At 37.2% G+C, this 72,089-nt stretch overlaps 1 protein-coding gene across 2 annotated transcripts; it reads left to right on the top strand.

The window, feature by feature from the left end:
- The first annotated feature begins 18,535 nt into the window (after positions 1–18,535).
- Positions 18,536–52,823, top strand: LOC110872828 (MADS-box protein CMB1). Of its 2 annotated transcripts, none has more exons than XM_022121706.2 (9): positions 18,536–18,825; positions 18,941–19,150; positions 34,150–34,228; positions 34,587–34,648; positions 34,904–35,003; positions 35,090–35,131; positions 52,078–52,119; positions 52,368–52,477; positions 52,580–52,823. In XM_022121706.2, exons 2-9 carry the CDS (start codon positions 18,966–18,968, stop codon positions 52,665–52,667), a joined length of 708 nt encoding a protein of 235 aa, XP_021977398.2. In that variant the 5' UTR covers positions 18,536–18,825; positions 18,941–18,965; the 3' UTR covers positions 52,668–52,823. The 2 variants fall into 2 exon arrangements, with proteins under 2 accessions (XP_021977398.2, XP_021977397.2); XM_022121705.2 differs by having other exon boundaries at positions 18,538–18,825; positions 18,956–19,150.
- The last annotated feature ends 19,266 nt before the right edge of the window (positions 52,824–72,089 follow it).

The raw sequence follows: 72,089 nt of genomic DNA, 5'->3' as shown, positions 1-72,089 counted from the left end.
ACAGATTTTGAAAGTTAAAGGATTAAAACTGAACATTTTCTAAACTTTCAAACTGTTGTCGGTCGGTGTTTGATTAAGATTTGATCTCACATGTGTCGTTTGTTTATGGAAACTATATTCCAAGCAGTTGTTCTCATTATGCGTTTAGATTTCTTGCATGTGCAGATGCTAAAGGCGAGGAGAACATGTTCGATGACAAGCTTTGGAATGAAGACACGACGTGAAGGCACTCAAAATATAATGATGATAGAGTTGCCGATGTCCCTTCATCAACACCACAAGGATCTGAAGAATTATCGATCAAAAAAAAAATTCACGAGCATGACTCAATGGAGAGTTCATTCTAAGGGGGAGTTTGTTAACACACTTCCTACATGCAAAGGGGAGTTTGTTGATACACTTTCTTCTTACGACGCGTGAAGACTTTGAAGATCCTCCGACATGAAAGACACAGAAGACGAACAATCACAGAAGACGAACCATCACGAGTAGCGTCCAAGGGGGAGTTTGTTGATACACTTTGTGTGGACGCGACTCGGCTCGGTTCGACTCGGCTCAGTTCGACTGGGTTTCGACACGGTTAGGTCCAGCTCAAGCCCGACGTCACGACATTCCTCCGTCGTGCGTCCTAGAGTTCGACACGCGAAGCATGGAGCGCCACAAGCTAACATCACCATGACATCATCATAGTGATGTCATGATGATGTCTTGAACCTTGGTCAAATGAAAGTTTCAAAGAAACTGCCAATATTCAACGTGCATGGAATTGATTTGGGCTTTGTCTTCACATTGGGCCTCAACTTTCATCTGGGCCGTAACATCAACTTGGGGCAAATACAATCAACGAAACAGGAAGTGGATTTGAAATGTATGTCGACGAAACTCACCCAGTTTCGTCGACTTGTGGTGTTTCGTCGTGCCATCTTTTCTGTTTCGTCAAGGACTGTGTCTTTTTAGTATAAATACCCCTCATTGTTTCTGTGTGAAATTCATGAGAGACCTATGAGACTTAGTGAAACTCTGTAAACATTGTTTGTATATGTTTCGGGTTGTACTCATCCCTAATCAATAGATATTGAATCTTTTGGTTACGCGTGTTCTTGTTAACTTTGTTTGGTTTGCACCGTCACGGAGATTCCGCACCCGTTACGGTGTTCTTGATAAACAAGGATAGGTTTTCGTTATCGATCCACCGGATAAACGGGACCTACACACTCAAATTCCTCTCTTCCTCTCTTCTTGTTTCAGCCGACCCCAAGAGCCACCATCATCACCACCATTCAAGCTTCTTCTTCCATTCTACAAACATCCAAAGGTGCTACAAGGTGTACAACGGAGCTTGGTGTTCTCGGAAGTGGAAGGACCTCTTTTAGCTCCTTTTATCCACTCAATTTCTCCACTTGAACTTCCCTAGCCTTGAGCTAGTGCTAAGAACTTGAATCCCTTCATTTTACATCTTATTTAAGTGGTTAAAGCAAGATGCATGATGTTAATCTTGAAGAACCACAAGAATAAAGCATGAACATAAGCTTAAATCTTAAAGAAACTAAGTTACTTATGTGTTGTTTAGCTTGTTGATTGTTATTTATTCATGAATATGATATAGATCATCATATGATCTTGCTAGATCATGATTAAAAACATAATCTAGCAAGATGAGAGAATAGAAATGTTGTAGGATGATAAATCATCCACACATGAAACATGAACTTAGAAGAACAAAATTGTTTCTTGAAAAATAAAGATCAAAGTGGGTTAATAACCATATAGATCTAAAATTTATGAATGGTTTTCCAAAAGAACCAAGCTTGAAATATGAGTTTTAGTAGACTTGGTTCTTACATAAACAAATACTATTTTTAAGGGTTAAACAAGTGTAGAAACACTTATGTAACAAAAAGACTACATAAAGAAGCATTTTTAGAAAATGTGGTTGGAAGTTGTAAACACCCAACTTCTTTAAAAATGAAGTTTTTAAAGAAGTAAATACATTTTAAAGGATAACTAAACCCACTAAACAACCCACTAAGTTACTACGCGTTTTTATGAGAAACCAAGTTCATGTTGTTATGTAAAGTGCATTGTTTTTGCACTTGGTAAGTGTAATATTGGTTAGTGTCTTGTTGATGATTGTTTGGATGAATTTTTGAAAAGAAAATGATATGCTTATAAGCATGGACACCTCCATTTACAAAGGAAACTCTGGCGAAATTTTCTAAAAATCCGACACTTAGAAAATATTTTCCTAACAAGTGTTTACAAATATATTTTTGACTTTGGTTTCTAAAATAAACTTCGCCATAGTTTTGTTACAAAAATACCAAGCATCGGAGGTTGGTTTTTGTAGGATCGAGTTTCGACCCGAACGAGTCGTTCAAAGGAGTTTTCGTCAATTAGAGGTGCGGAAAACAAGTAATCAACGTAGAAACATCTTGCAAATCACTTTAAACACCTTTCTGTATTGAATAATGACAGTTTACATCCAATTATCGATCCGGCAGCACTTCAGTACGAGTTACAAGACTACTTTCTGTAGTTCGCTTATGTGCACCTATTTATAGGTGTTGAGGTTCCCTCCAAGGTACATGGACACATAAGCGGACCTGACACATAAGCGGACCTCCTAGTGACACATAAGCGGACCTGACATATAAGCGGACCTCCTAGTGACACATAAGCGGACCTGACACATAAGCGGACCTCCTAGTGACACATAAGCGGACCTACCAGGTTAAACCTATATGCTATCCTATTTTCTCATAAAACATGCCCTGATCTAACAATCTAAAACTAAGACTCGATACAAGACGAAGTCGACAGATGTAGTGCACTAACAGACTCCCCCTCAGATGTTGACGAGTCGCAGTGTCGAGTCTTTGACAATGTCATGTCTTCACATCTTCAGTCTTAATCTGTCTCTGGGCTTCTCTCTCTCAATCTTTTCTTGCAGGTCTTCAGACTCCCCCTTGCGATATGCTGGTATTTCTTCAGTTCATCAGCATCATCAACTTTAGGATCGTTGTCTGGCTTTCCATCTAACAGCTTCTCAATATCAATCAGCTTGGCTCTTCATGTTCCAAGATTGTTGTCTGGCTATCTCCAATCAGAATCCTCAGGTATTGGAACCTGGCTCTCATCTAGCTCAGATCTCGGAAACGAATACCTTGGCTCATGTTATCCTGCAAAAACTCTACCTCAAAATAAATTTCTCTCACATATATATTTCAAACATATAAACTTTCACTGACTCAGACTCACTCTCAAAACCCAAACAAAATGATTTTTCAGTCTGATGAACCATTTGAAGGTTTGATAAAAAATAATCAGTGTTAAAACTAACTCCCCCTCAAATTATACTCATCATGTTTAGCACTCAGAATTTTGAAAATCAGCTTTCCAATATCAGTTGTCAAAAATCTTTTTGAGTTTTCTGAAACTTTATGCTAAAACACACTGAAAATCTTTTTGGATTTTGAAATAAAAAAAATATAAAATGCAGTAAAGAAATATTTACAAACAACATTTTTGTGAGTTCGTGTAAGAGGATCATATTAGTTTTTGAGACACATCACCAACACCATTAAGTTTCATTTCATTTTAAGTTTTAAACAATTCACTTAGATTGTCAGTATACTGGTCCACTTAAATTTTCACGCAAAGTTCAACTGATCCGAGATACAATGTTAATGTTTTAAGACCTTAAACGTATCCGTGTGTCCCATCACTTGAATATACTCCCGTATCCAGATCCCAATATTCAGTCTTACAGGTGAGTATACCACAGATGATATCTGTTCAGGGGTTAAATGCGAGGGCCGTGAGAGCTCAGGTCGATACTTCCGTATACGCAAAGAGATGACGGCTTCGACTTTTCGGTGTGTCCCCTTTAGAGGATCTTTTGAATTACAACAGCAGCGACTATCAATTTTATTGTTTCATCAGCTTGCTGAGGGCGATGCTATGTTTCAAGCATTTGCGGAAAGCATTATCCAGGGACTAGGTCAGTATTTCCATACAGCAGAAGTCCCGGGATAATACCCCAGATATCACTGCGCATAAAGACCTAGTATCTCAGAATAAGGGACCTTTCAAACAAGATTTCAGGGGTTACCTATATATCCAAGATGTTGTTACCCACAGAATAAGCAAGTTTGAATTTTTAGGTTTATATCTCGTCACAATCTACTAAATGTGTAAAAACCTACTGGCATATCCGCAGTGAGATTGTTTATCACATTTTAACAATCCAATTCTTTAGCATGTTGTGACAGTCCACTGATGTACTATCATTTCCTCTTTTCACAACGAAACTCATTTTGAATTTTATCATGTTTTTGGCTTTTTCAAATTTTCTAATGTTTTTGGATTTTCTGAAATTTTCTACTCCCCCTAAAATGCAAACACATTAAAGAAATTTGAAAACTATCTAAGCTCTTGACCCACTTGAAGAAAATTCAAAACAAACTGTATAGAAACATGACAACCGATATCAAATCGCCTCAATTCGCCATTCAATAGACATAAACAATCTGAACTCCCCCTTTCACAAACCATTTTCTCATTTAGATTTCAAAACACTTAAGTTTGTTTTAATCAAAATGATTTTTCCGGAAAATAAGTTTGTTTTTACCACTTGTAAGTTTACTACTTGTTTAAGTATGGGGATATGGTTCATCATCTTGTCAGTTTTATCAAATGTAGTAAATCAAGTACAACTTAATGTCCTTGATTCACTGTTTGCAGTCAAGCAACCTCTAAACCACTTGTAACAATAACCACTTGTAGGTATAACCAATTAATGCCAATAGTAGGAATGAGCCATCTACATTTTACCCATCAAAGTGCCAATTCCTGCTTCGCACTTACCAACCAGGAAGCTCCGGTGTAGTCATTCAACCTGTAAAATTTTAACAATTTCAAGCATTTTCAAAACAACCTTATTAAACATGAAAGACGCCGATTCCTGATCCACGATTACAAACTTGGGATCTCCGGCAAGTCAGGATTTTCAAGCAAAGAAAATGTCCACCCAAGCCTGACCAGCCTTGGGTGATTTCAATTCAGATTTTGTTGGGGTGTAAGTTGCTTTCTTTTTAGCATAAAAATCTTTTACCCCTTTCACCTTCCCATCAACCATTTTTCCGAAAATCTTCTTCACTTTCCCATTAAAAGCTTTCTCAACATCAAAATTATCCATTTCATAATAACCCTGACTTGAGATTTCAGACTTTCCAACTTTCCTTTCAAAATTCTCAGTCCTCAATGGTGGAAAGTTCTCGTCATCCATTGAAGGAACTGAGTTTTCATCACTCTCATCAAATTATGGCTCCTCTGATTTTGTGGAATCAGGTTCATTGCCAGATTTTACTTCAGATTTCTTAACAACCCATTTTTGGTTGTCAAGTTTCACACTACGCCTGTAAAATCTCTTCGAACACTCACCAACTTCAAATGTTGAATTTTTGAAAACTTTAAATTTTTCAGTTAGTGGTTCGGTTTTATCAACAATAACTTCTTTCAGTTTTCCAGAAACTCCCTGTTTTGTGTTGTCGCTTTCGGACAGTTCCATGCAATGTGACCAGCTTCATTGCATCGAAAACAGGTTCTTGTCTCTTTCTTCACATAAGCTCCATTCTTTCTCTTCTCGGCAAGAAATTCTTGCTTAGATTGTTTCCAGAATGGGCTCTTTGCTTCCTCTTCCGAGCTTGTACCTGAAACAAATTTTGTATTTGTTTTAGAAGATTTTTCATTTTTATAGTTTTCTAGTGGAATAAAACCAATTCCTTTCTTTTTGTAGCTACGATTTTGGTTTGGTTTCTTTTGAAAACCAGAACCAGAATTGTAACCCTTTTTCTTGTTTAAACGTTGTTGTACCCTTGAGGTGTAAGGTTTAGGTTTTACTTTAAGATTTTCATCTTTTATTTCAGAAAGATTAATTTCTGTTAATTTGAAAACCTTTTTGTTCATCTCTGGTTTAACACCTCTTATTGGAAACTCTTTATCAAAATATAATTTGTCAGAATCATTCAAAGTATATACAACTTCAAATGTTTCATCATTTAAATTAGATTTTGACAACAAAAACTCTTTACTGTAAAACCGTTTTCCCGACGATTTTGAACGCTGTTTGGACAAACTTGAACTCCCGACTGACTGACATGAATTGTCGGACTCGGACTTTAACTCTGACTCCTCATCCTTATCTAACACCTGATCGACCACTCTTTTAATTAAATCGGACTCATGATCTGTATCAGATGCTGTGAATGTAACGTCAATATTTTCGGGTAATTCATCGGTTGACTCAGACGCTAACTTTATATTACCGCCTTTTTTAGTTCTTCCTCGTTAGGTTTTCTAGGCGAGTACCCTTCCCAAATCGGAGGCGGACACTTGTTATAGCTAGCACACGGTTTCTTACCAGTATCCTTTCTCTTCTTTAACTGTTCACCTTTAAATGCTTCAAAACCTTCAACTGTTGGATAAATTCTATCGATTATGTAGTCACAACCTTTGTAACTCTGCAGCAATCTTCTGATTCTTTCATTCTCAGCTGCTTCATTCTCCAACACTTTCTTCCTTTTTGCACATTCTTCTATGTACATGTTGATCTCTTTCTGCTTTGTCATCATTGTTGCATTTAGCATCTTCAAAGCTTTTTCTCTTTCTGAGTTAGTCTTCTCCAGACCACTCACATGTCTATTCAATACATCATATGACTTTTTCAGATTCTTAACATCAAACAACAACTTTTCTTTCAACTTTTCTAACTCACTAAACCTCTCATCTTTTTCTATACATTGTTTACAAGACTCTAAACATGTAAGACAAGGTTTTGTGATTTCAACGATCTTCTCAACCTCCACAACTTTTTCAACTTCCATAATCTTCTCAATCACTTTGACATTTTTCAATTCTTTTGCAGTTTTCTTCTCTTTCAGTTTCTTCAGTTTTTCTGCAAAATAAAATTCAAAACTATCAGAAGATAAGTGAGGTTTTCCAATATTAATCTGTTCAATTTCTTCAACACTATCACTTGTTTCTGCTGAACTGTTTTCAGATGAAACAGATTCTTTATTTTCACTTTTCTCTTCATCTGAAAACACTTCCATCCATTCTTTCAACATTTCTGGCTTTTTAATAATCTGAGTAATAAACGCATGAACATTTGAATCAGCTGGAATAAACTTGTCCCAGCTAAAACCTTCAGCCATTTTCTCATCATCTTGATCAACGATGCCATAGTAAGCCTTCCTGTTTGCAACTTCGATCATTTGACCATGTGCTGTTTGAGCTGCCTTTTGTTGATTTGGTTGATAAGCGATTTGTTGATAAATTGACTTCTTATAGTAATCATCTTTTCCAAATGAATCTTTTTCTCCTCTTGGATGCTGATTTTTGCATTCTCTTTTAAAGTGACCTTTCTCCCTGCAACGAAAACAAACAACTTTAGATTTATCAAATCCTAAGTTAGAAAGGTTTGCATCCAAGAAATCAGTTCTCCCTGTAATCAATCTAAACTTTTCAGCTCTCCTCTAGACACTCGCCAAGGCCCACTTGATGTCCATCAATTCTAGTTCCTCTGCATCGATCTGGTCATAATCTTCTTTAGTGAGCATTGGATTGCCAATTCTACTGGCAATCAACCCTTCATAAGATTCTAATGCAGTGACCAATAACCCGATATGACTGTTTACAATTTCTTCAGTATAATTCTGTCCGTTTTGAAGATGTAGAGCCACATTGCATTGTAACAGATGACCATTTCCAACTGATGTACTTTGAGCACTTGGAGGATTTATCGTTGAGAACCCACTAGTATTGACAGATCCTTGACTGCTTGGCTCAGATTGATTTCCAGCACTAAATGCAGTTTGTATCTTTGGACTGGCTTCAGCAGTTTGAACATTCCCTTTGTAATACAATTTAATATCTTGTTGATGAGTAGAACTGTTCATTCTAGCAATTTTCTGCTGCTCAAGATCCTATGCCTCCAGCTTCTCAATAAACTGTGCAATTGATAACCTGCTAAACTGTCCGGAATTTTTCAGTATCATCAGATATGTACCCCATTCCTTTTGCGGTAATGCATCAGCAAGCTTTTCAACCCATTCTGCTGGAGTTTTGGTTATCTTCAGCTGTGACATAGTACGTACAAGATGACAATATCTCTCAATGAGAGTCTTTGTCGTTTCACCAGGCATGCATGTAAACAATTCAAATTCTTTCTTTAATAAAGCTGCTTTACTCTGTAGCATCTCAGTACTTCCCTCAAACTTCTTTTTGAGAGCTTCCCAGATAGAATGAGCATTATCATCATGTTGAAGTAACACAAATATATCCTCTTTCACCACTTGTTGTAAAAGATTGGTCATCATTTTCTCTCCTTTATAACTTTCCCTCTCTTGATCAGTGAATTCAGAAATGATTTTATCAAGTCCTGTTGTATTCTTTGGCCTCTCATATTTAGTTTCGATGCTCTCCCAAGCTTTTAAATGATTCGCCTGCACCCAATTCTCAAACCTTTTCTTCCACCCGTGATAATCTTCAATTCCCATAAGTTTCGGGGGTTTTTGCATTGTTCCGGTTTCATTCTCCATTGTCATGTTCTTAGCAATGTCGGATGGAGTAGTAGGAGTTGTAGCAAACGCATTGTAAAATTCAGAATCCATGTTGACTTAGCACGTTTTTCAAGATCAGTGACAAATAAACGAAATCCTGATGTTCACAATAGTGGAACCCTGATGTTCAAATAAATGGAACTCTGATGTTCAAATAAGTGGAACTCCTGATGTTCAAATAAGTGGAAGTCCTGATGTTCAAATAAGTGATACTCCTGATGTTCAAATAAGTGGAAGTCCTGATGTTCATATAAGTGGAAGTCCTGATGTTCAAATAAGCGGAAGTCCTGATGTTCAAATAAGTGGAAGTCCTGATGTTCAAATAAGCGAAACTCCTGACGTTCAAATAAGTGGAAGTCCTGATGTTCAAATAAGCGGACTTGATTGTTCAGATAAGCGGACTTGATTGTTCAGATAAGCGGACCTGATTGTTCAGATAAGCAGACTTGATTATTCTTTGGAGCGGATCTTCTCAAAATATGTCCAAATAAGCGAACCTGATTGGTCAAATAAGCGGACTTGAATGTTCACAAGAGCAGAACTACAATCTGTTCGAAAAAGCGGAACCTATTCGGAGACTAATTTGATCCATTTTTAGTCCGAATTTCAGTGTCAAATTTTCAAGGGTTTATCTATGATCAATTATCTACAATCTGTGAAATTTTGAGCAGATTCCGACCGTTAAATCTCATTCTGATGAAGAAAGAAGGTGTAGAAATAAGAAATTTTAGATGAAATCCAGCAAAATAACACCAAAAATCACAAGGAATTAATACTTAAGTTACCCATGTAATACTGTGAACCCGAACACAAAAACGTAACTTATGAAATATTCCGGGATATACCATTACACTATATTTTTGGTAAATATTATTTTGGAAATAAAAGAAGTGAAAATATGAATTTGTAAAATATTACCAAGAATATCATATTTTTTACAACGAGAAGATATATAATTTTTGAGAAAAAATATATATTTTCTGGGACAATACATGATCGAACAAAATAAGTTTATATACATTTAAGTGAGACTTGAAGTATATGGTTTTGGAAATATATATTGGGAATATATTAACATATTTTTATTTAGAACATTACACTGAAATACGACACCATCACTGGGCAAGATATACAAATACAAATACGGATAAACATGTATGAGATACCCCCATCCTTGGGAAGGAAATACGAATATAAATACTTGAGAAGTATTGTTACAAAATATTGTTTAACAGTTATTCCAAAATTAAATATAATTTAAGGATAAAATATTTATTATTTTAACTCGGTATTATAGCGAAGACACTTTAAAACGTAACTCAAAAACCTTCATACTAAGCAAAGGCGCGGACCGTTCGTTTAATAGACGTTAGTACACTGTAGGTAGTCGTGATTGCTGAAGAGACTTGGGTCACATATACTGAAGACGCAATACTATGAGTTCATGTCCCCCTTTTCTTTTAACTGTTTTCAGTTTTATACTTTGGGGGTGAAATACATGTTATGATTACTTACAAACATTTTATACACGGTATGGTTAGCTTAAGGAGGGTTTACTACTAGATCATGTGAATGAGTAGGGCGATTAAGGCCATCAATCCTCGTTGTAGGACCGAGGGGCATGAGTGATAGATCTATTTGGGTGTAGCGAGCCCCACCCCTGAGTCCGCTGAGTGGACCATGTGGTGACTATGTCTTACAGCCGAAGCCCGGTGCGAAATCTGCTAGGTTTGAGTCTTCCTGCATCACTTCACACATATCAATGGCCTTGCAAACCACTGGTGATCTCTTTTTCCTTATTGCTACATACCAGGGACTTACATACATACTTACTACATTTTCAAAGGTTCATACTTTCACACAAACAAACACATGAACTCGCTCAACTTTTGTTGATGTTTTTCAAACTGCATGTATTTCAGGGATTTTGTAATGTGGATCTGGCGGGCGTTGGAAGTTTTTATGCTGCGTTAAGAATAAAGATGTCATCCACGGTCTGTGAGTTTGGTTAGTGTGTCTTATTCCTGGACGAGACACGTCTTCCAAACCTTGGTGTTATTCAATATCTTTTGATGAGTCTTTTATGAACTCATAAACAATTTGTACGATTTGTAAAACTTGAATTTGAAGTCTGCGTTTTAAAACAATGTTGTTATATTTTGAACTTATTTTATGGTTGACAAACCTATGGTTTTATCATATAGTTGATGTTATGATTGAATGCAATGATATTAAGAAAGTCACACCATTATCACGCTTCCGCAAAAGTCAGGGTGTGACAACCAAGTCCCACTCGTTCATTCCTGCAAAACAAGCTTAAATACAATGGAAACAACCGTTAGTGTTAGCATAACAATGAGGATCCTGGATCCTTAATTCTGCAACGTCTTCTGAGGATCCTTAATTCAAACAAAATTGAGGATCCGTGATCCTGGCTGCACTTGTGGATCCGTGATCCCAGGGGCGGATCTACGTTGGAACATCGGGTTCCCAGGAACCCATTCGATTTGTAGTTTTAGTAAAAACCTATATTGAAAACTGAGTAGGAACCCATAAATAAATTATGGGTGAACCCATAAACAAATCAGTCTTGTGTCCAACTGGTAAAGCGCGCTGTTTCCATCCTCAGCATGCTAGGTTCGATTCCTGCATCACGCATCAGTTGGATTTTTTTGTTCTCTTTTTTTAATAGCAAGACCTACATCATCAGGCGAATAACCTCCTCCCTCCTTCAACAGGTTGTCTTTTATTCTTTTAATTCCTTCAACAGGTTGTCTTTTATTCTTTTAATTCCTTCAACAGGTTGTCTTTTATTCTTTTAATATGCTTTAGTCTATTAATTTAATCACTAATTTGTGATAATCAGAAACAACATTTATTCATTCAAACAAAATAAAGAAACAATTTGTGTGATAGAAAATTAGGTGTATTAAATTCAGACTTATTGTTTATATATATTTTATGATTGTTGCGTTTGTAATTGGCAAAAAAGTATCTGTTGATACGATTTTATTTCTGTTTATTTGATTTCTAATTTAGTTGGTACTCAAACCTGCAATCCTTGTCTTATATTAAAGCCTGTTTCAAAGGTATCTGATCTTCAATGGTGGATATTTTTAGATATATAAGTTACATAATTAGCAACCAACAATTTGTACGTATCCTTATTTTCCTATTTGTTTGTTTTGATGATAGCACAATATTTGTCATGATCTAAGAACCGCTCTTCAAATTTATATGCACCAACAGTTTATAAAAGAGTACCTATTACTTTTTATTGCCTTTAGATAGGATCTTGAAAGAGATACCACCTAGTATGTGATATAAGTCCACATTTGGTGGTAGAGATCCACCTCACGTAGATAATGAATATTGCACAACGCATCCTCAAGTTATTTGGGATAGGAATGCTAAGAAGTATCATAGAGAAAAAAACGTGATAAAGCCCGACCCGACCCTAAAATTCTAACGTTGAGTTGACCGAAATTCGAGCACTGAAAAAAGTGAACCCAGTAGAAAAATATCCTGGATCCGCCACTGCGTGATCCTTAGGTTTAGAAAATCCATCCCTAACAATATAAATCAGGGACAAAGCTCTGATACCACTTCTCAAGATTGCACAAGATAAAGTAACACTCAGTTGATTAACTTATGTACGCATTAGAAGAACAACTAACCAATTAAGCTACGCTTTAATCATATTAAATGCAATTACAATTGTAAAGTATATGGAATTCCTTCTAACTCCAGTTTTATTGATATCACCCTTAATTGTAAAGTATATAGAATTCCTTCTAACTCCAGTTGTATTGATATCACCCTTACATCACTTACTAAAAATGCACATACAAATAGAGACCGGAAACCACTAAACTAATGCAGTTGCTAACCACTAACTCTATAGCGGGTGGTCACATTTTTGAGAATATTAACCTAAACCATGTCCATGATTACAATCATGTACTTAATTAATTGACATTTAATTATAAGAAATAAAGGAATACAAAACGCACAATTACATTAGTAGTGATCGTCTTAACTTCTTCAAACAACCTCTGTATTAGTGAACTCTTGAATTAACAAATTGAACTTTAGTAACTTGTTTTCTCTGTAACAGTGTCAGCTTTGGTAACAAACACTGTCTTCAGCAAGATCTTTGGTCTTTGGTATGAATCTATTCGGTAAGATATAGTCTTTCTGAAACATCTTTGTCTCTCGGTCACAATACTTGTCTTCAATAACATCCTTAATCTTCAACACTCAACATTAGTCTCTCGATAATAAAATTGGTATTTTGTGAATGTGAGTCTCATTTAATCCCAGCACAGACTATGCAAAGACTACGAGATAAGAGTAGGTGTTTGTCTTAAAGTCAGGGTTACAAATGAGTAAGTAACTAAGAATGCAATGAATATGATATAAGAAAACGTACACATGTTGTTAATATCAAATTAAACCCGCTTTTAATTGGTTTTGTAAAAAATATCTTTGAAATAGACTTAATTTGGTTTATTTTGGATTTTCAGGACAAAACGAACCGGCGTTCGAATAAAGGATTCAAAATCGGGCAGAAACCAGTGGAAATGCAATAACTCCATAGACATTCAACACCATATGAAGATTTTCGCTCGAAACCGAGAACAAAATAATCAAGACATGCTTCGTGCCCGAAAGGCACGCCTCTTGTCTATCCCGCTAATGACAACCAACACTTGAAAATTGTCGCTCAAAAGACAATCAACACCATATGAAGATTGTCGCTCGAAACCGAGAAAAAAAATAATCGAGACATGCTGAAACTCCAAAGACAATCAACACGTGAAGATTATGGAGATATTCGAATATTAAGTGGGACCAAGAAAGTTTGTGAAAACATAAAAGATAAAAAGATGTAGAAGATGAAACCCTTTATTAATGGATCATTTATCACAGATTACAAACCGAAAGATTATACATCATCTACAAAGATCTAAACCGAGCTTTCTCTCACTAACACATAGTTTCTCTCTCTCTCTAGTAGTGTGCACACACTATTGAGGAATTCCTTAGGGTTTGTGAGATGTTGCACACAGTAGATTGCCACAGAGATGAATGAATGTGATAGATGCCCAATTCTAACCTATACACCCATATATATATATATATATATATATATAGGCTGGGGCAAACCCTAAGTCATGACACAAAGGGCCTTGTCCGAATATACATAAATTCAGACAACACACTAAGTACTGATAAACCTAATCCACAAGTTCGGACAACATAACACATAATACTGTCCGAATTTGTTAGGCTTTTAACATATATGTCCGAATATGTTGTATCTTGACTTTTCTTGACTTTGGACTTTGACAAGAACTATAAAGTACAGTTATCCGACGAGAACTGCACTTGCAGACTCCCCCTTAACTGCTACTATCAGTTCTGTATTGGTATCGATAATCTTCAGTCACAGGAAACTGCTCTTACAAAGTTGACCACGGCTCGTGTCTCCCAGACACGACCGTGTCTACCAGACATGCTCCATGGCTGGGCCTCCAGCAGCCTAGCCTAAAAATAGAGGCTTTTGAACTCTATTTTCACTTGCTCATTTTTTTCTCTTTTCTCCATAACACGATTCTCTTCTACCCACTATCTCTAATCATTGTAGTCATAAAAAAACTCAACAATAATTAGTGTAATGAACATTTTAATGATTAATATAATCTTTTTATGTCTGGTGAAATCTATTTCCATGGCCATTCTTAACTAAGGTTCTTGTGGGTGTTTCGGGGCATACCCCTTTTATGGGGAGTTAACTAAATGCAATCATAGATTAACAAGGTGTGTGTTAATGACTTTAGGTTAGTAGATGTTTATTGAAAATGAGTGGAACATTAGTGTCGTCATTAACTTAGGTCATTAGTCTTTTGGCTTAACCCTTAAAAACTACAAACAATTTTGTGCCATCGGGCCATTAATATCTCCTGTGTCCATGAAGACTCAAAACATGTAGATGGCACGGAAAGGTAGTTAAAGGTTTTAGAATGGAACTTTGGATTCGTAAGCTCTTGCCAAAGTGTGACGAAAAGATCAAAGAGTGGAGGACTTGGTTTTTTAAAAGATCAAAGACCAAAGGAACCATAGTCACAAGTAATTTATACCTCTTAAACTATTTTCTTAACTAATGCTAAACCACAATGGTATTTACTTTCCCTGTAGATTGGGCAATATCGTTGTTGTTTGATCCGACCTTGCATGGCATTTCCCTACTCATTGAAATCAATATGGTCGAGTGTGGTAGGGTCCTTAAAAAAGAACTCCACAACTTTATGCATTAATACATACAACTTTTCTTCTGACAATCGGACCTTTGTTAACCATGGTCAATTTTAGTTAACAAAGCATGAAGAGGTACACACATCCTAAATGCCCCTTTTCTCATCATTGATTACAAATCTTTTTATTTATGTCTTTATTTTATTTTTGAGTCATTTTTATTTAACCCTTTACAATTAGTTTGAATAGACGTTGATGAAGACTCGTACTAAAATTAAAAATATCATTGGACGATCTCGGTGTCTTACCATCACTATATTACGCCAACGATGGGTGTGCTTTCCCAATGTCAAAATGCCTTGGTTGAGAGATGCTTAAATACCTTTGAAAGTTGATCATGGTGCATACAATGCTCTTCGTCATGAACTATCTCTCCCTGGGAAACAGAGTGTGGACCGTCCTTCCATCCATTGGTCTTATGATCTTATCCGGTGGAGAACACTGGAGAAAACCATTACCTGCCAAACCTATTGAGATCTTTGACATTTAATGCTTGTCAACTTTAGTGCTTTTCCCAGGCGAGGATGTCTCTTATGTGTCTTGGTCTAGAGGGTGGGTGGAGCCTTTTGCGTTCTAGACTTTATGATTTGGATATGCTGAAGACATGCGGAATAGTTTGATCTTCTAAACCATAGTACCCACGTCTTTGAAGATCAATAATCAAGTCCATCCGAAAACGGTGTTCGGGCCGGTATCGTTTATTATTTGCTTTAGTTAAGTAATGGGTCAAAACTGTTTATGTTTATATTATGTATTTGGGCCGGAGGCCAAGTCTAGTGGGTCGAACAATACGTTAAGTCCAGTTAGGTTATGTTGTGTTGGAAAACAAGTGGGTTGGGCCGATATAGAACGAACCGGTACGTCCAAAGCAAATAACCGCATGAGCGTTATCATGGAAACGTCATATCTCTTCGTTGAAACGTTGTGACTGTATGAGACGTACCCCTTCGTTGCACATATATACGGCTGCAAATCCTTGTTCCAATAAGACAGTTCGTTAAGTTTCTGTATTACAAGTTATTGTTATTCAAAGTTCAAGTTCGTTTCAAGATCTGTTCGGTTAGTTTGTTATCATTCAGAAGTTCTTTTTTGTTCGTTTCATAATGATGCACTGTGATTATTGTGGGTTGTTTGAAAACGATTGTGTGTGCGGTCACAACACCATCCGTTCCGAATGGTTCTGGGTTTCCGATGATGATGATACCAACATTGGTATCAGAGCCAAAGGTTTAACAGGAAGCGGAAGGAGTTGTGATCAAGATGGGAACCGGGTTTGTGGAGACAAGGGAAAATCGGTGGAAACCGATTACGGTGAAGATGTTATCGTTCGTAGTGGAAAGTGCGGCCGGGCGGCGAAAGAGGATGAGTACGCGCAGGGGAAGCCAACCATGTGAACCGGGAAATCACCGGTGAAGAAGTTTCCAAGGAAAGTGGTTCCAAAGGGATTCGTGAAGAAGTCCGGTAAGAAATCAAATGCACCAGTGGGTAGGCCGAGGAAACCGGGGATCCGGTGTTTCAAATGCAAGGAATTCGGTCATATCGCACCAATTTGACCAAGTAAGTATATTAAGTTATCACCGTTACCAATTGAAAGTGATTATGTTGTGAAAGATACTTGTGGTGGCAAATGGGATTCAATATGGGTTGTTGATCCTACGTTCAAAACACATATCCCGGGAAACCGGAATATGTTTAAGTGTTTCAAGAGACACTTTGGGGTTGTGACAAACGAAAGTAGAAAGGACTTTTCGTTTGTACATGGTATTGGAGAAGTTAGAGTGCCGGTGGACGGCAAAGACAAGACGATCCCGTGCGTAAGTTATGCACCAAGTCTAGACAAGAATGTGTTAAGTCTAGAACAACTCTTGTTTCAAGGGATAGAAACGGTTACCATGGGGGATACGTGTGTGTTAAAGAAAATGTTTGGTTGTCGTTCGAAAGGGTTCGACATTTATGAAGACAAGTCGGAAGTCGACTTGGAACAAGATTATCTCAATGCGTTCTACGATAATCTTGGCGTTGACAACGGCTACAAGAAGGAGAAGAAAGAATTCCAAGAGTGTTTGGGTGAATACTACGAAAGGGAATTCGAGAAAGCAAGAAACAAGAAGAAAGTGTACGGTGAAAATTCAAAGGTTAAAAAGAAGGAAGTTGTGTATTCCAAGAAAGCAAAAAAGGCACTTTTGATTTACATTGAAGGCGAGAAAGATAACCCGCGTCAATCAAGAGAAACGCTTCGGGAACGAGCGTTAATTCTCTCACAACTCGAGGAGGACGTCGTTGAAAGAAACATGATTATGGAAAGTTGTGTGGAAACGGGAGATCTTATTACATTGCACTAGGAAATAAAAAAACACCAAAGATTCTTCGATGCACCGTTCGAAGAAGTCTTGGTTTGGTTTATTTTGGATTTCCTCGCGATTGTATGTGAGAAAGCAATGTCGCCAGAACTGATCGATGGCCGAGACCTTAGTCTCATATTGTTACACCGCATCGTAAAGCACAACGGAGGGTTCAAAGAAGTGATGGAGAAAAATATGTGGGATGTGATTGCGGCCAAGTACGGTTACGAACCGGATGATGCATACGAGATGAAAGTCGCCTACATCTATTACTTGGAACTAGTCGAGTGGTACTTCGACTACATGAAGAAAGAGCATGAGAGAAAGGAAGATGGCATGGCTGGAAATTCAAGCAACAATTGCGGTTGGCTCGACGAATCAAGCGACGACGAAGTGGTGGTCAAGATAGAGGTCACCAACAATCGCAAGGAGTGATCACGGCCAAAGACTCGGATGTTCTTGCTTAGGGCGGTGAATGAAGATCAATAATCAAGTCCATCCGAAAACGGTGTTCGGGCTGGTATCGTTTATTATTTGCTTTAGTTAAGTAATGGGTCAAAACTGTTTATGTTTATATTATATATTTGGGCCGGAGGCCAAGTCTAGTGGGTCGAACAATACGTTAAGTCCAGTTAGGTTATGTTGTGTTGGAAAACAAGTGGGTTGGGCCGATATAGAACGAACCGGTACGTCCAAAGCAAATAACCGCATGAGCGGTTATCATGGAAACGTCATATCTCTTCGTTGAAACGTTGTGACTGTATGAGACGTACCCCTTCGTTGCACATATATACGGCTGCAAATCCTTGTTCCAATAAGACAGTTCGTTAAGTTTCTGTATTACAAGTTATTGTTATTCAAAGTTCAAGTTCGTTTCAAGATCTGTTCGGTTAGTTTGTTATCATTCAGAAGTTCTTTTTTGTTCGTTTTATAATGATGCACTGTGATTATTGTGGGTTGTTTGAAAACGATTGTGTGTGCGGTCACAACACCGTCCGTTCCGAATGGTCCTGGGTTTCCGATGACGATGATACCAACAGTCTTTAGTGGATCAAATCTGAATTAGTTTTCTTTAAGCCTACAAACTTTTTATAATATGTTAGATGCAATATACATATACTCAAACAAAAGGGGAAGGGGAAAGGAGAAAGAGGAAAAGCTAACTAATCTTATTGATTCACTTAAAGTTTACATCTATAATGATATAATTAAGTTATTTGAAAGCCTAACAGTTTTGTTTAGTTTTCCACAAAATCCACCAGATTATGAAGGAACCTGTCAGACTCACTCTCCTGTCATATTCTAGCAGTCAAATATGTCAAAACTAAATCCATCTATCAACTCTATTAATTGTGTTTATGTGGATACAGAAAGACATATATACTGAACAAATAGTGGGTTGTATTTATCTTTTGCGGAAATTAGTGTTGTAAATGCCATCAACAAAAGTACAAGGAACCTAAGAACTATCCACAAAGGAAAAAAGTTTCATCTGCCGACAAGAGAAAAGAAGAAGAAAGCAAGGGTAAGAGATCTATCATCAGGTACTACAATCTGCACCAGATTTTTTCTTTTATGGTGAATCCATCCATCTATTTAACTATATTTGAACATATTGTTAGTTATATTTATGTTTTTGAGTAATTATATATAAAATAGTTGTTGTAAAAATAGAGATCAAAGGATGGGTAGAGGAAGGGTGGAGCTGAAAAGGATAGAGAACAAGATAAATCGACAAGTGACATTTTCCAAAAGAAGAAATGGGTTACTGAAGAAGGCCTATGAGCTCTCTGTGCTCTGTGATGCTGAAGTTGCCCTTATCATCTTCTCCAGTGGTGGCAAGCTCTATGAATTCTGTAGCGGCCCAAGGTACACTCTCTATAAACATATACATATACAGTTATGATTATATTCCAAGTTTTTGTGTGTTTCTTTTAGTTCATTTTATAATCTCTTTTGGGTTTGCTAAATATATTAAAATTAGATCTCGGATTAATAAATGAAAAGATGATATATGTAAAAAAAACCCTATGGATAGAAAATGCATTTTGGGAAACAATTAGTTGATAAATTGGTGTTTTGCTCCCTTTTAGCTTATAATCATAATAATAAAAAAATGTTATAAATATTTATATTCAATAATAACTGATTACCTAAGGGGTTCTTGTTAATATACATCCCAATTTGTTTTATTGTTTTCTTAGCTGCTTTTCTTCTATTTTTATTTTCTAACAGTGATAATTTTCATTATTATACATTGGGTATGAGCATATATTATCCATTTTCACTCTTGTTACCAAAAGTTAATAAATTCAGACCTGAGCTAGTTAAGAAATGATATTCCTCTCAGAATAACTAATTGTCCACTGGGTCCCAGAAGTAAGTTAATTTTTGAACCTACATTGTGTGAATTTTAATTAAAAATGTATTTTTTTTCTTGGGGAAAGAGATCGGTATAAAGATAAAAAAGGTTAGTATCATTGCAATGATATTCTAGATGACTAATTGAATATTAATAATTTTCACACATAAAATAACATTGATTATCATTTGGAATCAAGCTATAATTTTCTTATGTGTAGCTTCTGTGATGGGAGTTTGAAATCATCTATTAATGATGATATTTGTTTTGGACCTTATGCTAATAGTTCATCTTTGACCATTTCGTTTTGTTGTACGTACCAAATGATGTGGTGGTTGGACAATCCTTTCTAATTTATCGAGAATTCATCATAAGATATCATATCCTCATTGAAATTACTTTGAAAACAAGGTGTTGGTCTAATAAAGATCAAACTCCACAAGGAGTTTAATGGTTTATTATAAACGTTTTCGAGCTCTAAAAAAGTGACGAAATTGGGTATTGGACTCATTAAAGGTTTACACCTAATGACAATGGGCTAATAACTAATCTAAACCATAAAAATAGTTTTGTAAGTGGGCCAATGTTGGTGTTTGTATGAGTATACCCTATTAATTTTTTTTTTTTTTACATTTACATATCAGACTTTTTTTTAAGATAACGTGTCCAACGAAGTATCAGGCCTTGGCCGGTGGTCTTTCCCGCCCACCCTAAGGGCCGGCCATGGGTTTATAAATCAGTGTTAACTTTTTAAGTACATGCATAACCTACCAAATAATGTTTAAGTAGGACAATCCTTTCTAATATATCATATCATCATGGAAGTTACTTTGAAAGCAAGGTGTTGAAATTCACAAGAAGTTTATAAATCCGTTAAGTACATGTGGTAACAAGACGGTATAGATTCAAGAAACAATTTCGCTGACAATATATAGGCACGACGGCTCCCTAAAGTCAAAACTTGTTTGTTAATACATTTTTTGCGAGTGAGAAAACAAAAGTATGATCTGGTGATGGTAAAACAGTATCATATAGTATGGCCATATTTTCATAATTTATTATTAGATAATGTTTAAACATTGTCTTATAGTGACTATAAGACAATGTTTAAACATTATCTAATAATAAATTATGAAAATATAGTCACTAGTTGTATTAAAACTTTCCAAGCAATTCCAGTATGAACAAGTAGGAGAAAATTGTTGGGGGGAAATCTCAATATTCCTCAGATGTTGGTATTTATTGCATCAAGACTTGCACAATGTGCCTTTTATGCTACATAGGGTACTGTTGTTATACCATAAATCGGCTTTTGATCTCGCCTAATGAACTCCCTCCACCATATGCTCACACCACTAGGGAGCTATCATATCATTGTTGGATGCAGTAACTACATCACTACAACAGCTTCTGATTATTCTCCTATGTATCGAAATAGTTGGTAAACGGGCAACAAACTGCGCCGCTACCCCTTTTTGAATAGCAAAACTAAGCCTTTTAAAAACTACGTTCATAGATCTCGGGGTCATAACATTACTATGCATGACCCTTTGAACTCGACTAAGTAGGTCCACAGCCTCTGGCGCCAGAAAACCAAAAGTATCAAAAGCAAATGGGATAAACACGTGTTGGTTGTCAAGGCACGCTTTCTCATGTTTGGTCACTTTACCCGAAGCAGCCTTTAAAGCAGCCTGACCCACCGTGAAAGCACTACCCCCTAAGCCCACAAGCGGGGAAACCCCTGTTAGATCCACACAGGCATGTTTTCCTCCTACCCATCCAAAGACTAGAATGTCGGCCGGTGGAAGGGTAGATCTCCCTTCCAACGGGTCTGTTAAGAAATTAACGGGTGCCTCTTTCTTAGCAGAAATACCAGCGCACCTAAATATGTCAAAAAGGACATCCCTAACCAAATCATGTCGGTATTTGAACCCCGGGAGCTCTTTACAATGAACCGCATGCTCCCCAAAGGAATCCAAACACGCCTTATGACAGACAGGGCATACCTCATCAACTGGGAATAAAGGAATCATGAGGCGATACTTAAGGATAGTACGATACTCAACCGGCGACATATGCTGGCCTAACCCATCTATAGGTATAGCAAGAAGGAAATCTTGTGCATGTGGTGCTCGGAGACACTCAAAAACGGCTTTTTGTCTAACAGTCAAGTCAAACTGTACTTCGATTTCGTTGACAATTTTACTAAAAAGAGCACTCGCCAATGCATGTTGGGCTTTAGGGGGGGGGGGGGGGGGGCGGTGTCCTTATTAGTGAAACCGCTGAAGTCAAAGCTTGGAATCGTATCACGAAGACAAGCCAAAGCACAAACATAATCAGAATCCATACCACATATGCCACTGTCTCTTAAGATGTGGTCCTGTAGCACCCAGGATTGGGCCCTCGAGGCCACAAAAGCATAGGATGAAGCCTCTACAGCCGAATACAACCCCAAACCCCCAAACCTAATAGGTAAAGAGGCAAGTCGCCATTGAAGGTCTCCAAAGAAAGGACCTCCACAAACCACCAATTCCTCAATCGCCTCACGCAAACCTTTGTCAAAGAACAACGCTGCATCTTCCATGTGTACAGGTTGGCATGTCCTCAAGCCAAAGAAAAGCTTGGCAATGCCCATACAGGATCGAAGCAAGAGTAGTTCGCTCTGCGGGTCACCTAATTTCGGTAGAAGACGCATCAAATCTACCGCCTTAGCAGCTCTTTTCTTTGCCAACCCACTAATAAAGCTTGCGTCTCTACTAACGGCCCCCCCAAGAAGCTTCACCCCCACTGATGGCCTCCCGATGTCCTTAGGAAATAACCCATCACGAAACTTGCTACCATCACAAGAAGGCCAAAATAGCTCAGTTTTCTTAATATTGAGTTCAAGACCCAATGTTGGACCCGTCACCTTAATGATGTCCAACACTCTAGCCACCTCTTCTGAACCTCCAATGATAGTCCCATCATCAAGATACCAAGCATGAAGGAGAAGCTTGCATTTGTCTCTAATCTGATGCACAAGGGGGTGCAAAACAAGAGCGAAAAGAAGTGGTCCCAATGGGTCCCCTTGCTGAACTCCCGTGGTAGACCAAATGTGTCCATCTCCAAGATACAATCTTGCTGGCTGCCCATATAGAAATTCCACCCACAAAGAAATAGAAGGGCACCTCATCCTGACCTCACGAAGTAAGGCTGATCTATCCACCTGGTTAAAAGCATTAGAAAAAGCATTGCAAGAGACCCATCAGTGTGACGTTCACTTAGAACCCTGTTGACACTATGTAAAATGGCCTCAGCGCCACCCGACACGCCGACCCCGAACTGAAAATCATTAAGGTACTTTGTCATTTCTTTACCAACACCCTTAATAGCAACCTTGGAAACCAAACGCCTCCATATAGTACCCACTGCAATAGGCCTAATCCCATTGTCGGGTTTTAAAAGTGGTGTGAGGGGAGCAGACGCTACAAACTCTGCCAAACATGACGGGCATTTCCCCCCTAACCATAAGTTGACGACCGTAGTGATAGCGTACAAAAGATCAGTGGCAATAGCAGACCCCTCTCCACATAAAGCATCCAAAATGTGTTGTGCCCTTAAGCCATCCCTCCCACATGAGGTTCCTTTAGGAAACGATTTAATGCAACAAAGGACACTATCCACCTCTGCTACAAGGGGAGGCTCAGAATAATATATGACTACATGAATGCCTATTCTGGGTTTGGCCAACCTAATATATGACTACATGAAGCTATCTTGGTGACTTGGTCTCCGGTTTCTTTCTCAATGACACCTTACACCAAGAAGACAAATATTCCTTAAGACATTAAAAATCATCAACAGGTAACAAAAATACTTGTAGAATAAAATACAACAGATATATTGAACTTAGAGGGCATCTATCTATATATGAACCATACAATGAATGAACAATAAGTAAAAACCAAAAAACTTTGCGAAACTATATGTACATGTGCAGTTCCTCCAGTAACTTCCTTGATATCATGCCACTTTTTATTCACCACCTCCTTCAACTGTTTTTTTCTTCCTTTGGGTGAAATTTGTTGGGTTAATCGGGTTAGTTTACGAGTCGTGGGTTCAATTCGGGTCAACAAGTGTGTATGTGACTAATTGAAAATTTAGTCTAGGATTTGACTGATTTACATGCATATGAACATTGCATGGTGGTTGCTAGAAAGTTGGAGAATATGGTTTAATTTAGCATGTGTTTATTTTTGTTTTTTATTATAAATAGTAGTATGTGATGTAACCATTTTTTTAATTCGACAATCAAATCAATTTTTTTCAGTTCCTTTCTCTTCTGCAAACTTACTTCCACGAGAGTGGTGAGTTAGTGTGTGGGGCGTGAACCCACATTTGGTATCGGAGCGAGTAAAAACGGTGAAGCCGGTTTGAGAGTCGGTTTTGAGAAAAAGTGCAGCCCTTTCGCTGCAAGGCAAAACGCAGCAGCAGTAGGAACCGAGGTGAAGACGGTGAGGCAGTTTTTTGATAGTCTAAAGAAGATTAGAAAGTAATGAAACCGCCTTGGCCGGCGTGAAGATGAAAGATTACACTGTAGGGATGAGAACGAGCAGAAGCAACACGTGTGGAAGTCGCATCCCTTTTTGACTGTAGGGTTGAGAACGAGCAGAAGAATACCAGCGTGAAGATGAAAGATAGGAAGACGCAAGAGCTGATCTCTAAGTTGATGATCGGTAGAAGAAAGTATCCGAAAAGTGGAGTAAGAGACCACGCCGGAGAAACAGAAACGGCGAAAAAGAGACCGAGTCACCGGAAAAAGTCCGCCATCGCAGAAGAAGAACCAACTCCGTGATAGATCGAACAGCGAAGACTGAACCAGTTCTTCATGCCGGAAAGAAAGACCGTGACCGCTGCAGGAAGAATTCTGACGGAAGACAGAGAAGACTAACAAAGCTGTAAAAGACCGATGGCTTGAAAAATCTAGACCGTATGTGATACAATGACCGAGTTTCTCACCAAGGAAGACTGAGGTAACCGAGATCGTTGGTTGTCTGAGAAATAAAGCTAACTGAAAAGAACCCTTAGACCGAGAAATAGACCGAAATTGTGAACCAAAGACCGAAGGAGTTCACGTTAGACCGACATTATGAGTTAGAGTGTGGGGCCTGAACCAACAAAATTTTGGATTATAATTATGTTCAAAACTAGGAATAGTATCAGGACAGATTAAAATCATTAATAATCTTGACCATGTGAAGTCAAAAGCTTTTAACCATTAAACTAATGACCAAATGAATCACATGAACACAAACAAATTGACTGTAAAGGAGGAATTTACCAGTGCACTCTTAAATGTGTAACCTAATTGTTGGAGATCAGAGGGGATTAAAAGTATAAAACTCACACAAATTTTGGGGCAATTTTCTGGATTTTATATCAAACTGAAAAGCAAATTACAATGAAAGGAAAAACGAACTGAACTTGATAGTGCAACTAACTCTCTTGAAAAAACAAATTACTGCTACTCTATTTATTCAACGAAAACAAAATAAAACTGAATAACTAACTCCATGTTGCTTCCCACGTTGTCTTCCATGCTACCACCTTTTACTCCCCACTACTCGGTCAAAACACTACCGAGTCAATTAACACTTGGTCAACAAGTCACATTAGCCCACATTCCTAATGTCTTCTCCCTAAAATATCCTAAATAGATCTACCAATCAACTTAGTCATGTCTTCTGTCACTGGTTATATTAACAACTATTAACATGAAATTCAATCCCCGTAAGCATACCACTTATTACTTACCTATATCCTTGCTATGTTTTACGTTGAGTCATCTTTGGGCATGGATCTATCTTTCTGCCTAGTTTTCAAACTGAAGCCAATACTACATTACACAATATACGATATTGGGTTAACTGTACAAAAATAATTGAACCAAGAACGGCGGCGTATTGTAGTCATGTGGAGTATACCAAAATCATATTGAAACTTTTCTTGTTTTATATAATGGGTTAACATAGTCGATAATTTGAAACAAAATATACTGAGCTTGACACCTATTATGGCAATTGCGTGTTTCCAGGTTTTAATATGATCTAGAATATATTTGAAACCTTTGGTTATTTTGTTTGTTCTGATTTTAGCATGATAACTAAGAAGATAAATAGAAATAATAAACATGTCCTTTCATTTTATTATCATTGGAATACATGGAATCTTAATAATTAATTACCCAGATAAGATAATCCTGGATTAGATAATCCTGCTGGTTTTCTAAAAGTAACACCTTTAAGGTATTCGAGTTGCAAGTTCAGATTCTATGGTTTCAATTTTGTAACACCTTTGGGTATTAAAACTAATTTTCCCTTTAATTTTTCTATTAAGTTGAACGGCATTTCAGCGATTTAAAATCTGACGGACTATGTTTCTAAGACTCTAACCCAATCTGAACTATTAACAATTTCTCTCTTACAGACTAATCCATGTATGGAAACACTTACAATCTAGTAAAACTTTGATTGTTGTTTTATAAATGTCAATGTTGGAGATACATAGGTACAAGAATATTAGCTTGACATTTAGATAACTGTAAGTTAACTTCAACCATATAAAAGCTAAAATGAGCATGTAAATCAGCATTATCCTCACTGATATGCATAACACTTAGGGTGTTATGAGATTTTCTAATCACGGACCATATTTGATTTCAAAGTTGTATGTTTGACACATTTCAAGTATAACCTTATTCAAATTCCTTGTTTGTATACATATCACTCCCCTTATTCCATCATATCTTAAAATAATACTCATGTTTCTTATTTTTTTTTCCCTTATTTCTTTTTCAAAATGTTGTTATTTCTAATCGTAATGACAAATCAAATACCATCTTACTTTATGTAAAACTAAGTGAAAACGTCAACGTCATAGCTACAAATCCATGTAATAATATGGTGGACAAAATTATAGATTTAGAAATAGGATTAAAATGTGTGTGAGTTATACACTGAAAAAGCTAAAACATTTATACACCAGCTTCAAGTTAGTTACTAAATTTCACCACGAAATAAAAGGTGAGCAAGAAATATATATATATATATATATATATATATATATATATATATATATATATATATATATATATATATATATATATATATATATATATATATATATATGGTAAAGTTCATGCGAGAACGACCTTTATTGCGAGAACCACGAGAACCAATGTGAACACAACCTAAAATAGCTAAAAAAAACCTAAAAAACCTAACCCCCACCCCCCCCCCCTCCAAAAAACCTAACCCCCCCCCCCCAAACTAAAATGCTAAAAACTAAACCCCCAAAAAACCTAAAGAAATCTAAAAAAATAAAAAAAAAATATAATTTTTTTTTAATATTTTTTATGTTAAAATCGCTACTTTTTGTAGCAAAAAAATTGGTTTTTAGCTATTTTTAGACATTTTTTGTTGTATTCACATTGGTTCTCGCAATAAAGGGTGGTTCCTAACGGATCTTTGTCCTATATATATATATATATATATATATATATATATATATATATATATATATATAGGGAGAAGATCATGCGAGAACCACCTCTTATTGTGAGAACCGCGAGAACCAATGTGAACACACACCAAAAATGCCTAAAAATAGCTAAAAATCACACAAAAAAAATTTTTTGAATTTTTGAATATTTTTTATAAAAAAATCGCTACTTTTCGAAGCCAAAAAAATTTTTTTTTTTTACTTTATTTAAAAAAAAAAAATTTTTGGCTTCTAAAAGTAGCGATTTTAACATGAAAAATATTAAAAAATTCAAAAAAATTTTTTTTGATTTTTTTAGGTTTTTTGGGGGTTTAGTTTTTAGCATTTTAGCTTGGGGGGGGGGGGGGGTTTAGGTTTGGGGGGTGGGGGGGCGGGGTTAGGTTTTTTTATGTTTTTTTTAGTTTTTTTTAGCTATTTTATGTTATGTTCACATTGGTTCTCAAGGTTTTCACAATAAGGGTGGTTCTCGCATGAGCCCCTCCCTATATATATATATAGAATTAGGATATATATATATATATATATATATATATATATAAGGTCAATATGTAAATTCTTAGTTTAGTAATGACATGTGGTCGCTAGTGAAAAACATCAATGCATTCTTATATCACTGGAAGTGCAAGAAGAATGTAAAAACATATATCACTGACAAGCCAAGGAGCACTACATGCAATATCCACAAAGTTGTGGGTAAGGAAGGAAGGGCCTACTCTTCAAATACAAAGATTACTGCAAATGACTCTGATCAAAGTAAAATAGAAGTTTGACTGAATGAAATCATGATAAGCAACACTGACATGACTTCTTGTTGAGTTACATGTCATTGCAAGACATGAAGGTCTCCATCTAGCTTTTTTGTAGTAGCTATCCATTAAATGAGGATCCTCGGAGTGCAGACACTAGCAATGGTAGCTTAGATGTAGCGTGTACTGTAGTAAAACATAAAGAAAACCTACTAGGTCTAATATTGAAGCCACGAAATTTGTTTGAATTCGTTGAACCAAAAAATTGTCGAGTTTTTTCCTAAAGGAGTGTCATGCAAAATTTATTTACTAAAATGAGTGATTTGTAAAACATTTCTTATAATAAGTGTTTTTTAAAAAAAACTTTCTCTTTCTGACTTCTGATCTTATTGGATAGGAAATTTATTTAAAGAATATGCTTTTCTAGTGTGATTCTAATCGTTTTCATCATACCCCATGATAAAAGTCACTTAAATTAGCATACTGTTGATTATATATTTCAGTTAATTTATGTTTATTTAGTTAATTTATGTTTATTTAGTTAAGAGATATATTCTCTAACACACTGAAAACAACCCTTGTTATTATTTATTATCTTTGTTTAAAACGCAATAAATATGAAACATTATTTTTACACTTTATATATTAATTTTAATTATCAACTAGTCTTAAGCCCCCGACGGGGCTTAAAACCATGTTACCAGTGTTGCAGGGCTGTGCGGGCGTAAAATTGTGTTAAGTAGCAACCAAACTACGGCTAAAACCAGAAAAAAAAAACGTAAAACAAAAACACGAATTTTTAACATAAAATGACTCATGTGACGTAAAAGCTACTAAACACTGTGCTAAATAGCAACCGGACACAAAAAAAAAAAAAAAAAAAAAAAAAAAAAAAAAAAAACTAAGGGACCCAATGTGACCACCAAAGATGGTGCTAAGTAGCTAATGAACGACGACCAATTTAAGGAAAAACTTGTTTAACTTTTTATGGCAAAATAATAAAATAACAAATAATGTTGTAAAACAAAAAATGAAAAAAAAAACACCCTAAAGTTAAAAAAAGGAAAAAAAACCACAAAACAACAAAAGACAAAAATATGTTACTATTCATCAAGATTTGATGAATTGATAGATATATAAATTCCACTAGTATCTGGGTTATATAATATCGAACTTAACCAACAAACTATTTCAATCAGGGTTGGTCTTGAGAATTCATGTACTCTGCTCGAGCTCGAAAAATGTGCTCTTAGCCTTAAACGAAATATATAATGTAAACTAGTTTTTTATACAACCGTTGACAAAATCATAGTATCGAATTATTTTTTCTAGTCAAATTGGTATTCGGCTAACTAAATCTTAGGGGTGCTAAATGGTCGGGTTCGCAGGTTAGTGGGTCCCACCCAACCCGAACCCGAAAATATTATACGAACCCGAACCCGACCCGAACTTAAAAATCTTGTCATATGAACCCGAATATTAGCGGGTTGACCCGAACACGACCCGCTCAACCGAATTTTCAAATTTTTAATTTTTTCGCTAATTAATATATTAAAATTGAATATTTACTTAAAAATAACACAAATGTATATAATACAATTGCATTTTAATAATAAACTTTATTTCAATCTCTCTTTTTAAATTATAATAATGCATAAAATACACACTCAAATTAATTTATGACATAAACATATTGCAAAAAAATATATAATATAATATAAATGGGTTAAACGGGTCAACCCGACCGGGTTAACCCGAACCCGACCCGTTTTGACTAAACCTAAACCTATGAATTTCGTGTTAGGTTCGTGTCGTGTCAGAAATTCACACCCCTACTAAATCTAATGGACTAACTTCTAAACTTTAAGAATTGTTTTGTGAGTGGGTCTATCTTGGTGTTTGTATGGCTATACTAATTAAAAAATATATATATAACATATTTATATATCCAAATGAAAAACACTTGTCCCTCGGAATCACGGACCCTGGCCGGTGGTCCTCCCCACCCACCCCAGGGCCGCCCCTGATCTCAACTATATCATATGTGAAATTTTAGCCATATATATATATATATATATATATATATATATATATATAGGAAGATTCAATGCAAAACACTAAATATTGCCAGAATACGCAGAACAAAGTGAATCACTTATTTTTTCAATCCTAAAAACCTAAAAAGTAAATGAAATGTTATAAATGTAATATTTATTGTTTCTCACACTAGAATTTAAACAAAATATGAAAAATCTTAAGTTTCTAAATAACTTACACACATGTAGGTTATGCTTAGGCTAAATTACCTACATGTATGTAAACTATGTGTAGAGAAATATATATGATTTTTTTATCTATATGTAATAAACATATAAATGTAAGAAACATAAAATTTAAGAAATATGAACCTTAAATCCCAAAATTTAGTGATTTAGAGTTTTTCTTTTTGTTCTCGCGATAATTAATGTCCGGAAATGATCCTTACCCTATATATATATATATATATATATATATATATATATATATATATAGGGTAAGGATCATTACAGAACACTAATTATTACCAGAACAAAAAGAACAACTCTAAATCACTAAATTTTGGGATTTAAGGTTCATATTTTTTAGATTTTATGTTTCTTACATTCATATATGTATTATATATACAAAAAAAATCATATATTTTTTCCCACACATAGTCTAGATACATGTAGTTAATTTAGCCTACACATAACCTACATGTCTGTAAGTTATTTAAAAAACTGAAGATTTTTCATATTTTGTTTTAAATTTTAGTGTGAGAAACAATAAATCTTATATTTATAACATTTTCATTTACTTTTTAGGTTCTTAGTATTAAAAAAATGAGTGATTCATTTTGTTCTACGTGTTCTCGCAATATTTAGTGTTCTGCATAGAACATTCCCATATATATATATATATATATATATATATGTATATATATATATATATAAATACTTACACTATAGGGGAAGGATGTATAGAAAACCCACTTTAATTTAGAAAACCCGGGAAACTCAAAGCTCCCGATGTTTTTTTGTTTTGAAAAAATTTACACATGTTATATGCATGTTTTTAAGGGTTTTGGGCAAAAAAAATCAAAAAAGCGCCGAGTAGATATTTAAAAAAAAAATAACAAGTTTTGGTGTAACACATGTTACATTCATATGACATATTTGTAACATGTGTTACACCAAAACTTGTTTATTTTTTTAAAAAATATCTACTCGGCGCTTTTTTAATTTTTTAAGGGTTTTGGGCAAAAAAAATCAAAAAAGCGCCGAGTAGATATTTAAAAAAAAAATAACAAGTTTTGGTGTAACACATGTTACATTCATATGACATATTTGTAACATGTGTTACACCAAAACTTGTTTATTTTTTTAAAAAATATCTACTCGGCGCTTTTTTAATTTTTTTTGCCCAAAACCCTTAAAAACATGTATATAACATGTGTAAAATTTTTCAAAAGAAAAAAACATCGGGAGCTTTGAGTTTCCCGGGTTTTCTAAATTAAAGTGGGTTTTCTATAGATACTTACATTATATATATATATATATATATATATATATATATATATATATATATATATATATATATATATATAGGGAGGGGCTCATGCGAGAACCACCCTTATTGTGAGAACCTTGAGAACCAATGTGAACACAACCTAAAATAGCTAAAAAAACCTAAAAAAGACCCAAAAAAACCTAACCCCCACCCCCCCCCCCCCCCCAAAAAAAAAAACCTAACCCCCCCCCCCCAAGTTAAATGCTAAAAAAAACCTAAAAAAAACCTAACCCCACCCCCCCCCCCCTAAAAAAAACCTAAACCCCCCCACCCCCCCTCAAAAAAAAAATTTTGAATTTTTAATATTTTTCATGTTAAAATCGCTACTTTTGAAGCCAAAAAAAATAATTTTTTTTTAAAAAAAAATTTTTAAACAAATTTTTTTTTGGCTTCGAAAAGTAGCGATTTTTTTATAAAAAATATTAAAAAATTCAAAAAAAAAAATTTGTGTGATTTTTAGCTATTTTTAGGCATTTTTGGTATGTTCACATTGGTCCTCGCGGTTCTCACAATAAGAGGTGGTTCTCGCATGATCTTCTCCCTATATATATATATATATATATATATATATATATATATATATATATATATATATATATATATGCACGTATTTATTTATTTGAGGCTTTAGAGATATATTGATCCAGATTGTATATTACTTTAGGTAAAAAGAATTTAATCGTATATTAATTTTATCGGATTTAATTTTTACTTTCAGTTTTTTCCCGTTTACGAGCATAAACTTTTCACCGGACGGTTACTAAATGTTCGATTCGAATGCATGCCTAGCTCATTGTATTTCGTTTATATATTGAGATTTGAATAAAAGTATGGACTAAACCAGTTAAGCTCAAGCTCAGATCAACTCGTGAACCAATCTCGAGTTGTTCACGAGCATCTTACCTCGTCTACACCCTTATAAAAGTTGTACAAATAAAATTACAACATATTTAAACAAGTCTCTGTTGATACGCTTTATGTCTATAGCTTGTATTCGTCATTTTGTATTTATACAATCTTAGTTTTACATGTTGTTTAATTATATTTTGATGTAAGCTAACCAAGGCATAACATCCTCCTGTTATGAATTGGACAACATTTTGATAACTAGTATAGATCGACAGTAGGTTTACATCGACATTGATATGAATCGACGGTCCACAACTGTTGCGTGAAGTTTTATTAATGGACAATATAATTGTCGATTATCTTTTGGACTGTTGATAGACAATGACACTGTTGAAGACTGTCGATGGTATATGGGACTGTCGATAGGTGATCTGCTCGTATGTAGTATAAATACTAGGAGTATCATTTGTAATTGTCTATAGAGCACATTTTAGAGAGAGCGTGAACATATTTTGTTACTCATGTATTGTTACTCTGCTAAAATCAATACAAGAAACTTTTAAAGTGAAATACTATTGTTATCGATCGTGTTCTTGGTTCGATTTATGTATAAACTTTGATTCCATACTTGTTTATGCATTAATAGCAAAGAATAGGCGTTATAAGATCTTTATAAGGACCAACTATCTCAAATTTAGTTATCTAAAAGATAAGAAAAATTGGTAAAGCAAAATGAAAGCTTAGTTGTAAAAATCAATAACAAAAAAAAGAAAAATTAGTACAGCAAAATGAAAACTAAGCTGTAAATATTAATTAAAAAAAGCGAAAACTTAAAAATTAAATGTTAGGTGAAAGATTGTATATGATTGAAAAAAAAAAAAAAACTAAAATTAAAAGTTTATTAAAATATACGTAAACAACCAGAGGTAATGGTATGTATTACCTGAATAAACATAATACGAACTTAAATAAATTTTAGCAATATTATAATGCTAGAGTAAACTGCCAAAATAATCCTTGAGGTTTGGTCAATTTTGTCAATTTTTTTCAAAACTCAAACTTTTTGAATATGGATCCCTGTGGTTTAAATTTTATTGTCATTTTCATTCAAAAGCAAAATATAATCAGATTTTTCAGTTAACATCCAGTTTTTTTTTTTTTCTTTTTCCTCCCTTTGAATGCAGAAAAAAATTGTCAGATTTTTTTTTATTTTTATAATAAAACGTTAAAAGACCGTTTTACACTTCATTAAAAGGGAGGGAAAAGATAAAATAAAAGCCGGATGTTAACTGAAAAATCTCATCTGATTTTGATTTTGTATGAAATGACATCAAAATTGAAACCACATAGACCCAGTTTCAAAAGATTTAGGTTTCAGACTAAAGACTCAAAAGTGAAACCTCATTATATGAAATATTATTCGAATCACCGATTTTGGTAAATAAGTTTTTAACTAACATTTTTTTAGGAAAAACTAAAAAATTGTTAGCCTTTAGCTTTAATGTTATTTAACCATTATTTTTTTAATGAAGATACACTTTTATTAAGTATTTAAGTAGCAAGCCACATTAGTTAGTGAAAATAATATGAGAAAGTAGATGAATGCTGACCAAAAAATCTTTTCAAATATCCATAGCTGAACGAAAGAGGCATGCTTATTTATATTTTATAATTTCAAAAAGCTTATTGTTTGAGTGGGAAAACTATTGTAGTTCAATTTCTAAAAAGCATTGCAACTAATCAGACACATCATCTTTATTGACTCCCAACTTATGTTTATTTAGCATGTCCAAGACACTTGAGAGGTACCAAAGATGCAGCTATGGCACAATGGAATTCAACCAACAAGATCCAGATGCACAGGTACCGTTTTTCTTTCTTATCCTTAACCGCACTCTATGTATTACATTTATTCATTCAAATTAAGTAGCAATGTAACATTTTATGAAAAAAGTTTAATGATATCTGTTGCCTTACAAAAGTTTTTACGGAAAACCACATATGATGGAATAATTAAGCAAATGTTTAGAATGGAGGGTATGTATAAGAAATCCCCATACAACAAGACTAACAAGAGTTGATAGTATCAAGAGGCTTGAACCATGTCTCGCCTTCTTTGGCGAAAGTGCCAAGTAATTGCGGGGTTTACTTTAATTTATATTTTATAAACTTCATATTTGCCAGTGAATAACCAGGACTAATATTGTCATTAACCTTACAGAGCAGCTACCAGGAGTATTTAAAGCTTAAAGCAAAAGTTGATATTCTCCAACAATCTCAGAGGTATATCTGGTTAGATCTAGGGGCATACTACATTAATCACTCATACCATACAATTAGCTATTGATGAACACATTGTTCCGGCATCGAGGATGCTGAATTTCATTTGAATGTTTCACTAATTCTTGGAATAACATTGGAGGTTCTACTTGGGTTCATCCAAATCTAAATTATTTACGTGAGAGACCTTACTTTCTGCTAATTAAGACACAAATTGGAGGACCAAATAATCAATATAAGTATATATCAATCATACAGACATTATCTTGGGGAAGAATTGGAGCGGTTGGGATCAAAGGATCTTGATCAGCTTGAACGTCAAATGGACTTAGCTCTAAGGCAAGTCAGATTGACCAAGGTAAATCAATCCATACTTACATATTTCTTGAGTATTCTCCGTTTCCTTTAGGCATAACTTTTATGTTGTCCTAATGTTAATTGCAGACTAAACATATGCTTGATCAACTTACAGATTTACAGCAGAAGGTAATCTCCTACAAGTATGTAAAACATAAATAAAGTCACTTCTTTAAGTTATACATTAACTACTAAGTCCCTGAATATATACTAATTAACTATAGAGTGCATACTCCAAAATCATACTATCTCTAAATATCAGGCCAAAAATAAAAGACAGAAAAGTGTTACTACAATTTCAATAGATATCGAGACACTTTTAACTTTAGAGGAATCTCAACTTTTTATCTCTTCAAAACTAATAAATTATATTAACATGTTTTTTATATTGAATTAAATTTTATGTCATTAATAAAAAAAAAGTTATATACTCTTAAACAACTATGAAGTATTTTACTTTCTTAGTTATCATCATAATAATTACAAAATAGATATGTCATATTTAGTTTATAAAAACTATGGTATTCATGAAAAGTAATATTTATATTACAACAATAACAACCATACCCAGTAAATGTCACTTAAAAGTAAGAGCTAGCATTAGGGACTAGGAAGGGTAGGGTGTAGGTACACATTTCCCCTATCCCTAAGATAGAGAGGTTGCATTCAGTAAGACATAGATTCCAAAACAAACAACAGACAAACAAACAACATAAAAAATACCAATATAAAAAAAGTGATCAAAAAATGAAAATATATATAAAATATAAGAATAAAACATTTAAAGTCCACACAAAGCATGGGACAACCTAAGCTCCTAAGACCAACACAAGCCATGTTTGTACCCTGGATAAAACTATTAAACCTTAATTCTACGTGCCTATGATTTTCTATCCTGAATCATGTCTTTAGAGAAGTGTAATGCATTCCTTAGAGAAGTGTAACTCTATTAGATCATGTTTAGTCTGTATCCCGAGATAGTTTGGGACTCCCTCTACTCCTTCCCTCCCCATTGAGGGTGTTCACTATCCTAAGTGGCATTATTGCCTGCCTCCTCTTCACATTCCTAAATCATCTCAATCTCTCTTGGTTATCTTATTTGATATACTAGCTATTTCTTAACATTTCCCGAAAAAACTAATTCTTTATCCGATCTAACCTTGTCTATCCACATATCCACCTTAGCATCCTCATCTCAGATATCTCCATATTGCTTGCTTGCGTCTTCATGATGGTCCAACAATCTATGTTCCATATAACATATCTAGTCGAACTACAATCCTATAAAATTATATATTTAATGTTGTTGGTGCACTTGTGTCTGTACTTTGTCTGTATTCGGTCTGTATGTAAACGATGTCCTAAGTTAGTCTGTAAGTTGACCAAGTCAACTATCCTCCTAGTTTGACTTGGCCAAAAGTTGTAATATGTTTGTCTGCATCGAAGGATAGCCTCGAAGGATACTGTTGATCCTTCGAGGTGATCGAAAGATAGGCTTCGAACGATAGACCTCGAAAGGTGATCTTTCGAGGTCCTTGCTGATCCTTCGAAAGCATCATATCCGAAAGATGATCCTTCGGACCATCTATCGGATCCTTCGACCAGACATCATGGGCTGGGTATATATATACCCATGCAGTGTAGTGTGAAAGAGAGAAGATAGATGCACACTTAGAGAGACAGACAAGAGTTGAGAGCATTCTGTCCGAAACACACACACACACACTTTGAGAGTTTGCAAACTGATTGTAAACACTGTGCTTGTAACCGGAAACTTTCTACGCATTAATACAAGTGGTGTTAATCGTTGAGTCTTGTGTGTTCTTGTGTTTGTTCTTGCATCATCCCGGTTTGCTCGCTAGCTTGGATTCCGCACTCGCTAGTGAGTTTGTATAACAAGGTTTAGGTTTGTTCTCGATCCTCCGAGAGGGACCTACAAGTGGTATCAGAGCTTTGGCTCTTTACCTTGTTTAAAACCGGGTTTTGTTCAAGTTCTTGGTGTGTTTGGACACTAGGTTTAGCACCCGTTTTGGTGGTTTTTCTTGCTTGATTAAACTGAAAAACGAGCTCTAAACCATCGGGAGTGTTCAAGGTTGGGTTGGGTAACTTGAAAACTTGTTTTTAAGTGACTTTGATTTTTCCGGTCATATTCCGATTATCATTCCGGTGAACTGGTTGAGGATAAGGTTGCCTAGTTTTAGTAAACTTTTTGAAAGTCAAAAAGTTTGGTGAAAAGTTGTTGGCAGACCATATCCTTTCTGCCGTTCTTAATATTAAAACACACCTAAAATCTGTTTTAATATAAACTTTATAAAAGCCAAAAAGATTTTATTTCTGCTTTATTTTCGATCGTACGATGTTGGAGCTCAAGTCTTCGTTACCTGAAACCTGACTGAAAACCGAACTGACTAAATCTTCATAAACGGTCAAAATTTGCATGTTTGAAAGTTAAAGACTAAAACTTGACAAATTTATTAAACTTTCAAACTGTCGGACGGTGTTTGATTGTGACATGGTCATTCGTGTGTCATTTGTTTATACTATATTCCAAGCAGTTGTTCTCATTATGCGTTTAGATTTCTTGCATGTGCAGATTCTAAAGGCTAGGAGAACATGGTCGATGACAAGCCTTGGAATGAAGACACGACGAGAAGGCGCTCAAAAGATGAAGATGATCGAGTTGCCGCTGGCCATCATCAACACCACAAGGATCTCACTTCATAAAGATAAAGTCTTTTCACGAGCATAACTCAAGGGGGAGCTTATGTTAAGGGGGAGTTTGTCAACACACTTCCTACATGATACGGGTAGTTTGTTGATACACTCTCTGCTTTCAAGACGTGAAGACTTTGAAGATCCTCCGACAATGAAGACTTGAAAGGACATCATAGTTTTGGTAACTCAAAGACCAAAGACCGTCGAAGTTCGAGACGAGTCTACAACTTTAGAAGATAAAGACAAAGCTACAGCCAAGGGGGAGTTTGTTGGTGCACTTGTGTCTGTACTTTGTCTGTATTCGGTCTGTATGTAAACGATGTCCTAAGTTAGTCTGTAAGTTGACCAAGTCAACTATCCTCCTAGTTTGACTTGGCCAAAAGTTGTAATATGTTTGTCTGCATCGAAGGATAGCCTCGAAGGATACTGTTGATCCTTCGAGGTGATCGAAAGATAGGCTTCGAACGATAGACCTCGAAAGGTGATCTTTCGAGGTCCTTGCTGATCCTTCGAAAGCATCATATCCGAAAGATGATCCTTCGGACCATCTATCGGATCCTTCGACCAGACATCATGGGCTGGGTATATATATACCCATGCAGTGTAGTGTGAAAGAGAGAAGATAGATGCACACTTAGAGAGACAGACAAGAGTTGAGAGCATTCTGTCCGAAACACACACACACACACTTTGAGAGTTTGCAAACTGATTGTAAACACTGTGCTTGTAACCGGAAACTTTCTACGCATTAATACAAGTGGTGTTAATCGTTGAGTCTTGTGTGTTCTTGTGTTTGTTCTTGCATCATCCCGGTTTGCTCGCTAGCTTGGATTCCGCACTCGCTAGTGAGTTTGTATAACAAGGTTTAGGTTTGTTCTCGATCCTCCGAGAGGGACCTACAAGTGGTATCAGAGCTTTGGCTCTTTACCTTGTTTAAAACCGGGTTTTGTTCAAGTTCTTGGTGTGTTTGGACACTAGGTTTAGCACCCGTTTTGGTGGTTTTTCTTGCTTGATTAAACTGAAAAACGAGCTCTAAACCATCGGGAGTGTTCAAGGTTGGGTTGGGTAACTTGAAAACTTGTTTTTAAGTGACTTTGATTTTTCCGGTCATATTCCGATTATCATTCCGGTGAACTGGTTGAGGATAAGGTTGCCTAGTTTTAGTAAACTTTTTGAAAGTCAAAAAGTTTGGTGAAAAGTTGTTGGCAGACCATATCCTTTCTGCCGTTCTTAATATTAAAACACACCTAAAATCTGTTTTAATATAAACTTTATAAAAGCCAAAAAGATTTTATTTCTGCTTTATTTTCGATCGTACGATGTTGGAGCTCAAGTCTTCGTTACCTGAAACCTGACTGAAAACCGAACTGACTAAATCTTCATAAACGGTCAAAATTTGCATGTTTGAAAGTTAAAGACTAAAACTTGACAAATTTATTAAACTTTCAAACTGTCGGACGGTGTTTGATTGTGACATGGTCATTCGTGTGTCATTTGTTTATACTATATTCCAAGCAGTTGTTCTCATTATGCGTTTAGATTTCTTGCATGTGCAGATTCTAAAGGCTAGGAGAACATGGTCGATGACAAGCCTTGGAATGAAGACACGACGAGAAGGCGCTCAAAAGATGAAGATGATCGAGTTGCCGCTGGCCATCATCAACACCACAAGGATCTCACTTCATAAAGATAAAGTCTTTTCACGAGCATAACTCAAGGGGGAGCTTATGTTAAGGGGGAGTTTGTCAACACACTTCCTACATGATACGGGTAGTTTGTTGATACACTCTCTGCTTTCAAGACGTGAAGACTTTGAAGATCCTCCGACAATGAAGACTTGAAAGGACATCAGAGTTTTGGTAACTCAAAGACCAAAGACCGTCGAAGTTCGAGACGAGTCTACAACTTTAGAAGATAAAGACAAAGCTACAGCCAAGGGGGAGTTTGTTGGTGCACTTGTGTCTGTACTTTGTCTGTATTCGGTCTGTATGTAAACGATGTCCTAAGTTAGTCTGTAAGTTGACCAAGTCAACTATCCTCCTAGTTTGACTTGGCCAAAAGTTGTAATATGTTTGTCTGCATCGAAGGATAGCCTCGAAGGATACTGTTGATCCTTCGAGGTGATCGAAAGATAGGCTTCGAACGATAGACCTCGAAAGGTGATCTTTCGAGGTCCTTGCTGATCCTTCGAAAGCATCATATCCGAAAGATGATCCTTCGGACCATCTATCGGATCCTTCGACCAGACATCATGGGCTGGGTATATATATACCCATGCAGTGTAGTGTGAAAGAGAGAAGATAGATGCACACTTAGAGAGACAGACAAGAGTTGAGAGCATTCTGTCCGAAACACACACACACACACTTTGAGAGTTTGCAAACTGATTGTAAACACTGTGCTTGTAACCGGAAACTTTCTACGCATTAATACAAGTGGTGTTAATCGTTGAGTCTTGTGTGTTCTTGTGTTTGTTCTTGCATCATCCCGGTTTGCTCGCTAGCTTGGATTCCGCACTCGCTAGTGAGTTTGTATAACAAGGTTTAGGTTTGTTCTCGATCCTCCGAGAGGGACCTACAAGTGGTATCAGAGCTTTGGCTCTTTACCTTGTTTAAAACCGGGTTTTGTTCAAGTTCTTGGTGTGTTTGGACACTAGGTTTAGCACCCGTTTTGGTGGTTTTTCTTGCTTGATTAAACTGAAAAACGAGCTCTAAACCATCGGGAGTGTTCAAGGTTGGGTTGGGTAACTTGAAAACTTGTTTTTAAGTGACTTTGATTTTTCCGGTCATATTCCGATTATCATTCCGGTGAACTGGTTGAGGATAAGGTTGCCTAGTTTTAGTAAACTTTTTGAAAGTCAAAAAGTTTGGTGAAAAGTTGTTGGCAGACCATATCCTTTCTGCCGAAAGTTGGTACACCAACCTGTCACTTTTCTCACCAACCCATCAGTACTTTTGTCAGTGTGTCAGACCTTCGAAAGATAACTTTCGAGCTCGAAGGATCATCCTTCGATCAAGGAGATTCGAAAGATAACCATCCTTCGAACATCTTTCGAAGTCAGTGTGTTATTCTTCGAGTCAAGGAATCTTTTCGATAGATACATCCTTCGAGTTACTGTTCATTACGAAAGATAAAGATCCTTCGTGTTGGGTGAATCTTTCAAGGTTATCTTTCGAAGTTATTGTTCGAGCCATCAACAGTGATCCTTCGAACACTGTTGATTCTTCGAACAAGTGTCATCTTTCGAGACCTGTGTTCGAAACATAAGGAGAATCTTTCGAAATCATCTTTCGAAAGATAAGGATCCTTCGTATAGTCAATCTTTCGAAGTCAATCCTTCGAAGTCTTTGTTCGAAACTCAACAAGGATCTTTCGAACCTTGTTGATCATTCGAACAAATATTGATCTTTCGAACAGGTTGCATCTTTCGATTCATATCTGTTTTTGCACTTAACAGTTTGTGGTGTGTAGGTTTGGTACTTATATTTGATCAAAATGAGTTGTACTAGTCCGTGGGATTGGAGTTTAGACTCACGATCCAATCAAGAGCTAGTCACTGCTTCAGATTGGGCAAAGAGTATGATTCCACAGCCATCAATCAGTCCAAGTCAATGGGCTTTGGTATCCAATCAAAGTCAAAGTCTTCAGAACCTTCTGATTAGTGAGAGTGAAACTGGCAGCAACAATCGTCCACCTAAGTTGAACCATATGAACGATTTTCCATCATGGAAAAACCGTTTTCACACATATGTTCAAGGGCAAAGCACTGATCTTTGGACGTGTTTCATCAATGCGTTCAATACTAATCTTGAAACTGCTGCGTCAACTTCAGAGGGTTATGCCAATATGCTTGAAAATGACAAGAAGGCTTATGAATTGGAGAAAAAGGCCTTTGCCACACTTACTCAAGCACTCAACAAAGACATCTACCATCAGTTCTCATATTGCAAGACCACGAAAGCATTGTGGGATGCCTTAGTTGCTAGAGGAGAAGGCAATGCAGCTGCTCGAAAATCTCGGCATGATTTGTTGAAGAAAGAGTTTGAATCCTTTCAGTTTTTGGAAAACGAGACTTTGAATGATATGATCACACGTTTCTATCATTTGATTAGTGAGATGTGTGCTTATGGAGTTGTCTCTACTCAACAAGACATGGTGAGTAGATTTGCTGACGCCTTACCTCCAAAGTGGAGTTCTTTCATTGAACTGTTGAAGCATACTGGAACTCTAGATCAAGTCAACATCTACGAGTTCATTCAAAAGCTGGAACATAAAAATGATGAAGAAATTAGGAAAGCAAGGCGTGCTCCAGCTCCTCAGAATACAGAAATGTATCTTCCAGGATTCGATGCTTTGGCAAGATCCGCTGCAGCTCAACAACAGCAACCTAAGCTGCAGACTGCATTTGTGTCAAATACAAGTTCAAGTTCCTTTCCGTTTCCTCAGTCAACAGCTGCTCCACCACAACCTCAATTCGATCCGAGGTCTTACATTCCTGTTCCAACACAGCCACAACCACAACCTCAACAACAACAACAGCAAGCTCACTATACAAGCAATCCTCAACCTCAACCCCAAAATCATCACACAATCCGAGTCGACAACTCAAATCTTTCACACCTTAGCATTGAAGTTGCTAAGGAACATATGGAGATTATCAACACCATGGTCAGTGCATACTGTGGTTTGGTAGCAGGTCAGCTTGGAAACATCAACATGACCAATGAAGATTATGATCAGATCGACAAGGAAGAAATGGAGTTGATGGATATTAAATGGGCTTTTGCTAGTGCGGTTAGAAGGGCAAAAGATTTCATGGCACGAACTGGAAGAACTTCGTTGGAAGGAAAGAAAAACACGAAGTATGGGTTTGATATTAATGCCGTCACGTGCTTTAACTGTGGCGAGAAAGGGCACTTTAAACGTGAGTGCACTCGACCAACAAAACACGGCAATCACAACCCTTTCAGAAACCAGACGAATGTGAATGCCCAACAAGAAAACCGTGAACGGAGGATGGTGGCAGTGAACAACAATCAGGGACAGCCTGGAACTGCAAATCACAATCAGGCTTTGGCTGTTCAAGCTGATGAAGGATGTGACTGGTCAGTTCAGTTTGGTGAAGGTGATCAAGGAAGTGGAACTGCATTGTATGCTAAAGTCATCGAGCATGTTCATAAAGAAGAATCTTCTGGAAGCGATGACAGTTCTGGTTATTCTGGAAGTTCGGATGAAGAAGGCTCTGTTTCTGGGGATAATCACTCAGAGCCTGATGAGGAGGAAGAAGGTGAAGATATTCAGGATCTTCTGAATGAAGCTGATGAGCTTAAATGTCAGAAATCAATTCTGATTAGGAAGGCTGCTGCTACATCAACGGAAATGGAAAAACTATTTTCTGAAGATGGAGCTTTTTCTTTTCAAACTGCCTTTATGGCAAATGGTTCAGCCTCTACTAGTCAGGTAAATTCTGAACCTCCTGCCCCTAGTATTTGTAACTCATGTGCTGAGATGAAGCTTGAATCAGAAAAGCTTTATAGTCATAACCAGACTTTGGTTATTGAACTGTCGAAATGCAAAGAGGCAAACATGGCTTTAACCCGGAATGAAAAAGAATTTAAATCTGTAATAGAAACTTTAAAGAAAAATGTGTCCGAGGTTAACAAAGTAGTTTACCACAAGCAAGTGAGTATAAATGAATATATTAACATTGTGGAAGAAACTAAAAAGCAATTAGCCATTGCCCAATGCGAACATGATGCGATCAAACAGAAATTGGATAGTTATTCTAACTCCCAATTTGTGCTTGATCACATCATCGATGTTCAACAACTAAAGGGAAATCAGAAAGGCATAGGGTATAATAAATGTCCGCCCCCCTTGATGAACAACTATACCAAGATGCCTGATGAGGAAGAAATGCCTCGGTATGAACCCAGTGTGCCTCTTGATGTTGAGGAGTTTGCTACTGGCCTTGGGTTCAAACCGGACAATTCTTCAAACACAGCCTCTAAGGAACAAGAAACTTCATCATCCATGAAGCAAAGTCCTCCAATTATCGAGGACTATGAGACATCGGATGATGAATCAGAAGTGGCTGTAAGAGATCAGGATAAATCACTTAGCAAGATGAAAGGAGTAGAGATTCCACGAGAGAATCACATCCTTTGTGATCCTGATACTCCTGAGGTTCCATCTGTTAAGAAGCAAGTGATTGATCCTGTCAAAGTTAATAAGACAGGTGTGTCTACTGTTAAAAGCAGTAATGTGTTGTACACTTTGGTTGGAGATAATAAAATCTACTCAGATCATGTTTTTCCAATTAAAAATGTAAATAAATCTTTGATTGACAAAGTCTTTGAAGACAATACAAACAAATTTTTGGGAAAAACACTTCCGGGAATTGTGGTAACACAATGTGATCCAATTCCTAAGGCTGAGATTAGAAAACAGTTTGGTAATCAAAAATCTCCAACCACTCAACAACCGACTGCTTCTAAGGGTAAACAACAACAACGAGCTCCAAAGCCAAAGGCTAAGGTTGAATCAAAAGGAGCTCGTTACATGAAGAAAGGAAAAGATGTTAAATTTGTAGCATCAAAAGGTACGGATAAAATTGAGACTTTTGAAAACAAATCAAACACTGATTTTGTACAACAAGTCAAGATTTTGAAACGTAACAGTGATAACAATTACACCCAACACACAAACGGGTGTGATGAAAGAGCAAGTACCTCAGGTTCTACAGGTTCAACATCTGGAAGTCGATCAAGTTCTCCTAAGTCTGTTGAAAGGAGAACTTGTTTCAAATGTGGAGAAATTGGGCACATTATCAGAAACTGCCCAAATGTTCCAAAGAAGAAATTGGTTGAAAAAGCTCCACCTGAAACAGTTCACCCTCAACGTCGGTCAGTTTCACCTAAACATGATAAACGAACAATGAAAGAACAAGAAACTAAACAACGACGTAAGAACATAAAAACTGTTGAAAAGGCTTTAAAGCCTGAAGTTCAAACAGTTAAAAGGAAACCAAGTGTATCACAACCTGTAAAACCAGAAACTTCAAAAACTGTTTATAAAAATAAATCTGGCAGGCCAAATCAAACTTGGTTACCTAAGTCGGGTGACAATTCAGGGGGAGCAGTTGTTCTTGAAAACCATCAAGAGATCGAGCTTACGTTTCGTGATGCCAAGGGACGACCCAAGACCACTAAGGCTTGGGTCCCCATTCTCAACTGATGTGTTTAATTGACATGTGCAGGATGTTCTAGGAGGAACTATTAATAGTCATTGGATTGTTGATAGTGGAGCATCCAGGCACATGACTGGCGACTTACGGCTCCTATACGACGTGAGAAATATTAGAGGAGGGTATGTTGCTTTTGCGGGTGATAAAGGTGGGTACATCACTGGAGAAGGAAGTATCTCCAATGGTATCGTGTGCTTTGATAAGATCAATTATGTGAAGCAAATTGATCACAATCTTCTGAGTGTGTCGCAAATCTGCGATAAAAAGTTCTCAGTGATTTTTGATGACGCTGGCTGCTATGTGCTGAAACCTGGATTCAAAATTCCACAAGAATGGATTCTCTTATCGGCTCCGAGAGTTAATGATCTTTATATTCTCGATATGAGCCAGGCGATTACTACATCTGCACAAGTCACTTGCTTTGTCTCAAAAGCCACAGAAAAGGAGTCTATATCTTGGCACAGAAGAATGGGACACATTCACTTGAGAAAGATGAACCATTTGGTGAAAAATAATCTTGTGAATGGTGTGCCTGTAAGAAGTTTTCATTTGCAAGATATCTGTGTCTCGTGCCAAAAGGGGAAGCAAACAAAGAAGTCTCACCCTTTGAAGAAAATCAACACTGTCAGCATGCCTCTCGAACGTCTTCATATGGACCTTTTTGGACCTATGAAGCACAAGACAACGTTTGGTGATGCTTATTGTTTAGTAGTTACTGATGACTACTCTAGATTTTCTTGGGTATCTTTTATGGCACACAAGAGTGAAACTCCTGGCATCCTCAAGGATCTTCTTACAATGTTGGAGAATCTCTATACGTTGAAAGTAAAAAGGATCCGAAGCGACAATGGAACAGAATTCAAGAATCAAGTTATGGATGAGTTTTGTACTTCTAAAGGCATTCTTCATGAGTACAGTTCTCGTTATACTCCACAACAAAATGGTGTCGCTGAGAGGAAGAATCGGACGATTATAGAAACTGCAAGAACAATGTTAGTAGAGTCGGAACTCCCTATTCAATTCTGGGGAGAGGCTGTATCGGCTGCTTGCTACACGTTGAACAGAGTTCTTACAGTTAAGAGACATGGCAAGACTTGCTTCGAACTCCTTCAGAAAAGGAAACCGGATCTTTCTTACCTTGAACCATTTGGTGCTCCTTGTACTATGATTGAGCCAGATGGAAAGTTTGGTGCAAGAGCTATCGAGGGTTTCTTCCTTGGATATGCTACTCCGAATTTTCGTGTTTGGAATTTAGCTACCAAAAAGATTGAGCTATGGAGCGAAGTTAGGGTTCAAAGGTACACGAGTCCTGTTAGGGCTCCGGGTGATCCGTGGATGTTCGATTATGATGGGCTATTTGACTCCTTCAATCTGCCAACCTTTGACGAAGAATCAGCAGCGGCTCGGATGTTGTTGGAAAGTGACAATGCTGCTGTCTCGCCATTGGTCAGACCTATTGTTGTTGACCCTCAAGCTTCTTCGTCAGTCAACAATATGGTTCAAAATGAGATTTTTGAAGATGCTGCAGATTATAATGACTCTTCTGAAGATGATGAATATCATGATGCAGCTGAAGGATCTTCGGCTCCAGCTGCTCCTGTTCAAGGTGCTTCTGTAGATACACCTCATACGCAGAATGTAGACACTGCTGAAGGGAATGCATCCACCTCTACACACATTCCTGGTGTGGAGTTGGTTGTTGATCTTAATCTTACCAACTTGGGTATCAACGCTCGTGTGCCAGATAATCCTGAAATGAGGATTCACGATACCCATCCCCAGCAGAACATAATAGGAGATGTTCATCGCGGTGTGCAGACACGTAATCAGCTGAGAAACAACCGGAATGCTGGTTTGTATTCAGCTATAAGAGAATCTGGTCAACAAAATGACTGGTCCTTCGCGTGTTACGTGTCACAAGAAGAACCAAAGTCGTGGAAAGAAGCATTGAAAGATAGTGCTTGGGTTGAAGCCATGCAGGAAGAATTACAGCAATTTCACAAGCTTGGTGTTTGGAAGCTTGTTGAAAAGCCTGAGAATTACAAGAAGATTGGCACTCGATGGGTCTTCAAATGCAAGAAAGACGACCGTGGAGTGGTTATTCGAAACAAAGCTCGTTTAGTCGTTCAAGGTTTTCGTCAGATAGAGGGGATCGACTACAACGAAGTCTATGCACCAGTTGCACGTCTGGAAGCTATTCGGATCTTTCTGGCTTATGCCTCATTCAAAGGATTCAAGGTTTACCAGATAGACGTCAAAAGTGCATTTCTACATGGTGTGGTTGAAGAAGAGGTATATGTCGAACAGCCTCCAGGTTTTGAAGATCCTGTTCATCCCGATCGGGTTTGGTTGCTCAACAAAGCTCTCTATGGTCTTCATCAAGCGCCACGAGCTTGGTATGCAACCTTATCTACATATCTGCTGGAGAACGGTTTTCGAAGAGGTCTTATCGATTGTACTCTCTTCATCAAAGAACAAGATGGAGATCTTCTTCTGGTTCAGGTATATGTTGATGATATTATTTTTGGTTCTACTAATGATGTTTTGTGTAGGAATTTCGAGCGCATCATGCAGGATAAGTTCGAGATGAGTGCTATGGGGGAAATGAATTTCTTCTTGGGCCTACAAGTGCAACAAACGGAGTCTGGGATATTCATCCATCAGACTAAATATGTTGGTGACATCTTGAGCCGGTTCCAGATGTCCGATGCAACGCCCATTGGTACCCCATTGCCAACTAATCACGGAATAACTCCTGACCTGAAGGGTGAACCTGTTAGCCCTTCATACTATCGCGCGATGATCGGATCCCTTATGTATCTCACAGCATCAAGGCCAGATATAATGTACCCAACGTGCCTGCTTGCCAGATATCAAGTCAACCCGAAGGCCTCACATCTTGCAGCTGTCAAAAGGATTTTTCGTTATTTGAAGGCTTACCCCGACACCGGTCTGTGGTATCCTAGGGATAATAACTTTGACTTGGTCGCATTCAGTGATTCTGATTTTGGCGGATGTAAAATCGACGGCAAATCCACAACGGCTGGATGTCAGTTTTTAGGAAATCGCCTAGTCACATGGCAGTGCAAGAAGCAGACGTGTGTCGCTACATCAACATGCGAAGCTGAATACATTGCTGCCTCAAGTTGTTGCTCACAAGTTCTTTGGATCCAACAACAATTGCGGGACTACGGTTTTGAATTCCTAACTACTCCTATTTACGTTGATAATTCTGCTGCTTTAGATATCACTAAAAATCCTGTGCAGCATTCAAAGACCAAACACATCGAAATCAAATATCACTTCATACGTGATTGCTTTGAGAAAAGGCTAATCGATGTTGTTAAGGTCCACACCGATGACCAACGTGCCGACTTATTTACCAAAGCTTTTGACAAATCTAGATTTGACTTCTTATTATTGGTAAATGGCATTAAGGTCAAGCAAGAGTAAACCAACATCGGAAAATCATTTTTGTAAATATCTTTGTGTGTTTTTAAATTTATCTTAGTTTATTGAATTTAGGGGGAGTAAATCCAAAAATCTGAAAATCCAAAAACATCGAAAAATTTCAAAAACACAAAAACAATAGAAAAACAAAAATGAGTTTTCTGGCGAGCAAAAGAGAAAACGATAGTACATCAGTGGTCTATCCAAACCTCTTTAAACCTTAAATGCAAAACGATAAGCAGCTCTATATAAGATGTATCGGTAGGCTCACAATCATTTTAAAGTGTGCAGGGTGATATAAATCTTAATCGACTGAAGACCAGGTGGGAACCATTCATTGGCATATGGTCTTAGTACCGAAATTTCGTTTGATAGATTGCCGAGGTTCTGAGATATTCGGTCTTTATGCTGCTTATCATCTGGGTATCATGGTTGTATCTTTTACCGAAAAATAACGGGGACGCAAGTCTAGATCTTCCATGATACTATACATACGTGTACATATTACATACTGCTTTCGACCTCAATAAGTGATAAACAATCACATGTCCAAATCAAATAAGTGATAAAATATCACATTTATCCGGGTGTCAAGTTCGTCTCTCTGCTGTACGGAAGTACTGACCTGTTCACGGACTTGCACCTGTGCCCTCATGCATACGAAAATCAAGTTCCTCATCAATAAGTGATTATATCACATAGGGCTTGTTTTCAAATCAAAATAAGTGAGTATCTCACATTTTATACGGTCAAACAGATGATAATCGGTATACTCACCGGTAAGATGAACTCTCGTGCATACCTTGATACGGGAATGTGTCGTGATGTGGATGAACACCGGTCGGTAAGTATAAATCATACCTTAACGTATCCCCTCGCCATGATTACATCTGATAAGTTGAGCTTAAGTGGACAACAATACCGATAATTGTTATAGGATGCTTATCTTAATGTTAACTAACTGAACAACAAGAGTGTTTTGGCATGACCGTACACTGATATGATTCTCTTACCCTCGAAACTCGCAAAAAGAATGTTTGTATATATTTATTTATTTACTGCTTAACTTTTATTGTTTTCTTTTAAACAGTTTCGTCGTTTGGTGCATATCAGCACGACATTAGCGGTGATGTCGTTTGATAACACTCAAAGGATTTTAAATTGTTGTCGTTCTTAATATTAAAACACACCTAAAATCTGTTTTAATATAAACTTTATAAAAGCCAAAAAGATTTTATTTCTGCTTTATTTTCGATCGTACGATGTTGGAGCTCAAGTCTTCGTTACCTGAAACCTGACTGAAAACCGAACTGACTAAATCTTCATAAACGGTCAAAATTTGCATGTTTGAAAGTTAAAGACTAAAACTTGACAAATTTATTAAACTTTCAAACTGTCGGACGGTGTTTGATTGTGACATGGTCATTCGTGTGTCATTTGTTTATACTATATTCCAAGCAGTTGTTCTCATTATGCGTTTAGATTTCTTGCATGTGCAGATTCTAAAGGCTAGGAGAACATGGTCGATGACAAGCCTTGGAATGAAGACACGACGAGAAGGCGCTCAAAAGATGAAGATGATCGAGTTGCCGCTGGCCATCATCAACACCACAAGGATCTCACTTCATAAAGATAAAGTCTTTTCACGAGCATAACTCAAGGGGGAGCTTATGTTAAGGGGGAGTTTGTCAACACACTTCCTACATGATACGGGTAGTTTGTTGATACACTCTCTGCTTTCAAGACGTGAAGACTTTGAAGATCCTCCGACAATGAAGACTTGAAAGGACATCAGAGTTTTGGTAACTCAAAGACCAAAGACCGTCGAAGTTCGAGACGAGTCTACAACTTTAGAAGATAAAGACAAAGCTACAGCCAAGGGGGAGTTTGTTGGTGCACTTGTGTCTGTACTTTGTCTGTATTCGGTCTGTATGTAAACGATGTCCTAAGTTAGTCTGTAAGTTGACCAAGTCAACTATCCTCCTAGTTTGACTTGGCCAAAAGTTGTAATATGTTTGTCTGCATCGAAGGATAGCCTCGAAGGATACTGTTGATCCTTCGAGGTGATCGAAAGATAGGCTTCGAACGATAGACCTCGAAAGGTGATCTTTCGAGGTCCTTGCTGATCCTTCGAAAGCATCATATCCGAAAGATGATCCTTCGGACCATCTACCGGATCCTTCGACCAGACATCATGGGCTGGGTATATATATACCCATGCAGTGTAGTGTGAAAGAGAGAAGATAGATGCACACTTAGAGAGACAGACAAGAGTTGAGAGCATTCTGTCCGAAACACACACACACACACTTTGAGAGTTTGCAAACTGATTGTAAACACTGTGCTTGTAACCGGAAACTTTCTACGCATTAATACAAGTGGTGTTAATCGTTGAGTCTTGTGTGTTCTTGTGTTTGTTCTTGCATCATCCCGGTTTGCTCGCTAGCTTGGATTCCGCACTCGCTAGTGAGTTTGTATAACAAGGTTTAGGTTTGTTCTCGATCCTCCGAGAGGGACCTACAAATGTATAAAAACGACTTACAATATTTATATTACGAGGACAATTGAGCGAAAGAATGATTACAACATAATTATGGTAATTAGAGTTCAATAGCTAACCATCACTAGTGCTCTAGTGGTGGCCACGTGTATTTAAATTCCACCTGTAGTTGGCCCGGGTGAGTTTTTCCCTCCAGCTCTCAAGTTTGAGTCTGGGTGATAAGGGGTTTCTCATTGAGAGGTTTAAATTAGGGATCTACTATGCGAGAGGGCTCTCTAGCGCGGACCCGGTTAAAACAACGTATGCTGAACCTCCCGACATTCGCGAATAATTCACACCTTTAAAAAAAAAGAGTTCAGTAGGTTAATACAAAAAAAACAATACTTATGTATAAACTTCAAATTTATTTATTGACTATATAATATGTTAAACATGAATGTAGTACATAGCATAAACAGATTAATTTACTTAAATTATAAATAAATTATTTATATATTAATTTAATAATGCAGTACATAGCATAAACAGTTTACTTACTTTAAATTATAAATAAATTATTTATATATTAATTTAATATACAGAATGTCGTATATTATAAATAAATTATCTATATATTAAATTAATAAACAGAATATTGTATTAAGTTGAATTAGTTTAGTAAAATATATGGTTTATATAGAGTTCATATATATTATTTCTCCGTTCACAATGTTGTGTTACTTCAAGTATACTATTTCCCGAATATTATTTTGTAATTATATAACCATTTAACTGCACAACTTATATTCATTTTTTTCAAAAATTATCCAAATGTATATCTACCGTTAATGACAAGCCTCAAACCCTAAGATACTTGCTTAAAAGATACTTACTGCTGGCTAAGCGACAGACTAATTATTAGCATGTGCCTATACATCATTAGTATTTAAAAGAACCCTGTCATACACATAAAGTGGCGCAGTTGTACTTTGAGTTTCTGCAATGGTAAGTTTGTTCCCGATCTTTAGATCAGTGCAGTGGTATAATGCTGCAGGTTCCATCCTAGCAGCAGCTAGGCAGTCTAAAATACAGATTCTTGATTACTACTGGCATAAATTTCATCGTCATTATATACTAATCTAGTATAGCTTCAACTAAAACTAACATTAATTAGTCTTGTTACAGGAACAATCACTGTTGGAAGCAAACAAAAACCTAAGGAGTGAGGTATGCTATGAAACCCTTATTATACATAATTCTCCGTTTCATTACATTTCTGGAAACCAAGAAAAAGATATTTTTTAAAGAAGCTATGCTCAAATGAAACATCAACTAGAGTGTGAAATAAATCAACTGAGTTTTATTTAAACGTTAGCATGCTTAACAAGGATTCATAACTAAATATGATAATTGAAGAGGATGAATGTTGCACATTCACAAAAATATTTTATATCATGTTTTTCAATTTCTGGTAGTTGGAAGAAAGCACCATGGCTTATCAGTTATCATGGCAAGCCCACGTGCGCAACATTGATAAGAGACGACCACCTGTTCACCTTGATTGCAATGACAATATTCAAATTGGGTACATTTCTACTACCTATGAGAACAACTAAAGAAGAATGTAATGCACAATTATTTGAATTGGAGGATGGGTTTAATTTCTCTGTATATCTCCGCATTTCAGTTACAACAATGAGGCACCAAATGATGAAAGAGATGTTCCAAGTAGGTTACAAAATACCAACGGAGTTATACCAGGGTGGATGCTCTAACTTATGATCAAATGATGAAGATCCTCATTGATTGATCTTATATATACATAGATCAAGCAAAATATATTTTCTTGCATTTGTGTTAATAAAGTAACTAGCTGATGGAGAGAAAATTCAATCTTTGCATTCAATAATACATTGGTATTTGTGTAGAAAGTTGTATTTTTATAATAAATATTACAAAAAGAGGTACATGATAAATAAACATTTACAATAAGTACACCAAATTTATTTTATTCTAATATCCACCCGCAATCGAAATGGTGGTGGACCTTTGTGAAGCAGCCCCTCAAAAAATCATGCGACGAGGAAGGCCAATGGTGAAAATGTTAGCCACATGAAGATTGGTAGGAACAATATGCTTTGTGTACAACTTCCCTGAACTAACAAATTCCCAAATCAATGTACTTTGCATGTTTGTGTGTAACCAAATTTTGTGCCTTAAAAAAAGCACTTCATTGCCACACAAAAGTGTTGGTCCGTCAGAAGCCAAAGCATGTAACTCATAAAACAGATGAGTCACCCACCAAAGCATGTAACTCACGAAACAAATTAGTCACCCATACAACTAGAACGAGAGATGGTGGGTTGTTTCTTGTACTCCAAGAATCCAAATTACCACCTTAGAATATAGAGTAACCATAGGTAGATCTCCTTGTTTTAATACAAGGCGACCTATCTGTAGGTCCCTCTCGGAGGATGACGAACCTAAACCTTGTTATACAAACCCACTAGCGAGTGCGGAATCCAAGCTAGCAAGCAAACCGAGATGAAACAAGTATAAACACAAACACACAAAGTTCACCGATTAACACCACTGTATTAATACGTATGAAAGGTTCCGGTTACAAGCACAAGGTTTACAAATCAGTTTTGCAAACTCTCTAGTGTGTGTATGTGTTTCGGACAGAATGCTCTCAACTCTCTATGTGTGCATCTGTCTCTCAAGTCTCTTGAGTCTATCTGAAATGAACACACTGCATGGGTTTATATACCCATACACAGCAGGTCTGTTCCGAAGGATCCGATAGATGTCTCGAAGGATCATCTATCGATGTTGAACCTGTCGAAGGATCAGGAATACTGATCGAAAGATCATCTTTCGATCAGACTTCCATCGAAGGGTTCACAGTGACCTCGAAGGTTGATCTATCGAGGTCCATCCATCGAAGGTTCAACTTTCGATCTCATCGAAGGATCCAAACTATCCTTCGATGAGACATCCTTCGAACCAGACATGTTACATTCATAAACTAACTGTTTGGCCAAGTCAAACTAGGAGGATAGTTGACTTGGTCAAACTTACATGACAAACAAGAACATCGTTTTACATCGTGACCGAATACAGACAAAGTACAGACACAAGTGCACCAACAAACTCCCCCTTGGCTGTATCTTTGTCTCGATCTTCGATGGCTGCAGATTTGTCTTGATCTTGATCATCTTTGATCTTCATGTCTTCAAGACTCTGATGTCCTTTCAAGTCTTCAATGTCGGAGGATCTTCAAAGTCTTCACGTCTTGAAAGCAGAAAGTGTATCAACAAACTACCCGTATCATGTAGGAAGTGTGTTGACAAACTCCCCCTTAACATAAGCTCCCCCTTGAGTTATGCTCGTGAATGACTTGATCTTTATGAAGTGAGATCCTTGTGGTGTTGATGATGGTCTGCGGCAATTCGATTATCTTCATCTTTTGAGTGCCTTCACGTCGTGTCTTCATTCCAAAGCTTGTCATCGACCATGTTCTCCTAGCCTTTAGAATCTGCACATGCAAGAAATCTAAACGCGTAATGAGAACAACTGCTTGGAATAGTTAGTATAAACAAATGACACACGAATGACCATGTCACTATCAAACACCGTCCGACAGTTTGAAAGTTTAATAAATTTCTCAATTTTAGATTTAACTTTCAAAACTTGCAAATTTCGACCGTTTATGAAGATTTAGTCAATTCGGTTTTCGTTCAGGTTTCAGATAACGAAGACTCGAGCTCCAACATCGTACGATCGAAAATAAAATAGAAATAAAAATCTTTTTGGCTTTTTGAATAAATCGAAAGACAACAATTTTAATATCCTTTGAGTGTTATCAAACGACATCACCGCTAATGTCATGCTGATATGCACCAAACGACGAAACTGTTTAAAAATAAAACAATAAAAGTTAAGCAGTAAATAAATATATACAGACAATCTTTTTGCGAGTTTCGGGGGTAAGAGAATCATATCAGTGTACGGTCATGCCAAAACACTCTTGTTGTTCAGTTAGTTAACATTAAAATAAGCATCCTATAACAATTATCGGTATTGTTGTCCACTTAAGCTCAACTTATCAGATGTAATCATGGCGAGGGGATACGTTAAGGTATGATTTATACTTACCGACCGGTGTTCATCCACATCACGACACATTCCCGTATCAAGGTATGCACGAGAGTTCATCTTACCGGTGAGTATACTGATTATCATCTGTTTGACCGTATAAAATGTGAGATACTCACTTATTTTGATTTGAAAACAAGCCCTATGTGATATAATCACTTATTGATGAGGAACTTGATTTTCATATGCATGAGGGCACAGGAGCAAGTCCGTGAACAGGTCAGTACTTTCGTACAGCAGAGAGACGAACTTAACTCCCGGATAAATGTGATATTTTATCACTTATTTGATATGGACATGTGATTGTTTATCACTTATTGAGGTCGAATGCAGTATGTAATATGTACACGTATGTATAGTATCATGGAAGATCTAGACTTGCGTCCCCGTTATTTTTCGGTAAAAGATACAACCATGATACCCAGATGATAAGCAGCATAAAGACCGAATATCTCAGAACCTCGGCAATCTATCAAACGAAATTTCGGTACTAAGACCATATGCCAATGAATGGTTCCCACCTGGTCTTCAGTCGATTTAAGATTTATATCACCCTGCACACTTTAAAATGATTGTGAGCCTACCGATACATCTTATATAGAGCTGCTTATCGTTTTTCATTTAAGGTTTAAAGAGGTTTGGATAGACCACTGATGTACTATCATTTTCTCTTTTGCTCGCCAGAAAACTCATTTTTGTTTTTCTATTGTTTTTGTGTTTTTGAAATTTTTCGATGTTTTTGGATTTTCCGATTTTTGGATTTACTCCCCCTAAAATCAATAAACTAAGACAAATTTAAAACACAAAGGTATTTACAAAAATGATTTTCCGATGTTGGTTTTACTCTTGCTTGACCTTAATGCCGTTTACCAATAATAAAAAGTCAAATCTTGATTTGTCAAATGCTTTGGTAAAAAGGTCGGCACGTTGGTCATCGGTGTGGACCTTAACAACATCGATTAGTCTTTTCTCAAAGCAATCACGTATGAAGTGATATTTAATTTCGATGTGTTTGGTCTTTGAGTGCTGCACAGGATTTCTAGTGATCTGTAATGCAGCAGAATTATCAACGTAAATAGGAGTAGTTAGGAATTCAAAACCGTAGTCGCGTAATTGTTGTTGGATCCAAAGAACTTGGGAGCAACAACTTGAGGCAGCAATGTATTCAGCTGCGCATGTTGATGTAGCGACGCACGTCTGCTTCTTGCACTGCCATGTGACTAGGCGATTTCCTAAAAACTGACACCCAGCCGTTGTGGATTTGCCGTCGATTTTGCATCCGCCATGATCAGAATCACTGAATGCGATCAAGTCAAAGTTATTATCCCTAGGGTACCATAGACCGGTGTCAGGGTAACCCTTCAAATAACGAAAAATCCTTTTTACAGCTGCAAGATGTGAGGCCTTTGGGTTGACTTGATATCTGGCAAGCAGGCACGTTGGGTACATTATGTCTGGCCTTGATGCTGTGAGGTACATAAGAGATCCGATCATTGCGCGGTAGTATGAGGGGCTAACAGCTTCACCCTTCAAGTCTGGAGTAATTCCATGATTTTGTGGCAATGGGGTACCAATGGGCGTTGCATCGGACATCTGGAACCGGCTCAAGATGTCACCAACATATTTAGTCTGATGGATGAATATCCCAGACTCAGTTTGTTGCACTTGTAGGCCCAAGAAGAAGGTCATTTCCCCCATAGCACTCATCTCGAATTTATCCTGCATAATGCGCTCGAAATTCCTACACAAAACATCATTAGTAGAACCAAAAATAATATCATCAACATATACCTGTACCAGAAGAAGATCTCCATCTTGTTCTTTGATGAAGAGAGTACAATCGATAAGACCTCTTCGAAAACCGCTCTCCAGCAGATAGGTAGATAAGGTTGCATACCAAGCTCGTGGCGCTTGATGAAGACCATAGAGAGCTTTGTTTAGCAACCAAACCCGATCGGGATGGACAGGATCTTCAAAACCTGGAGGCTGTTCGACGTACACCTCTTCTTCAACCACACCATGTAAGAATGCACTTTTCACGTCCATCTGGTAAACTTTGAATCCTTTGAATGAGGCATAAGCCAGAAAGATCCGAATTGCTTCCAGACGTGCAACAGGTGCATAGACTTCGTTGTAGTCGATTCCTTCGATCTGACGAAAACCTTGAACGACTAAACGTGCCTTGTTCCGAATAACCACTCCACGGTCGTCTTTCTTGCATTTGAAGACCCATCGAGTGCCAATTTTCTTGTAATTCTCAGGTCTTTCAACAAGCTTCCAAACACCAAGCTTTTGAAATTGCTGCAATTCTTCCTGCATGGCTTCAACCCAAGCACTGTCTTTCAACGCTTCTTTCCAAGATTTTGGTTCTTCTTGTGACACGTAGCACGCGAAGGACCAGTCATTTTGTTGACCAGATTCTCTTATAGCTGAATACAAACCAGTATTCCGGTTGTTTCTCAGCTGATTACGCGTCTGCACACCGCGATGGACATCTCCTATAATATTCTGCTGGGGGTGGGTATCATGAATCCTCATTTCAGGATTTTCTGGCACACGTGCATTGATACCCAAATTGGTAAGATTAAGATCAACAACCAACTCCACACCAGGAATGTGTGTAGAAGTGGATGCATTCCCTTCAGCAGTGTCTACATTCTGCATATGAGGTGTATCACCAGAGGCACCTTGAACAGGAGCAGCTGGAGCCGAAGATCCTTCAGCTGCATCATGATATTCATCATCTTCAGAAGAATCATTATAATCAGCAGCATCTTCATAAACCTCATTTTGAACCATATTGTTGACAGACGAAGAAGCTTGAGGGTCAACAACAATAGGTCTAACCAAAGGCGAGACAGCAGCGTTGTCACTTTCCAACAACATCCTAGCCGCTGCTGATTCTTCGTCAAAGGTTGGCAGATTGAAGGAGTCAAATAGTCCATCATAATCGAACATCCACGGATCACCCGGAGCCCTAACAGGACTCGTGTACCTTTGAACCCTCACTTCACTCCATAGCTCAATCTTTTTGGTAGCTAGATTCCAAACACGAAAATTCGGAGTAGCATATCCAAGGAAGAAACCCTCGATAGCTTTAGATCCAAACTTTCCATCCGGCTCAATCATAGTACATGGAGCACGAAACGGTTCTAGGTAAGAAAGATCCGGTTTCCTTTTCTGAAGGAGTTCGAAGCAAGTTTTGCCATGTCTCTTTACTGTAAGAACTCTGTTTAACGTGTAGCATGCAGCCGATACAGCCTCCCTCCAGAATTGAATAGGGAGTTCCGACTCTACTAACATTGTTCTTGCAGTTTCTATAATCGTCCGATTCTTCCTCTCCGCGACACCATTTTGCTGTGGAGTATAACGAGAACTGTACTCATGAAGAATGCCTTTAGAAGTACAAAACTCATCCATAACTTGATTCTTGAATTCGGTTCCATTGTCGCTTCGGATCCTCTTCACTTTCAACGAATAGAGATTCTCCAACATTGTAAGAAGATCCTTGAGGATGCCAGGAGTTTGACTCTTGTGTGCCATAAAGGATACCCAAGAAAATCTAGAATAATCATCAGTAACAACTAGACAATAAGCATCTCCTAATGTTGTCTTGTGCTTCATAGGTCCAAAAAGATCCATATGAAGACGTTCGAGAGGCATGCTGACAGTGTTGATTTTCTTCAAAGGGTGAGACTTCTTTGTTTGCTTCCCTTTTTGGCACGAGACACAGATATCTTGTAGATGAAAACTTCTCACAGGCACACCATTCACAAGATTATTTTTCACCAAATGGTTCATCTTTCTCAAGTGAATGTGTCCCATTCTTCTGTGCCAAGATATAGACTCCTTTTCTGTGGCTTTTGAGACAAAGCAAGTGACTTGTGCAGATGTTGTAATCGCTTGGCTCATGTCGAGAATATAAAGATCATTAACTCTCGGAGCCGATAAGAGAATCCATTCTTGTGGAATTTTGAATCCAGGTTTCAGCACATAGCAGCCGGCATCATCAAAATGCACTGAGAATTTTTTATCGCAGATTTGCGACACACTGAGAAGATTGTGATCAATTTGCTTAACATAATTGATCTTATCGAAGCACACAAAACCATTTGAGATACTTCCCTCTCCAGTGATGAATCCGCCTTTGTCTCCCGCAAATGCAACATACCCTCCTCTAATGTTTCTCACGTCGTATAGGAGCCGTAAGTCGCCAGTCATGTGCCTGGATGCTCCACTATCAACAATCCAGTGACTATTAATAGTTCCTCCTAGAACATCCTGCACATGTCATGTAAAAACATCAGTTGAGAATGGGGACCCAAGCCTTAGTGGTCTTGGGTCGTCCCTGAGCATCACGAAACGTGATATCAATCTCTTGATGGTTTTCAAGAACAACTGCTCCCCCTGAATTGTCACCCGCCTTAGGTAACCAAGTTCGTTTTTGCCTACCAGTTTTTGAAGATTCTGGTTTTACAGGTTGTGACACACTTGGTTCCCTTTGAACTGTTTTAACTTCAGATTTTAAAGCTTTTTCAACAGTTTTCATGTTCTTATGTCGTTGTTTAGTTTCTTGTTCTTTTACAGATCGTTTATCATGTTTAGGTGAAACTGACCGACGTTGAAGATGAACTGTTTCAGGTGGAGCTTTCTCAACAAATTTACTCTTTGGAGCATTTGGGCAGTTTTTGATGATGTGCCCAATTTCTCCACATTTAAAACATGTTCTCCTTTCAACAAATTTTGGAGAACTTGATTGACCACAAGATGTCGAACTCGTGGAACCCGAGGTACTAGCCTTTTCATCACACCCATTTGTGCGTTGAGTGTAATTGTTATCACTGTTACGTTTTAAGATTGTCACTTGTTTTACAAAATCCGTGTTAGATTTGTTCTCAAAAGTTTCAATCTTATCAGTACCCTTGGATGACACGAACTTGACATCTTTTGCTTTCTTTTGAAATCGAGCTCCTTTTGTTTCAGACTTCATCTGAGAGACTTTATGCTTTTGAGCTCGTTTGACTGGTTGTTTACCATTAGAAGCAGTAGGTTGTTGAGTGGTTGGAGATTTTTAATTACCAAACTGCTTTCTAATCTCAGCCTTAGGAATTGGATCACATTGTGTTACAACAATTCCCGGAAGTGTTTTTCCCAAAAATTTGTTTGTGTTGTCTTCAAAGACTTTGTCAATCAAAGATTTATTTACATTTTTAATTGGGAAAACATGATCTGAGTAGATTTTATTATCTCCAACCAATGTATACAACACGTTACTGCTTTTAACAGTAGACACACATGTCTTATCAACTTTGACAGGATCAATCACTTGTTTCTTAACAGATGGAACATCAGGAGTATCAGGATCACAAAGGATGTGATTCTCTCGCGGAATAACTACTCCTTTCATCTTGTTAAGTGATTTATCCTGATCACTTACAACCACTTCTGATTCATCATCCGATGTCTCATAGTCCTCGATAATTGGAGGACTTTGCTTCATGGATGATGACGTTTCGTGTTCCTTAGAGGCTGTGTTTGAAGAATTGTCCGGTTTGAACCCTAGGCCAGTAGCAAATTCCTCAACATCAAGAGGCACACTGGGTTCATACCGAGGCATTTCCTCCTCATCAGGCATTTTGGTATAATTATTCATCAAAGGGGGCGGACATTTCTTATACCCTATGCCTTTCTGATTTCCCTTCGGTTGTTGAACATCGATGATGTGAACAAGCACAAATTGGGAGTTAGAATAACTTTCCAATTTTTGTTTGATCGCATTGCTCGCATTGGGCAATGGCTAACTGCTTCTTAGTTTCTTCCACAATGTTAATATATTCATTTATACTTACTTGCTTGTGGTAAACTACTTTGTTAACCTCGGACACATTTTTCTTTAATGTTTCTATTACAGATTTAAATTCTTTTTCATTCCGAGTTAAAGCCATGTTCGCCTCTTTGCATTTCGACAGTTCAATAACCAAATTATGATTATGACTATGAAGCTTTTCTGATTCAAGCTTCATATCAGCACATGATTTACAAACAGTAGGAGCAGGAGGTTCAGAATTTACCTGACTAGAAGAGGCTGATCCGTTTGCCATAAAGGCAGTTTGAAAAAAAAAAGCTCCATCTTCAGAAAATAACTTCTCCATTTCCTTTGATGCAGTATCCGCCTTCCTAATCAGAATTGATTTCTGACATTTAAGCTCATCAGCTTCATTCAGTAAATCCTGAATATCATCACCTCCTTCCTCCTTCACATCAGACTCTGAGTGATTATCCCCAGAAACAGAGCCTTCTTCATCAGAACTTCCAGAATAACCAGAACTGTCATCACTTCCAGAGGACTCTTCTTTATGAACATGCTCGATGATCTTTGCATAACAAGCTGTTCCACTTCTCTGATCATCTTCACCAAACTGCACTGACCAGTCACATCCCTCATCAGCTTGAATAGCCAGAGCCCGATTGGGATTTGAAGTTCCAGGCTGGCCCTGATTGTTATTAACTGCCACCATCCTCCTCTCACGGTTTTCTTGCTGGGCATTCACATTTGTAGTACTCGTCTGGTTTCTGAAAGGGTTGTGATTGCCATGTTTTGTTGGTAGAGTGCACTCACGTTTGAAGTGCCCTTTATTACCACAGTTGAAGCATGTAACGGCGTTGATATCAAACCCATACTTCGTATCTTTCTTTCCTTCCAACGAAGTTCTACCAGTACGAGCCATGAAGTCTTTGGCCCTTCTAACTGCACTTGCAAAAGCCCACTTAATATCCATCAACTCCATTTCTTCCTTGTCGATCTGTTGATAATCTTCATTGGTCATGTTGATGTTTCCAAGCTGACCTGCTACCAAACCACAGTAAGCACTGACCATTGTATTGATAATTTCCATGTGCTCCTTAGCAACTTCAATGCTGAGGTGTGAAAGGTTTGAATTATCGACTCGGATTGTGTTAGGGTTTTGAGGTTGAGGATTGCTTGTATAGTGAGCCTGCTGTTGTTGTTGTGGAGGTTGGACTTGTGGCTGTGTTGGGACAGGAATGTATGACCTCGGATCAAAAGCCGGAGCAGCAGTTGATTGAGGAAACGGAAGAGAACTTGTGTTGGACACAAATGCAGTTTGCAGTTTAGGTTGCTGTTGCTGAGCTGCAGCGGATCTTGCCAAAGCATCGAAGCCTGGAAGGTACATCTCTGTATTCTGAGGAGCGGGAGCTCGCTTTGCTTTTCTGATTTCTTCATCATTTTTATGTTCCAGCTTCTGAATGAACTCGTAGATGTTAACCGTGTCTAGAGTTCCAGTGTGCTTCAACAGCTCAATAAAAGAACTCCATTTTGGAGGTAAGGCGTCAGCAAACCTATTTACCATGTCTTGTTGAGTAGAGACAACCCCATAAGCACACATTTCACTAATCAGATGGTAGAAACGTGTTGTCATATCATTTAGAGTTTCGTTTTCCAAAAATTGAAACGATTCAAACTCTTTCTTCAACAAATCATGACGAGACTTTCGAGTAGCTGCATTGCCTTCTCCTCTAGCAACTAAGGCATCCCACAATGTTTTCGTGGTCTTGCAGTAGGAGAACTGATGATAGATATCTTTATTGAGTGCTTGTGTAAGTGTAGCAAAGGCCTTTTTCTCCAATTCATAAGCCTTCTTGTCATTTTCCAGCATGTTAGCATAACCTTCTGAAGTGGACGCAGCAACCTCCAGATTAGCATTGAATGCATTGATGAAACACGTCCAAAGATCGGTGCTTTGCCCTTGAACATACGTGTGAAAGCGGTTTTTCCATGATGGAAAGTCGTTCATATGATTCAACTTTGGTGGACGATTGTTGCTGCCCGTTTCGCTTTCACTAATCAGAAGATTTTGAATGCTTTGACTCTGATTGGATACCAAAGCCCATTGACTTGGACTGATTGATGGCGGTGGAAACATACTTTTCGCCCAAGCTGCAGCAGAGGTTAGCTCTTGACTAGATTGTGAGTCAATGCTCCAGTCCCAAGGACTTGTACAACTCATTTTGATCAAATACTAATAGAAAAACCTACACAAATACAAACTGTTAAATGCAAACAGACAAGAATCGAAAGATCAAGACTTGTTCGAAGGATCAACAGTGTTCGAAAGATCACTGTTGAGTTTCGAACAAAGACTTCGAAAGATTGACTTCGAAAGATTTACCACACGAAGGATCCTTATCTTTCGAAAGATGATTTCGAAAGATTCTCCTTATCTTTCGAACACAGATCTCGAAAGATTCACAATGAAAGATCCTTATCTTTCGAACACAGATCTCGAAAGATTCACCAACACGAAGGATCCTTATCTTTCGAAGAGTAACAGTAGCTCGAACGATGTATCCTTCGAAAAGATTCCTTGGCTCGAAAGATAGAACACAAGCTTCGAAAGATGTTCGAAGGATGGGTATCTGTCGAACCTCCTTGATCGAAAGATGATCTTTCGACTTCGAAGGATGTCTTTCGATGAGCTCTGACACACTGACACGAAGTTGACGGGTAGGTGAAAAAGGTGATGGGTTGGTGAAGCAACTTTCGGCAGAAGGGATGTCCTGACACAACTTTTCTACCAACTTTGAAAATATTACCCAAAATGGACAACCCTATCCAGAAACCGGTCACCGGAATTATGACCGGAATTTGGCCGGAAATCACCAAAAGCCTTAAAAACAAGTTTTTAAGTTACCCAACCCAAACTTGAACACTCCCGAAAGGTTTAGAACGCGTTTTTCAGTTTAAAGATGCAGGAAAACCACCAAAACGGGTGCTAAACCAAGTGTCCAAACACACCAAGAACTTGAACAAACCCGGTTTTAAACAAGGTAAAGAGCCACGGCTCTGATACCACTTGTAGGTCCCTCTCGGAGGATGACGAACCTAAACCTTGTTATACAAACCCACTAGCGAGTGCGGAATCCAAGCTAGCAAGCAAACCGAGATGAAACAAGTATAAACACAAACACACAAAGTTCACCGATTAACACCACTGTATTAATACGTATGAAAGGTTCCGGTTACAAGCACAAGGTTTACAAATCAGTTTTGCAAACTCTCTAGTGTGTGTGTGTGTGTGTGTTTCGGACAGAATGCTCTCAACTCTCTATGTGTGCATCTGTCTCTCAAGTCTCTTGAGTCTATCTGAAATGAACACACTGCATGGGTTTATATACCCATACACAGCAGGTCTGTTCCGAAGGATCCGATAGATGTCTCGAAGGATCATCTATCGATGTTGAACCTGTCGAAGGATCAGGAATACTGATCGAAAGATCATCTTTCGATCAGACTTCCATCGAAGGGTTCACAGTGACCTCGAAGGTTGATCTATCGAGGTCCATCCATCGAAGGTTCAACTTTCGATCTCATCGAAGGATCCAAACTATCCTTCGATGAGACATCCTTCGAACCAGACATGTTACATTCATAAACTAACTGTTTGGCCAAGTCAAACTAGGAGGATAGTTGACTTGGTCAAACTTACATGACAAACAAGAACATCGTTTTACATCGTGACCGAATACAGACAAAGTACAGACACAAGTGCACCAACACTATCAACATCGGAACACCCTATGATTAAATTAGAACGTAGCCCGTGTAAATGTCAGACAATAAGCATTAGTGCCTTTCACATATCTATGGGTTCGTTTCACACACACCGATAGTTATTAACTGTAGGTGCCTTTAGAAATTGACCAACTTGATTAACAACATACGAGAGATCTGGCCTAATAATTGTGAGATATTGCAAGGCGCCTACAAGCGAACTGTATAGTGTAGGATTAGAAAATAATAGCCCATTGAGAGTTCAATTGTAGCAATAGGACTATGCACCACTTTTGCATCAAACAAACGGAATATGGACCAGGTATTGCAAGGCGCCAACAAGCGATCTATGCACCACTGCACCACTACATCACCGCCGCTTCCGCCGCAAGCCACCACGTACTCCGCCATGTTTTTGGGTGAGAAAGATCAGATCTGTTTCGCGTGTGGATTCGCGTGGTGATCTTTGAGATTTCTAATTCAATTTTCTAGCAAAGTCGTTCGTCACATCCATCGTGCAAGTCTTCGATATTGATCAAGGTATAACCATAAACCCGCTATGGATGTGTTTACATATAATTATTCGAATAGACCGTAACTGGATCGCAGATGGGAAAAGTATTATATGTATTTGTGTTTATCTGATTAGCAATAAAGAGTTAATATTGTTATCTTTTAATATAAAATTGAATTTTATAAATTAAAACGAATAAACAGGATAGGATATAAAAGTATATTCAATTTTAGAAATGTATTGATGTTCAATATTAAAAATTTTCTAAAACTAAATGTACTTTTCGGTCACATGCATGCTTCTTTTTACTTCGATCCGGCCTGTGGGTTTAAACTTGAACACTTGAACAACTTTGTATTTGTATATATTCCGACACTTTTAATGTTATGAATATTTTTACTCTAAATACTTCCGTTGCACTATTATTAAAGTGTGATACTGTTATCCAATCGTCACGACCCATCCGGGCCCATCGGAAATCAGGTTTAACAACTAGCGTATTGAATATCACCTTGTTCCAATGCATCCAGAGGTAAAGCATCACGAACTACTTCAATAAGTACAATTTATCGTGCTGCAAGTGTAGCCCGAATACCATTCTCAATTGTTTCTGTTGTTGCCAAAAAGTTAGAGTAAATTGCACAAAACATCCTTTAAGTTTCCTTAAACTTGTAGGTTCTGGCCTTTATGTTTAAAACTTGCTAAAACATCCTTTAAGTTTATTTATGTTGCTGATTCAATCCTTTACGACTAACCAAGTTAATCTCATCAGTTATATTCACTCATATGCATAACATGTGAGGGTATATTCGTAATTTTGGTTGATATTATTATAAAACCCTCTTTATGTATTCTATCTTCTTGTGTAAGCTTTACCAATCCTTTTCTTTCACATGGCACACACACAACTCTATATACACAGCCATTCAAGATTATAAGAGAGATAAAGTTTAGTAGAGATTGAGGGAGAGGCTTCTTAGAGAGAGAGAGAGAGAGAAACCAGATGGAGTGACAGAGAGAGAAACTGGGTCTTTTCGACAACGAAGACGGATGACAAAGATGATCGGCATCGATGGTGTGACGACGGAGATAGACGTTTTCGATGGTAAAGACCACCGAAGCTATAGTGGTAATGAGTGGTTTACAGCAGAAGTACATGGTGGAGGTTAGTGATGTTCTGGGTGGATTTTGGATGGTGGTTTCCAATGGTCGTGGAGTTGAACGATTTCTGGCGATGTCGATGATAATATTACTCTCGCTTAACAGGTTACTCTCTCGACACCTGTTTTTTCCTTTCGTGTGTTACATAAAATCTCCTTGATTATTTTTTATGGAAACTTTGGGTGCGGGACTGGGGGTCATTGACCCGAACGGTGGAGTTGAATGGTGGTTGTTGATGTTTTTACAGGTTGTGGTAGTGGTGTGATGATGAAACATGGGATCGAGTTCGAGATCATTTGGAAGTGACTCAATACAATCAACCGATTAATTCAGCTAACCGGTTCAAGGTTGTTTATGAACGGGTCAACATAATTGAGATCGGACTTGGGTAGTGAGTGATGATCAGAATTTGTGGGTGATCAGACAAGGTTAGTAAGAGAAGATCCACTGTGGAAGATAGGGTTTTGGAACCACATTGTCCTTTTTAGTGGGTTTTTTAAGATCAACCAAAATTACGAATATACCCTCACATGTTATGCATGTAGGGAATATAACTGATGAAATTAACTTGGTTAGTCGTAAAGGATTGAACCAGCAACAAAAATAAACTTAAAGGATGTTTTAACGAGTTTTAAACATAAAGGTTGGAACCTACAAGTTTAAGGAAACTTAAAGTATGTTTTGTGCAAATTACTCCAAAAATTATTTAAATGTGAAATTACTAAACAAATTTATGTTGTAATTGCAAAAATAATCCTTGATGTTCCTAAAAAATGCATGATTTGACGACAGTCAGGAACATCTAGTGAATTTTCATCTACAATAGTTACTTGGTTATGCTTGGGAAAGAAGGGTCTTGGAGGTCTCGGTACAACAGCTATATATGTAGAGAAAACAACACAAAACACAAAATTTAGGCACAATCTTAAAAACAACAATAGGTTTTGAAAAATAGTTTCATACTTAGAAAGATTTCTAAGGTATGAAAACATTTAACACAAAACCCTAAACAAGTAATAATCTGGACAAACATTCAACACATGAACGTTCCAGACTATACTTATACCTCGGAATGAATATTTTACAAGTCAACAACATCAAGGTAAACCGGAATATTAGTACTCCGGAATCAACAAACCAACTAAATGTTGACTTAGTCAACATTTGAATGTATTCTGGAAAACATTAGTACCCCGGAATCAACAAACCACCTAAATGTTGACGTGGTCAACATTTGAATGTATTCCAGTACTAACATGTTTACCGGAATTTGAAAAACCCAAACAAAAACCTTATCGTGTTGACTTGGTCAAAATCTTCGATCAAACGAAGTTTACACATCTTCTTTTTCAAAAATTCAAAACTTCAAAACTTCAAAATCCTAATTTATCAAGAACTTGTCTAAATTCAACATACTATGTTTCATTAAACTTGTTATCAATCAATTAATACAAATCCTAATTTATCTAAAACCTATTTTAACTAATATCCTCAAAATCAATCAACTTCAAAACCAAAACCAAAACCAAAACCCTAACCCTCTAGGGTTCAAAACGTGGTCAATTAAATCTTCGCAATAGAGTTAACACATAGATTGATGACAATGATGATGTTCTTTGTCACATAAGAATACCTTCGATTTCCTTTTAACAGTTCTGAGAAACGTATCGAAAAAACTAACAGTAGAACAAGCTTTAAAGAAAGTTATCTGGATGGTTTTGACAGTAATAGTTCAGAGGTTTATGTGAGACTCTGAAATGTTCAACCTTTTATATAATCCACAAAGCTCTAGAACTAATCCTTTCCAAGAAATTCAAATACTCCAAAACCCTTCGTTTTTCCAGATAATACCTATACTCTGTACTCAATCAACAAAGTCTACAAATGATATGTTCTTCGGAATAAGTCTACAAAGTCAACATAAACCTGTTCTCGAGAACAAGTCAACAAAACCAATCAAGACTTTGTTCTCAGGAACTCCTAAACCATACCTTTTCAAATTTCTCTGAGTAAATTTTCATTTAGCCCCTGAGTTTTTGTCCAAATTGCCATTTAGTCCAAATAGTTTTTTTTCTCCTCTGGGTCCCTGACTTTTCCTTTTTCTTGCCAATTTGATCACATTGCCTAACTTAGTCTAAAAACCAGGTTATAATCAAGGGGATTTTTGGCGTTAAATTACTATGAAGTTCATAAATTATGTTGTAAACTACCCTTGGTTGTCACTACACAACAGTTATGCAAAAAATACCCCTGGTTATAACCATATTTTTAGACTGAGTTAGGAAATGTGATTAAAATGGCAAGAAAATGGAAAAGTCAGGGACCCAGAGAAGGAAAAAAAACTATTTAGACTAAAATGACAATTTGGACCAAACCTCAAGGACTAAAATGGCAATTTACTCAATTTCTCTAGAACCTAAATTTCCAAATGTTCAAACTCTGTTCCAAAAGTTTTCCTGAGCACAAAGTGTCCCTAAAACTAGTGTACCCCTAAACAACTTACCAACTACGTCAATTCCACACACTTAGACAAATCTTGCTGACATATTTCAAGAAAAGACTTATTTTAAATTACGAATTAGATTGTAATAAAATATTTTTGGCTTTTTAATACTTTATAACAAAACACATTAAAAATCTTTTTGTAATTTTGTAAAAGAAAAACAATAAAGAAGTAAAAAATATATACAAACAAATCCTTTTGTCAAAACACGCGTAAGAAGATCATAACAGCATATCTGTCAAAAACTAACATAGTTAGTATCATCCCAAACAATTTTAAACAAATGGAATAAGTAGTTCACAATGATCTAAAGTATTGTGGTCCACTTAAAATTAATCCACGTTTTTATATACTGTTTTTGATATATCGCAATTAGGTATATTAAAACTTAAAGTAACTATGTTCCCCATCCCATAATATACTTCCATATCAAGATTGCCTAGATTTCATCTTACATGTGAATACACTACTATAATATCTGTATCCAGCTATACTGCGAGACCTTGAGAGCTCAGTCTAGTGCCACCGCTCTGACAAAGAGATGAAGGCTCCACTTTAGGAGATGTACCAATAGTTTGGTATCTTTTTCTGCAATCGAAGCAGTTTTGAATATATGTTCCTAGTGGTAACATAATTTTGTATTTGTACTTGACGTGAGCGAGGGTGTGTATGCTTTTAATATATTTTTAAGTACTTTTTACTCCTTTATCAAGCTTTAAATTTATAAACACGATATAACACTATCACTGCCTCCAACACGCTAGGGCAAGTGCACCCATCGTTGGCATAGTATAGTGATGATAAGATATCGAGGTCATCCAAGGACACAAGAGCTTTTAGTACTAGATTATTATCACTGCCTAATCTAACCAAATTTTAAGAAAAATATTTTTAATAAGTAAAATAAAGAAAGAAACAAATAAAGTGAAATAAATAAATAGACAAGATAGAATCACTTGGCTCTAACTCATCTTTTACGTGTCCTTTGATGATTTTCGCACTTTGAGTTTTTTAAGAGATTATCTTAGTTATAGTGGCATGTCCCTCTTTTGGAGGCAACACAACCCTTGGCCATATTGTTCTGAGTCAACAGGGATACAATACCGCAAGGACGGAATATTGAAAGATAATTAAGTTAGTAATGCAAAATGTGGCATGTCCCACTTTTGGAGGAAACGCCACCCTCGGCATATTGGTCTAAGTCAGCAGGGATACAGTCCCTGTTAGGATCTGAGTTTGTTTGATTGTCTTGCTTAATTAGGTGAATAATGAAAGAAGATAAATCAGAGATGAATTGTAGCGGAATATTGAAGATAAACTTTATAACACAATCAAAGAAGAATAGTTTTCAACAAACATGATTTCATTAGTCAAAAGATTGTATGAATTACAAAGATTCAACTATGCATGCATGTATTACTAAACTCCCACTCAGCCTGAGCTCACAGTTAGTTCGTACAAGATGAATGGTGAAAGAGAGCTAATAGAATAGTACAGGTACTATTCTATTTATAGTACAATCCTAACCACTGAGCATCTAATGCTGACGTCACCTAGACAGTGACATCTAACAGACTAACAACCTCTAAACACTTATACAAATAAACATTGTTACATTAATCAATTGTTAAGTAAAACACTGATACTTGTATCCGCTATTGATGCCCAAGCACTGATGTTGCAGATCAGTGCTTTCTTCCATGGGTGATCAAGCCTTTGAGTCAGCAATGCTTTAGTCTTCATCAGGTCTTTGACAATCAGTAGTTGTTAGGTATTCTCAGTCTTTATACCCAGCAGTACTTAGATGAACAGATGTTAGAAGCACTGCCATTGGAAGGAACTTAGAACATGCATTGCTTATTGTGGATCAACTGTTGAGAAGCAGTTTTGGCTTTCAGTATCATCTGTTCTTCTAGGTTTGATTACACGGGCCAACAATCTCTCCCTAGAACAGATGATGCCAAAACATTTCTTTATTCTTGATCTTTATTCTCTCATCAGATTTTCCCTTATTTGCCCTTTGAATAGCTGTTCAAAGTTCAGGGAATTTTCATCATCTTCATCCCTATGAAGTTGAAGTTCCAAAATATCTAGGAGGTCAGCTGCATCCAGACCTAATGCATCCTCCCTTGCAATGTGTTCAACTCTACCATTGGACTTGAGCAGAGTCAATACGTAGGTCTTTTTATCAGACTGCCACTTTTGTATTTTTGAGTCCAATGGGTTTCTTGGGATAGATTTTATTTGTGATGAGTTTGGAGATAGAGGCCTGTTTGTCAGCCTTTAGACAGTTTCAGCAAGTTGAGCTTGAAGCTTTAATGAAGTATCATCCAATCCATACAAAATTTAATTCTTGATAGCTAGTTTCATAATGTCAGCTTCTCTATTTTCATCTTCCTCATCCATCTGCTTCTGTCTTTTTCTTTGATTCAAGACTTGGGTGGATAAGTCAGAGGATGTGAATAGTGTTTTAAGTGAGAGGGTCTGCTGCTGTGGCTTATCAGTGGTTTAATCTTTGTACACCGGCTTCTTTGGAGCTGTTGGATCAGTTTCTCTTAGTTTTTCTAGCTTGTCATATACTTGATCAAGATATTGCCTTGACCATCTTGAAATGTACCTTGCATTCCCATACTTAGCTGCAACCTGCTCAACTCTCTTCCTCTTGTGTTCTAAAGTAAGCTCTGCACTGGATTTCTTGAACTTGTTCCGGTTTGGTGCAGTCTTCTTCATCTGAGGATCATTCTTCATCCTTTCACATCTGTTTGCTTCTTATTTGAGAGTTGTGAGAGGCCAGTCTTTGAACTGATGTTCTTTGGCAGGGTATGGTTTGTCTCTCATGATAAGTTCTAAGAGATATTTCCTTAGCTTTCTTTGAAGATCAGCATTCGGTGGCAGATTTGACATCTCCTTGCTCAGGTCCCTTACAAAGTCTTCCAGTTTCCTGACTTTACTTAACCCATGCTGCATTAAACTTGACAAGTTGGTCTCGCATTTCCCTTTACTCTGTTGCTTGGCAATGAATTCAGCTTGCTTGGCTTTAGTTTCAGATATTCATCCATGTTTCTTGGATTTCTGAAGCCATAAAGAGATGGGAAGGTTCTCTTGGATGGATCATCCTTTGTATAGAATAGTCTCATTTCATCTTTAAATGCATGCAATTCTAGAGGATAGGTTACTGCCAGTGGGATGTCTCGTGAAGGGTTTTGACCCGTGAGTGGTTGTGGTTGAATAAATGGGTTTGATGTTGGTGATGGTGGAGGATTAAATGGCTCAGGGTTGTTTAAATGAAT

The sequence above is a fragment of the Helianthus annuus genome, chromosome 8 (genome assembly GCF_002127325.2).
Source record: "Helianthus annuus cultivar XRQ/B chromosome 8, HanXRQr2.0-SUNRISE, whole genome shotgun sequence".
NCBI lineage: Eukaryota > Viridiplantae > Streptophyta > Magnoliopsida > Asterales > Asteraceae > Helianthus > Helianthus annuus.
This window is presented reverse-complemented; position numbering and strand designations above follow the sequence as displayed.

Bases quoted from the DNA above. Each gene is read 5' to 3' on its own strand.
- LOC110872828 (XM_022121706.2), top strand. From the start codon at position 18,966: ATGGGTAGAGGAAGGGTGGAGCTGAAAAGGATAGAGAACAAGATAAAT. The intron at 34,229-34,586 runs GTACCGTTTTTC...TTAACCTTACAG, and splicing joins AACAAGATCCAGATGCACAG to AGCAGCTACCAGGAGTATTT. The intron at 34,649-34,903 runs GTATATCTGGTT...TCAATCATACAG, and splicing joins ATTCTCCAACAATCTCAGAG to ACATTATCTTGGGGAAGAAT.